The following is a 72,089-nucleotide window of genomic DNA, read 5'->3' on the forward strand; positions in this document are numbered from 1 at the left end:
TATTACATAAGGGTCTCCGATGTCTCTGATACATAAAACAGTCCCAGACACAGGACCTTGCATCATCTGAGCTGGAGTTATTCAACGATGTATAATGCAACAAGGTCAGGCTAATACAGAATGTCACAAACAACAAATAGGTATTCACATTCAGATATATGTTTATCAATTCAGTTTGTTTCTATTCCATTTCAATGTTTCTCTGCAGCTCCACTTTAATGATGAGAACACGATGCTCATGTGATGAGGAAATTCTGTTTTGTCGTCGCAGAGAGTTGAGAGCTAACAAGTTACCCTCGAGCTGGTAGGGAGTCAGTGCCTTGCTTAAAGGCCACTATGGCAGGACAGACGCTTCCTGTGACTTCTCGCACCACCACCCGGAAACCTTAAACAAGCAGAATTTAAGAATTCGCTTCAGATGTAAAGCAAATGTAAAATTTTACCCTTTTCAAGTAGGGCTGCAACCAACAATTATTTCAATTTTTGACGAATCTGTCAGTTATTTTCACTTGGTCTATAAAATCTGTAAAAGTTGACATTTTCAAATTGGCAGCAAAAATGTAAAATTGAGAAGCTGGAACCACGGAATGTTTGTCCTTTTTAGCTTGAACATTTTGATAAATGATTAAGTCAATTATCTAAACGCATATAATTGTAAATTAATTTTCCCTCATCTGACAGATTTCTTTCACGCTGTAATTCCAAGATATTCCAGCATAGTGCTGCAACTTTATGCATGTACTTATTTCTTATGTAATTGATCTCATATCGGCGCACATTTATGATCCAGCAATGTGTAGATTACAGAAGTTATTGTTCATATCAAACACAGAAAAGACGAAGCGTGGCGTTCTTGAAATACAATGAGAATTTATTCAAACGGTGCAAAAAAAAATTAATAATTATAATAATAACCTAACATCTGATGTTCTTTCTATCCAGATTGCACTGTCACACAGCCTTAGGGCTCTCCTCTCAAAAAAATGAACAGTAAAACGATAAAAAATAAAAACAGATCAAAAATACCAGGACAACTGAAATCAAGTTTAAATAATGCACAAATTTGGGAAAATGGATTTCCACTTACATGCAACAGTTCCAGTCACATGCAACTCGAAGTATTCCACGTTAATGTCACCGATGATGAATGTTCTGTTCACACAGAGAATACAGTGTTGTACAATATATAAAAATATATCGGGTCAGTTGTGTCGCAAAACTAATTCTGAGCCATTTCTCTTCTGGTTCGGAGGAAACGAGCTGGGTCAACAACAAAAAAAACGCCGCTGTCATGTTTTAGCACAGCACGGATCGGTGGCTGTCGAATAAAAAAAAAACAAAAATGTACAAACAAACAAACAAAAAAAATAAAAAGCAACAAAAGCCAGACTGCTAGACAATTAGCCATGTGAGAAAGAACATCCTAAAATGTCGCAAACTAAACATTCCACAAGGAAACCTATTAAAAAAATCTCACTATAAATATATATATATTCTCAAATGGTGTCTTGTTAGGTCAGCTTTGAGGAAATTAGTTTGCAATGAGAGAGCCTCGAGTAGCAGGAGGCTCGTCTGGGAGTCGCTTTCCACAGCCAAAATGTCACTTTCTGGTAAACACCAAGTACAGGCTCTACAAGCTCATCATCCATTTCAGTATCCAACATACATTCTTACCCTTTTAAAAACACTGTAAAACTTTGGGCTTACAAAAATAACTTGGAACATATTTATACAACCTCTCATTGTTTTTTCTTCTTCTTCTTCTTAAATACAAAAAAAGTGTTTCGAGCCTGTAAAGTCTGACGTCTTTTGTGTTTCTGAAGCATCCGTTTCATTGCAAAAATAAAATAAAATGAAATGGTTTTGTCAGCTAATTATTACTCTGGAGAGAGGAAAAAGAGAGTTTGCACACAAACAGGCATCACCTCCCCCCCCCACAGTGAGGGAACACTTCATGGGTCCCGTCTGAATTAAAATGTTAGTGCACGGACACAGGTCAACACACATAAACACAGCAAATGCACGTTGTTTTTTTGGGGGAATAGCATGATTTAAGTGTTTTATTGTCATTAAAACTCTAGTGTTACTTTAAATGCACAGCAAATAAACTCCCTTCTTCCTTGACCAGCTTTAGCATCACAGGGAATATTGTATTATGGTGTTACATAGTGTTAAACGAGCACTACTGCCCTAATATTTTGGTTATTTGTACCTGTAGTTTTGAGAATAGGTCGAGATGGTCAGCTCCACACGCAGAGTTCAAACGAAAAACAAGACTGCCCTCAACTGGGCAAGGCAGTGAGTTGCATACTAAATTGTGCTTTTCTAGACTTGATGCCAAAGAACAGTCTCTCAAGAGTCACACTACTTTAACCATGGCTTATTAGAGGGGAATTAATGAAGTATTTAAGTAGTAATTCTGACATTAAAACAGCGTTAACTCTGATATCTTAATAGGGAAGACTCAAACTGAAGATTAGCGGGTATCAACTTGATATAACTAACAGAATAATGGCATTACCGCAATAGCTTCAACACGATTCAATAAGAATTAGAATTTGTTATATTTGGGGGCAGTAGTAGTAGTAGTAGACTGCGGGCAACGAGGCAAGCGGCGGACACTCAATGTTCGTCTTGCACGACGTACATACAGTATTGCGACGCCACGAGAACAAATGCTGAAAAAGGCAACTAGGAAACTGAGTTAGACGGTGACGCTGGCACCAGAATGCTGGAGCTCTACAGTAACGAAATCCTCTCGAGAAAAAAACCCCTCTCGCCCGTGCCCCTGATTCCTCACGAACAGAGGTGGCAGTGTCTGCAGAGATGAACAAAAGACAACAGTCAGGCCACTTCAACAACAGTAAAAAGGGTTTTTTTGTATCTACGGACACCAGGAAAGTGCTTGAAATTGTGCAAAAAAAGTGATTACGCAACTGGATTTTGTCGGGACGAATGGCAGAAATGAAGAAACGGCCTTTAGTAGAATGTCAGAGTTTGCAGCGGGATACAAAACTAATACGCACTCGGACGCCCTGTTAGGAAGGACGCCCTGAATGTTTGACCGTCTGTGCGATTGCATGAAACATCACATTGCTCAACCTCCAGACAGTTTCAGACCCATAACTTGTAACCATAAAATGTGTCAACACAACGCAAATGTTATTGGGTATCAGCATCCAACAAAAACGCATGCGTCCCTTTGCATCAGGCAAACAGAAGTTGGAGACAATTGTCACAATTGCGGACATTTGGAGCCAGATCACGTCACTTATTTTAGTTACAAATGGGTTCATTTGCTTGTCAAATCCAAAATATGGCTGCAATTGAAGTATTTCACTTTGCAGCATGTTACGTGAGGATGCATGTTATGTGAGGGTACGTCTCCAAAAACTGTTGTGCTGTGTGACATTTGACTCTGTATTGGCCACAACAATCAAATGCCTCAACGGCAACCTTTGTTACAGAAAGAGGAAGACCCAACTAAGAGAGACAAACTTTGCAACACACGTCTGGACCGCTCTGGCTCGAGGAGCAGTGTCTTGTTGTCTGTGTTGCTGTGTCGTCTTTGTTCAACAATGCCTGGTTAATAATCCGGCCAATTGCATTCAATCTTCCAACAGGTTGACCTCTTTATAATCCAATTCATAGCTATACGAGTAGTGTTTTTGCCAAAAGGATAACAGTGCAGGGTTGATGCATGTAATGCATGGACATGTATGTGCTTGCATTCTGTAACAGTAGCACCACAGCAGCCCACAGAACAATTTGCATTATGCAAATATGAACCAACGAAAAAAGCAATTCGACAAGGATTAATTCTGCTGTTTCCCGAGGTACATGTGACACAAGCATCTAGGTACAGTAGTGTAAAACTCGTGGAACAGTGAAATCAACCTACAGTAACCAGATTTGACTTCAAAACGCTCAAACATCCCTTAATTACCCAACCCAAACATTATCCCAGACCACACACCCGTGCCCGTTCTGTTTGTGCTTACACCTCTGTGTTTGTGGTAGTGTGAGTCTGACTTAGTGTCGATGTGTGCACGTACTGGACATGTGTGTTGATGAGTGTTATGTATGGCCCCTGCCATATACATTCTCTCCACTAGGAGGAGACAGTAGCAAGGCGTTAAACTGATAAAAGAGGAGAGCCTGCAGCTCTCACACACACACACACACACACACACACACACACACACACACACACACACACACGCACACGCACACACACACACACAACGCCTGCATAAGAGCCCCAGCTAAATGTAACAGAAGTGCAGTTATTTAATTATATGGTCTAACATGTGACCCCAGCAGCGAGAAACCACCCTGTTTATTCTGTAGTCGCGTCGACTCTCTGCCACTTTCTGAGGTCGTCCAATCCAACAGGAAGTGACACAGCTAAAAAAAAATGGAAATAAAAAAAACAAAAAAAAGGGAGGGAGCTGGTTGTGCCTTTCTCTTGTTCATTCAGAGGCTGATCCGCCCCAGCCGTTTTTTGTTTTTTTTTAACTGAAAAAGGCCACTTTCAAATTGGAGCCATAGCAAGGTTCCTTCAGAACCTGTGGATGGCTAGCTCTGGCTCTCTCTTCTTCAGCTCTTCCCGGTAGCAGTAGGAGCAGTAGTTGCCCGTCTCGGGGTGTCCGTAGTAGGTGCAGTTGGGTGTCCGACAGCGGGTGGACTGCAGGTTGGCCAAACCGCCGGCACTGCCCAGCGAGTAGTGTCTGACCGGGGGCTGCCCGCTCCGAGAGTCTAAGTTGGAGCGCATGTCCCGGAAGCCGTTGGTGTAACTCCCCCCCGCAGGCTCCGACCCGGGGTAGTCCGGTGGGTCGAACTCAGGGGGGTACGAGGGCACGAGGCGAGAGGGACTCAGGGAGGCGGGGCCTTGCGAGTTATTGAACTGGGGATGGGAGGGACCCTGCGTTGTGGGGCAGTGCCGGGGAAGGGTGGCGTAAGAGGGGAGGCCGGGGTAGGAGGTCGCAGGGGAACCGCCGGCCAGCTGGCGCCGGGTATCCATGTAGCCGTGCATATGAAGGTGCTGGGTGAGGGGGGCTGCGACAGGAGTCTGGTCGATGAAGGAGGGCCGGGGGATGGGCACGACACCAGAGTACATAGAGGTGGTCAAAGGAGAGGCCTTGAGCTGGTTGAAGGAAGGTGACGAGTTCTCCGACGCCTCCTCTTTGGCCTCATAAGGCCGGTAGGTCAGCTCTGTTCCGGCGACCGTCTCCTTCTTAGGTGGCTGGATGCCATTGGTGACGCCCTTCCTCTCCGCGTCACGCCGCTGCTGCTCTTGCTCGGAACGAAAGCGCTCCTCTGCGTCAGTGAGGTACCGCTGGATCATCTCCTCCTGGAAGGGCTGCCGGTTGCTGGTCGTGAGGAGGCTGGCGAAGATTAATTTCCTCTCGCCTTGCATGGCGGCTCGCAGGATGCCCAGGCTCACCTTGACGTCGGCACCGTACTTGTAGTTCTCGTTCTCAGTACTGCTCCCACCACTGCTGCTCATGCTGCTCCCGGTTCCGTTAAGGCGCTCGCTACCTGAGGAGGGGGAGCCTTTCCCAGAATCCTCTGAGGCCTGGGCTGAAGGCGAGCCATCCTTGCTGCCCTTCCTCCCCCTAAACGAGCCCTTCTTCTTCTCCACGCCCTCCTGCTTGGCACCTCCAGCTGCAGCGTTCTTTCCCGTCATCAGTCCGCCCACGTTCTTCTTCAGCTTGCTGCCCAGGCTTTTGCCAAAACTGCCAAGCTTATTGGCCACAGAGTCCGCCCTCTTTTTGTCTTTATCCTTGTCCTTGTCTTTCTCCTTCTTGGTTTTGTCCTTCCCCGCTGTTCCCGTTCCCGCCCCGGCCGATCCACTGCTGGAGGAACTAGATGAGGAAGACGAGCTGTTCTTGGCCAAGGACCCACCTCCATTGACCGTTGATCCCGTTGTTGCGTCTCCGTTGCCATTGGAGCTGCTGCTGACTGACTCTTTATCCGACTCTCCGGAGTCAGGAGGCGTTCGGGCATCCTCTCCTGCTGATGCTGTGGGAGACTCTGGCTGGGCCAGAGGCGCTTGCTGCAAGGAAACAAAAGCAGAAACACAAGCTGGTGGAAAAATACTGTCACAATGAAAAATATAACTTTCATAAGAAATGTGAAAAAAAAGGAAAGTCACATTCTGGCTAAACTCTAGCAGTACAGTACTCTAGCTGTCCCTTAGGTAATGGCGGAAAAAGGAATGTGAAAAGAGTGAGTCAGAGAGTTGTTTTTTGCAGACCAACGCAAAAAAAAGACTCACTTTCCAAATGCCTTTTCATATCTACAAACATGTTACGGAAGTTCTAAAATTAGCAATGCTGGATCCACGATGACGCACTATTCTCATGTCAAACAAGAAGCGGTTACAGAATGCCCAATCGGTCAACAACAATTCCCACCACACAGCCATCCTCCGGTAGCATTTCTAATCTGAACAATCCCCTTAAATTATGGTTTAATACAGGGTTTCCTGTTTCCTGTGGCCAGTCCCTGCAGCTTAACCATCAAGCTGCTATAAACTAGTCCTTTCAGGCTCCCTGCTCTCAGCGCGCGGCACACAAGAAGAGCTTTGTCCCAGTGTTTGTGCGGTGTGACTTCATGACCTGAATGACCCAGTGTCGTTTGTTTTTAATATAAGATTTGTACAGCAGTCAGGGAACAGCTGGTCTGATGGAGGAGGGAAATGAGAATAACTCCCACGTATGCCTCTGCCAACCCTGTCATGTTGCAGTTTACATCCATGTCTGTCCAAAATGTCATCACATTGCAAAAGCAGTTTGGGTAAAACCAGGTTGTCCGGTCAAAGTTACGGTGGATCCTGATGTCTTGAGCCGGCTTTCTAAACCTCCCTGCTGTAGAGGAGCAACCGTGGCTCTGGATGAACGCGTGGACTTTCATCTTTACCTCACAGGGCAGCGGCAGCCAGGTGACCGTCATGTAGCTGTGTAGCATCTGGAGCTTGGCCTCCAAAGAGAGAGCCACACTGGGTGAAAGAGACAGAGAGAGAAATGAGTCACAGCTTGGTCAGAGGAGACCAACACGGAGCTCCAGGAAATGTAATTAATGTTTTCGGAAGTTGATGATGTTGTCTATAATGTTATCGCTGTTAGACAGTATTGGACAACAGTCAGGAGATAGATTATGATCCATGGTACCAGAGGGAAATGTGCACCAGATATGCAGAGGAAGGCAACAAGAGAAACATACTACAAGAAATCATTTTACAGAAGAGTTGAGTCAGTTTTAAATAAGCTCAGCTGTTCTCTGGGATAATGGTGACGATAGCTAACTTGACAGCTACCGTTGACTATGATTTGTGTGCTGCTGCTCAACAGTCAATGGGAATCTGGCTCTAAATAGCAAATGCACTAACAGCATCTCGCTGTGCATTCTCGTGCACTAGCCTTTTAACTCAATGACCCTTTCCAAACAATATCCTCTGCCACTTGTGTAACATCATCTCTGTCCACCATTCCACCTGCACAAGACATCCACAGTGGCATCGAGTGACGTGCGTAAGGTGGACGGTTATTTTTACCCAGCTGCTATTTTGGTGCTCCTTCCCCTGTTCCATTCATAGAAAGTATTAAGAGCTAATCTTATTGTCACTGGCACCGAGTGTGCTAATCTGGAGTCAGGGGTCAATCCCTACGCACCGACACTCGGTGCTAAAGGGACAGCCGTCTATGAGGGCGTACACATCTGTCATTTGCACCTCTGACAAATACGCTTGTAAAAAGGCAAAAATGAATACGTTTGAGATGCGTAAGAGCTGTTTTTAGAAGGAGGCCATACCTTGCTAGCATCACGTTGTCTGTGTCATCCTTGCCCCACTCCCAATCTTTCCCAGGATCCACAGCAAAGTGCAGAGGCAGCATTTTGTGCTCCGAGTCAGTGAGAGGGATCACAACTGCTGGTAGAGATGGGGGGGGGGGGGGTGAGAGAAAGTATTCTTAGAAAAAGCGTTTGGATCCAGCCCTCTGGATTGTCTGCAGACCGAAATACTTGTGAGTGCAATAAATTCTTTCACTTTCTATTTTAGCATTTAGTCTGCGGCGTGCGACCGATGTTGTCTTTGGATATTTTTAGACTGGTAAACAATTCATTGTCTGGGCAATGTCTTGACTTTTGAGGATACACTTGTAATTTGTGCACAAACTTACTACTGGTGGAAACGTAAGAAACAGCACTTAGACAGTCATTTGGAGTATATTACATTGCAAGACAGTATTGTTTTTTATAACGACAGATCTGTGACTTTATTGGTCGAACTTTCATCAAACTATCATTCAACTTCAACACTGGAAGGTCATTTGCTTGCTTGGTGTTGAGCTGGAGAGATCACTGGATATACCCAAAAGCCCAAAGGCTATTAGTCACCATTCTTAAATAAACCACTAAGGTCAATATTAAAAAAAAAGACTGACCCACCAAGCAAAGGCACCGAGCTGTAAAGAGGGTTCAAGTGCGATGTAAAGTCAGAAAACTCTAGTTCTAAACCTTACGCACAGGAGCAATTTATGTAAAAGTGTTACACCCACATTGATGATTTCAAATGTCAACAGCTTACTAGGAGGCTGCAAAAAAAACAAAACAATATTGAGATGTTGATGAAGACGAATGCTGCAGAGCATTACCTTGGTCTTTGGAACTGTCCCTCTGCTCCATGGAGACCAGGGCAGAGAAGTGCGCCTGGTCGTATGCCAGCACCAGGGGCGAGCGATGGCACTTGGCAGCTGGCACTTCCAGCGGTAGGTAGATGCCTCCGAACGGGATGGGAGCAAAGGCTGGGAAAGAAAATCAAGGACATTAAACATTTAAAAAAAAGAAAAGAAAAAAAGACGACCTCAGCACTGTTTCCTGGCGATACGGCACACCGGGAGGATTTGAGCCAAATTTTTTAAATGAGCTTTCCCCCTCTGTCAACAAATCAAACCTGTATTTCACTTGTTGGAGGTTTATTTATATCTACTTCCACGTTTCAGACAAATTACGAGTGTGTTACGAGTTCACATTGTTGGTTTTACCCTGCTTCAGATAACAGATGGGTGGTGTTTACGGCATTGGCCAATCAATAGCCACTGACAACTTCATCAAAACTTTTTTATTTAAAATTCTAGGTACAATGAGGATGAGTTATGTGATAAAAAAAAATGCACTCAGGCATATTTACCCTCTCCTCCAGAGTCCCTCAGCATGGTGTCGGCCACCACCACTATGGGTCTCCTGAGGACGTGGGCCAAGACAAAGACGTGAAACTCCTCCAAGCTCTCGTACACCGGTTCGTCTGAGGACTCCGCCCTGAAGACAACAGAGACGCAGTTGTTTATACTGCCGCAAAACCAGACAAAATCAAAGTTTGGGTGGATTGTAATGGATTCCTTATGACTAATAATAACAAAAGAACGTAAACGGGAGACTTGTTGGGCCACAAACTCAAAATTCATGAAGGCGAAACCAGCCTGAAAGTAAGAGTTGGTATTGTGGAGCGCTGTCAGTATGTCTAACCCTTTGAACTTAGGCCCCGTTACAATAAACAGCAGATTGACTGAAATGAGGGCCAGCCACTCAGTTGTGACTGTGAGCGCCGTTGTTTTGTTCATGAATAAAAACATGAGTGAGTGACTAAGTGTGCGTTGGGCTAACAGTCCCCGCATTGTCCGGGCCAGACCTTACCCGTTGGTGCCGTTGGTGCTGTAGTGTATTCTGGGCTCACTGGAGGCGAGCTTCAACAGTTCATTCCACTCTTTCTGCCACTCCTCCTCCGTGTACACCAGACCGGACTGAGGAGAAAGGAAGGACACACACACACACACACACACACACACATTTGCCATTTAGAGAGGGCGTGTCAAATGTCACAAAAGCATGCACTGACGTTATGGCATCTTACCACAAGGTTACATTCTGACAATTGAGGAAAATAAATTGAACAAGCGCCTTTGCAAATCCCCCGTGTCGGTTACACGGCAGCAACAGAACCCTCACCAATATCATGTTTTAATCTCCATATATGGACAGTTATATGTTTTTCCGCTCAGAATCAATGTCCCTGTTCACCTACACGGCACATTCGCTGTCACAAGGACAGATTCAGACAAACATTCCTGCCCACTGCCATGAGACTTTATAACGAAACACCTCGGGCCAGATCGTCGTCCTTCACATGACTACAACGCTACACGGCTGTTCATGGTATATACTGTGCATTTCTATTCTCACTTATTTTTTTTTATTAATCTATTCCTTCAATTCAATATCTGCTCTGGTATTTTATTGTCCTGTAGATATTGTGCATTCCATGTTATATTTTATTTTACTCTGTAAATTGCTGCTGCTACAAATGAATTTCCCCCTGGGGATGAATAAAGTTTACATCTGTCAATCTATCTATTCAGACAAGAAAAACGCATCCGAGTGCAGCCACAGTCCTCCACCGCTGCCCACTTTGCAGCTCCACTCGAGCACTTTTGGTTTGTCGTGATTTGCTTCAGGACACCGCTGTGGCTGTTGAATCATGGCAGAACATTAGGCAGCCATTCGTGTGGCATCTCATCTGCGGGTGTCTGCACACTGTCCGCGACCGCTTTGGAAAACATACTTGGTGTGTGCTGCTACGCTTGCTTTCTTTGGAAGAAGAGTCATTGTAGTCTGTCAAAATAAAAAAAAAAGCCTTTGAAGAGTGTTCTAGTGAAGCGCAGTGCGTACACGACTCAAACTTTCATTTTCTGCAGCTCTGATGAAGAGCAGCGATAGAAGGTGGAGATACTGGCACTTACAGATAATACAGTTAAGCAGTAGAGCAATGATAAGGATAAAACAATCTGAAAACCACTTTGTATTTGTACGAGCAACTGATGTTACCCACCTAAGAGGTGGAAGGTTCTTCACCAAGAGAAGTAAAATCGGTGTCGACGTTTTGACATTTAAATCCTGCTGTGCCAACTTTTAAACGTTTTGTTGTTACAGCAGTTGTAGTGCCTACACACTGTTGGGGTCTGATATATGGCTTAAACATGTGCTGTGGACAAATAGAATCAGGCCTTCACTGTTTCAAGCACAGGTCTCATCCTGACTTGTAGTTTGATGAGAACAAGCCTCCTCTGGAGCGAAATTTCACACTCAGGTGTGAATTCCCCCTCCCCCCCCCCAAAAAACCATGGTAACCGCTGCAGTCTCATTGGCCGAAGGCCAAGAGACCCCAGGACCCCTGTGGTTCAGCCGATGTTCTATAAAACTATCTGCTTCCCCCAACTCAAAGCTTTTCCAATCGACCTCGGTTGAGTTAGGGAGCACGCAACCGCTCTTCACCCGGACCTTCGTCCTGGACGCATGAAGACACCTCGGCCTCTCCTCCCCCCTCCAGCACGCACGAGGCCACGAGGAAACAACGGCCCTCAAACCCTCAAACCCTGACAGGTCACACGCCATTTCGCTGGACGAAACGACAGTGTTCCACTTTGAGTACGGCTCGAAACAGCCCGCGATAACGAATCTGCATCAGCGATCCGTGCTCCGCTTTTTGTTTCTTTTTCTTTTGTGCACAAACCGGCACAGAGGAGCCCGACGAAGCCTCGCTCCTCTCGTGACCGAGGATTCCCGGTAAGACGCGCAGACGCGTCGTCTCATCCGAAGTTAACTGTCCTCCCTGCAGCGAGTACAGATCGGACCTGCGTTTGCTCCAGAGCCACGCCAACGGACCGAAGCCGCACCAGCAAAAGCCGTGCGACACACAGCGCCCGCTACCAGCCGCGCTGCAAGCAGCCTGCCCCCCCCCCCTTCCTCTCGAAGAAAAAGGACAGCTTTGCCACGAACACTTCCACGTTGCAACGAAGCATCTACAAGTAAGGTTCTTGGCATTTGGGCATAGCTTAGCTTAAATTAACTTAAGTTTAATTCAGGCCATTCATTTATATGTTGATATTCCCGTGTTTTTGTGTGTTTAAGTTACTGCCGCGTGATATCGAGATATTGCGCAATCATTACGTAACAGAGAAGTTCCGCTGTATTCGTGTATTAACTGTGACTGTTTGCTTGGGATTTATTTGATTTATTTTCATTCATTGTCTTCCACTCCGTGTGGAAGTTCTCTTTTCATTAACTCGACTCGGTGAGTGAGCTGAGGTGCGTGGTTTATCACGGCATAAGTTACCGGCAGTTCAAAGACGACAGCGGTATATTCATGCATGATAGAACCAGCAAGCAGGCTCCCTACCACATCGCACGCCGAAGCGTGATTCACTTCGAGTTCTCGCTCCTTTTTCTCTTTCCTCCTCTCACGTAACACACACACACACAGCTCCTAGCTCTACCCCTGGGGAACCTCGTTCAAACGAGCCTCACACACGTGCTGCATCGGCACACGTGAATTACGTACAGCAGCCCCATTCTGCCATTTTGTCCGGGTCACTCGACTCTGCCATCTTTGTAGTTTCTAGCTGTAGTTCTTAAGGCCCCTCCCCTTTCGGCCAGCGTCACTCGACGCCGCCATCTTTGTAGTCTAGCTGTAGCTGTAAGACTCCTTCCTGTTCACCCACAGACCCACACACACACACACATACACACACACACACAGACATACACCCTCATCCATTTTATTCATTCTTTAGTTTAGGCATATAAAATTGTATGATAACGTTTGTTGGTTGCAATATTAATTGATCTGATCATTTATTATTTTGATTTAATAAACTCTGTTATACTTTAAGGAGCAGTCGTCTGTGATTACTTGTGCATATGTATTTGATAAGACTGTATGTAGTAGCCTGTGCTCGAACTTAAAAACCTTCACTGTCACTGAATGTGTAGTCATACGCAGACTATTGACATTATGAGTGACTACTAATTATGAGACTTAGTTTTATCGTTTGGTTATTGGTCCCTGTTCGCAGGGTGGTGCCCCGTTTATATTAATAATCATTAATAATTGTTACATACATCAATAATTCTATTGATGTCAAGAATTCAGTTTCTTAAATGCTGATAACCAAACACGCTCCTTTAGATCCCAACAACACACACACACACACACACACCCACACACTTTTTTTTCCCCAAGCCCTTCTAAAAACTTTTCCCCGCGTGACCGGCCGCAGGTTTCTGCATGATGACATTTCTGACGATGTCGACAATAACTGAACACTCCAAACTTTGTGGAGGTAGAATTTACTGCATTAATGGCTCCTCCTCCCTGGCTCAACGACACCTGAAGCACACGCCCCCCCGACAAGGCGCTCAGCAGCGGGTGAAAGCCAACCACAGAGTCGCTCTTGTTTTAGAAAGAGCTTTGTACGCGTGCCATTTTGCCTCACTTTAGTTGCGTTGTTCGGCGCCATGTCTGCCGTTTTTTTGTTTTGTTAGCTTCCTCTTAGATGGCACCTGGTTGCTACTTCGTGGTAGTATACCAAATGACCCAGTATTTGCCCTTAAATCTAGGCTGTGGTTATTATAGACATCCAATTGAAATAACTTGAAGTTGCCCTGCCCGTCTCTGGCATTGTTTGCTGTTGCCACTGTGTTTTGAAAGAGCACAGGCTTGCATGCAATGCAGAAATCGAATGAACAATAGTGAGCTGTGTGCATTTGGCATTTCAAATGTTCTTTTGCAGAAGTGCGAGCAGCTGCCGGCGGACAGGCCGGTATAGGAAGCGTGTGAAGGCCTTCACTTGTCCATTGTCCCTGTATATCCCCCCCCTGGTCAAATGAGTCAAACAAGCAACATTGTGAAGTTCACGAGCTTCTCCATGCTTTAGACTACCCCCCCCCCATAAAGGCATTACAAAATTGACCGAGAGAAATGTGCAGCTCTACAACAGACCTCTTTGTTCTGCTGGGTCTGCTGCCACCTCCACCTGCGCTTCAGTGCCTCTCGCTCCAACCCGTGATCCATCAGCGCATACAGGGACTTCCGTAGCATCAGGTCCCGGTCATGAAAGCCCCACATACCTGCATTAGAAAGCATGTTTGAAAGACACAAATCAACTCACTGAAAGACCAAAACTAACTGTAAACCAATGAAAAGATGAACTTCTAGCCAGCTTTTGCCTTCAACCTGTGAGTGTCGTTTTTCAAAAGCAGAGGTTAAGCACATTAATATGACTTTACCATCTACGACCCAGGAGCACAAAGGGGGCTTTAACAATGCCTGCACATTAGTTAGGACATTATTCATTTCCTAAGTGGGCCACAAAGACTAAGTGCACTGCAACATTGCAAAATGCAATTAGTGCGTAAACCAACAGTGAAGCTCTCTCAATGAATGCTAATGGTGTGTGAACCGGCACGGTATCGGGGTCTTGTTTGAAAGGTCTGCGATACTCACCGAGCGAGGCGGCGTGTAACAGGCAATTTCCGTCTCCACTTGTTGCCAGAGGCAGCAGATTCTGACAGTTCGAAACCACTTTAATCCACCAGTTCAGTCGCCCTGCAGGCATAGAGGGGGGGAAAAGCTTCACTCACCTGTTTGTAGTACAAATATGGCGCTTCATTAATCCAAAACAGTTGCTGTGGTTCTTATCCAATAGAGAAAAGAAGATAATATTTGTAATAAAAATACACTTTCATGCTGGAAAATAGGACGTTCCACAACTCAGTGATAGAATATAGAGCACAGTTTTGTTTTTATGTCAGAAGTCAATTGATATGTTTTATCAATAAAATAAATGATTCTCTGCTTTTCAATTTAACACTTGGGTAGGTTAACATTGGAGAAGCCACCGAGAGTATTCGATTTTTTAAATGATCCAACGGGAAAAAAGAAGCCCAGCGTTAGCTCCAAGAGCATCGGGCGGTAAAGTCGGCAGCGCTGACAGCCCGTCCCTTCAGGCCTCCCTCCAAAATCAGTATTATGAACGTTCACAACAAACATCACTCTTGTCTGAACTCACAGCTGTCAAGTTGACAGCTTGTGGAAGACGCCGGAGACGAGCAATGAGTCCACGGGCTGAATAGGCACAGGTAGGCGGGCAGGTAGCCCGTCCAATCATTTCATTCGGCCAGAAATGATTGGACGGGTTGATTCGATTCCTGCACCAGCCACAGATACCGGATTGTTTCCTCTGATTCATTTTGCCAGAGCATTTGATCTATTGATTGCCATCAGGATGTAATGACAATTTCAACAAATGCAACCTTTATTTCTTTCTAAAAACCCATTACACTAGCTTTAATCGCATATGAATGTGTAAAAACCACAAACTTTAAAGATGTGGTAGATATGACTGAACCCTCTGAACCCCAAGCAGCAGCCATTTTTCTCTCTGTGGCCTTGATTTTTCCTGCACCTCTATGGAAACAGCACAATCATGGCTCGTCAAGTAGAGAGAACTCAAAAATGTCTTTTGAGCAGTATAACACAGATACGATGCAATAAATCATAAAAAAAAAGAAAAAAAAAAGATGAAACTGACGATTATGATGTTTTTACAGCTTCTGGCTTTGTAGTTTTGGCGATTGTTTGAAGAAAACATGCTTTTCCAAACCGCTAGCAGGTTTCGGGATTCAGAGGGTTAAAAGCAGACGTGTTCACCTGTCAAGGTAAGAAAAGCACTGGTGTTAATGCTGCTAATAACACTGATGATGGCTCTGCTCTACAGTGAACCAGAATGCACCAGGACCATGAAACCTAAGCAGCTGAATGGAATTCAGCCATTATTAATTGAATGCTTTACACCTGTGCTTTTCCTACTGTCACATGTCAAAATGTCTGTGTATGAAAAGGAGTATCTGTTACGTGCTAAGGTTGAAGCTTTACAGTGATGTGAATCCACTATAAATCTTTACGTGCAGTAGTTCTGTATCTACAGAGTGGAGCATGCAAATCAGAGAATCTCATAATGGCTTTGTGATCGCTTCTCCTCACCAGCATGCTCCAAGGCCACCATCATGGACTGCTCAATGAGGTCCCTCTCGATGAAGCCGCGGAAGTCGTCCCGGTACACGGTGAGGTCCGGTAGTTGGAAAGTGCACAGGGGCGTGTCCAGAAGGGGCTCGGTGCTGCTACCGCCGGTGCTTGAGACGTGAGAGCGCGCCAGCGACACGATGGTGGAACTGGCGTGGGAAATGCCCCTCGACAGGCGCTTTTCTGTAGCTGCTGAAAGACGATGGCAGAGGACGTAGAGAAAAGGTGAACTTAACTATATTTTTACAAACTAAATGATCTACTGCTGGTTAATGTCTGGGGCTTGCTTCACAACAGTGAGCCCAGCACTTTGAACCAGTGGGGCGTCCCTCACCTTGCACCACCTCATCTTGGCGGTGGAGTACAGGCCGCCCTACCCTGGCCATCTCCTTTTCGAGTGGCGGATACGTCCTGTCCTCTGCGAACGAATACGTCAGGTTCCCAGCATGCACCTGTCGCAGCTGCTCAAAGTCACTGAGGGCAGCAGTGAAATCCCAGTTCTTGCCTACAGACGGGGGGGGGGGGGAGAGAGAGAGAGCGAGAGAGAGGGAGGAACGTCAGTCTGAGCCACCGGGTCCAGCGTTTCTAAGTCGAGCAAATGATGCTTATGATCCTTACGTAATTAGTTTAAATATTTACCCCGCGCCAATTCAACTATTAACCGTCTTATCTTACGTGAAGGCACATTACTTCGCTTTTCACTGCGTTGAATTACATTTTTAACCCATATTCTTATCTAGCAGCTTGTGTTGCTGCTAGGCAACAGGAGCCCTGTTGACTCCAGATATACCTTCCTTCTGTTAGTGGATGATTGGCTAATTAACAGTAACAAGCCAGAAACACTGACTGAGACAGCGGTCAATCTGGCGGCTCAGAAGATCACCAGCTGTCAACTCCCCCCCCCCCCTTCAGCACAGACTAAATGAAAGGATAAAAACAAAGTGGATCAAAGCGTAACTTTATTGAATGCAGTTGGTGAAGACAAAACTGAAGTTGTTTAACTTGATTTCGTGAAGAAAGATGAAACTGTAATGGTGTAATGAAATACTCACCCTCGAGCAGGTCTCTGGCCAATCCTGGTTCAGCTCCAGTGGAACGGACAAAGTCGGACAGGACTGCGTCCATATCCACGGTCATGTGATCATGAATCCACCAGGTTGCGGGTTGTATCCGGGCAGAAAAAAAAACAAAAAACAACACGGACTCCCTGACGGGGCGGTGAGGAGGCGCAGTCCTCTCTGCCTCGTGCTACTCTACCTGCCTCCCCTGGAAAGAGAACACAGATGAAATCAGATTGAAGCTGCAGGGGGAAACGCATCAGAAGTGAGCTGAGTGAGTGAGAGGCACACCGGTGTAATGACCCCGCTCAACCTCTTTTCAAACGCCAGCCTGTCGTGGTCTGGTTGCTTTTGAACTCGACACCTTTCGCAGTCAAGACAACAGCTTCGGTACACAAAGTCTCACGAACTGTTTGCTCAGATTTGCATTGAAACGGTTAAAAAGCCAAACGACAACCCGTGTAGGGTAGCTGCTGTCAGGCGTGTGACGCTGGTCGTGGTTTCTGTCGTCATCCTGTTTTTTGTGGAGATGTTACGGATTCAGAAGTCATGACTGTTTCAAAATCTGGACTTGACACCAATGTGCACGGTTACCGCCTTCAGATATGACCTGTTGAATCGGTGAACAGTCAAGATTGTTTTCCTGCAGCCAGAGAATCGGATCATAAAAGGTCTGCGCTGAAACACCGTGTGAAAGACAAGGGGAGTGTTCAGAACAAGCAGCCAAGATTAATGCTGTTTTCCCTGTAAATTGATTGGAGGTTAATCATATCAGAAACTGATATCAAATGTCATTATTTGCTTGTTTTTGTGCCGGCAAAATCTGGATTTTTGCTCATTATATCATCATAATCTACAGTGATTTAAGATGTTGATTAAAGTACAGAAACATTATATATTTAGGATACATTTCAAACGGGGCAGGTAAGGAAATGGACCTCAAAGTCAAATTAGTTGGAGCCGTGCGATACGAGGAAACAGCACTCCTTCAAAGAGGCAAATCAGACGATTTTACTCTTCACATTTCCATGGCAGATCTAAAAGGACCCGCATCAGGCGGGCCCTGAAATCAATAGAGACACATTATCAAGACCGAGAGAGGGGGGGGGGGGGGGGAAACAGTCAGCATGATTGGGCGGTTGAGTTGACACAAAGGATGTGGAGGGCAATCGATGCGCGGCCGGACAGAAAGACAGGAATCTAAGTAGCTCTTGCTCAAAAAGATGCGCCTTTGGGTCCAAGCGGAGGATAAAAGCCTCCGTTTTACCAGGAAAGGTATTCTGAGCGCACGCACACTTTGAGCCACTCAATCCGGAACACGTCTCAAGCCTTGTTCTGTAATATTTGTCCTTCCACAGCACTTTGCTGGCATCCTTTTTAGACTGTTTCAAACATCTGGTTCATGGTAAATCTTGCTGATCAATGCAGGTCAAAAGGTGAAGGACATCCTTCATGTTAGGGCTGCAACGCTAAATGCAACAGTATGCTGTTCTTACTCGACATTGTAAGCCTTATTATGTTTTATAGATGTGCATAATATATTGTGCTGCCTTTAAATACCGCCTCCAATGAAGTATTGTTCGTCAGCGCAGGAACAATGACAACGTTCTCCGGGTATTCTAATCGCAAAATTGCTGTGCACACAATAGCAAAACGCTCCAGTCATCACGCTGGCTTGAAGTTCTTAAACTGCCTGATCCAGTTTGCCTGACTTGTTTCATCTACCTACAGTCATCTATTCCCATCAGTCCCATGGCTCATCCACCACCCAATGTTCCTGCCTCATCTCTGACTCAGTGAACTCCTTTCCACTGCGCCTGATGAGTCACCAGTTTACTCTTCTTACACCTCGCATCCTCTCTCGCTTCGCACTCTTCCTACCTCCCTCAGTTCCGCCATCATTATTACGGTGACAGCCACAAAAGAAAAAGGCACGCAGGGGGAGGAACAGACTGCAGCACAAAAAAATAAAAAAGGGCCTTTTCTCAGCCGGCAGAGTCGTTTCTAGAGCGTTCTCTGCAAAGCCAGGCATTCAGCAGCCTCCCCCTGCAGGGTCTCCGAACAGTCTCGTCAATTCTGCGATATTCAGGTCTACCGATCACACACACACACCTTAAGGGACGTGGGACTGTGGTGAGTTAACCATTCGAACCACAGGGGTACCAAAAGAGACTTAGACTCACACAGAGGTGTGGGTGAGACCGTGTTCTGACCGATAATAGCACTGCATCAAAGCACCAGGGGTGTGTTGGAGTGAGCGTGTTGCTATAGGTACCAAAAAGAAGATGCAACACGAATCAGTCCACTTTATTATCACACTCACAAAAAGAAGGGAGGAAAAAAAAGTTTAAATGAGAAGGATTTTCCGAAAGAAACTATGTGTAGACTCATAGAGAAAATAGTCCCTTATGACCCACTAGAAGCGTGAGGGGGTGTTTGTATATGCAGAGTCCCGCCCTCTGCCTTGCTAAACAGTATAACTGGCATGATGCTGTACAGGGTTGTGGTCTCTGGAAAGAGACGTCGCTGTTGAGTTTTTCAAATGTAATATTCTGCGGCGCTTTGAGCACCACGAGTGCCACACAGACCCGTTAAACTGGAGAACAGGAAGACGTCCTTTAGGCCCGCATCACTCGACAACTTTCACCTCAACAATCTAAACCGACAGAATGCACTACAGATGTAAAAGAGATATTATGGAGTCATACTTCTGCTGGAAAAACCACGCAGCACCAATGATAATCTGTGCGGCTACTGGACTGGCAGAATCACGCCTCTGGCTGGACTTTAAGGCGCTGTGTGTGTATGTTTGTTTGCTTATTCACATTTATTGGTTTGATTATTGTGAGAAAACACTGTTATTTGGCGTATTGACTACGAGCACTGGCACCGACAACACAAGGCACCGTGAAAAGGGTGATAAATGTGAGAGTAGCAACACAGACCAACAAAAGGCCGGCTGTGGTCACTCTGGGCCGGTAACAGCAGCCATTCCTGTGAACCCACCGCGGTGCGCTTGATGTCACGCGGCTCTCCTTCAAAAACAACCAGTATCCTCGCCGATCATGTCCCACAAGATCTCTGGTGTAACACCAGAATATCATAAAATGACTGTACGCACAGTGGAAAGGACATTTTTTATCATTTATGTATTAATGTACTGGAACAGATCGGAGAGCATATGAGCAAGTCAGAATTAACCTGCATGAGCCAAGCCTTATTAAAGAGGGCTGTTGCTACGTGTCTTCGTTATGTTTACTTCCAACATTGCGAAACTTTTTTTAAATGGGTGAATTAAATCAAAACAAAAGACAGACTTAACAATGGTGGACGTGTCAGAACGTAGTCATTAAAACAGTTTAAAGCGGTTTGGACATCGAACAACAGTGAAGGTGTGGGAGGCTGCAAGTTTATCGAGTTTATTAAATACAAGACGAATTATGGGGTGTGCGTTTTGTAAATAAGGTTTACAGGGACTAGCGCTCATGAATTGCTTTTTCTTAAAGCAAGATTTGTATATTTTCTTATTTGATGGCCAAAATTTAAAATTTGGCAACCAGCATAAAATGAATAAATCTATATAAGAAAGCCCCCTGTGTGTGTGTGTGTGTGTGTGTGTGTGTGTGTGTGTGTGTGTGTGTGATACTGGCTAACATTAGCAGCGCTGCTGCCAGCGTGGGGCAGTCAGTGATTTGTGTCTGGGATGGCTGAGCTTTTGTCTGGCAGCAGAGCTTACGTAACAGGAGCTGCTGACAACACGTGGGTGCTGAGCTGTGGGCCGGGAGAATGGCCTGGATCACCGGGGGAGACAGAGAGGTCACCAGAGGTCACCAGAGCCCACCGCGGCAGCCCTCGGTGGGCCGAGAGGGTCAACGCACCGCCGGGACCGCGGACACAAGTTTGTTTTTCCGCTCGCCCTCGGAGCGTTTAGAAGGAAGAAGAAGGAGGGGACAAATTTTGCATGCTCTTCATATGGAATGCATGACATCAGAGAGGTTAGCTTCTAGGAATGAGACAGCTTGAGGTTTCATCGCGGGTCACGATAACAAACTGGTGATCGTTTTGAATTCCCATGAATATCGTCACGAGCTGTCTAGCCATCATGGTAGGGAAGTGAAAGATGGAGCCTAACTTAATCAAATAGGCTGCAGGAATTATCATGTAGGCTGAGAAAGAACATTCTTTATTCATGCAGCTGGACCTTAAGCTATGATTACCTTATTTTAGATTACAGAAAATATGCGGGTCCAATATATAAAGCAATACAAATATTAGTTTCTTGTCAAAATTCAAGGTTCAGTGATTCCAGTATGTTTTAGTGACATTTTAAGAGTTGATATCGGGATAATATTGTGAATAGTTATTATTTTGGCCGGGATAATTGTGACTTAAAATGTCCCCATGCCTATTACCTACATCTACACCCGGACGGTTTGAGTTTAAAGAAATCATCCTTCTTCCAGGGGAGTTCAAAAAGCTTGATTCTCGAGCCTGACCGAACAGAAAAATGAAAACTATAAGACATGGCTTGAAATGGTAATTACTTCCCAAAGATGAAGACACAAGCTGGAGAGAAAAAGAGAAAAACAACTGGCCTCATTGTTAAGGAGCGATGTCACCAAGCAGTAACAAGACATTTTTAGATATGACCTGCATCAAGGCCAGTCTGGTTCCAGACGTCTGAATCACAGTCCACATGTCGGAGTTTTCTTTCTAGAATAAAACTAAACGTCAATTCAGCCGGATTATTAGACGACATGAAAGCCACAAGAAATTAGCACACACGCAATTTACCCTGCTGTTATAACTACCGTACTCAAACGCTTGTATTTCTAATGTTCTTTACTGTAATCATGCTGTAACTCTTCTTCTTCTTGTAACTGTTTTAGAATACATCGCTGTGATTTCTCGACGTGAAGCCTTCTGAGCAGCAGTTCTTGTCTTGTTTGTGGTTTTCTTTGTCTCAGACAGGATTTAGTGGTGTTGGTTCAATGTGTGCTTATCAGCCTGGGGTGAGGCCATTATTGTGAACCCACTGTTCACAGCAAACCAAGATAAGGAACATAAGAAGAGAAACAGACACACAGACACACACACGGTGGAGGACAGAAAGACTACCCTTTAGCCTACAACGTGCAAAAGGCACTGGTTATGCCTTTTACAGAACATGCCGATTCAGCTACAGCGCGTCTCCGTGAATGAGGATAACGAGGTCCCGTGTTTATAGTGGACGATACGCCACTTCATGTTCGGCTCACTGGGGTTACGTTCATGGTGTGGAGCATCAGCTTCGCTTTACAAAGAAAGGAGCTGGGGAGTACACCACACCTGAAAAGGTACTTCAACATGACCCCGAGCCAGACAATTATGTCACCATACAGCACAGCTTGTGGTGAGAAACTTTACCCAACGAGGCCGACCGATTACCTTTGATGGTCGGGACGTGATGCACGACCACGGCTATAAATGTGTCATATCTATTTCGGTTCAATCACAAACGAAATTGTTCCTGTGATCTCAACGAATGTAACACACCCTCTCAGCCCCACATGAGTAATGAGATAAAGGGCACAAAGTAAGCAAACAGGGGAGGGCAGTGTGGCGGCTGCAGCAGGAGTGATAAGTGTGGCCCCGGCGCTCCGCCTCCGGTCTGGATTGATGGTGAGATGGAAAGCAAAACCTTTGGAAGAACAATCAGTACAGACGGCTAGAGCTGGACCAATGTGTGGACAGTTATTAGCTTATTGCAGATATATTGCATCATATGTTGCCAAATAACGAACTAGAAATTGCCGTACGGATGAGGCAAAGTAAGCTAACTCAGAAATAGTGTCTACATTACATCGTTTGTTAGCTAGAGAGCACTGACAAGTTGACTTTCCAACAACACAAACGTCCTGCTTAGTGTGTATCTTTGTCACAATTCATTGAAAAACAAATCCATGGGATCCATATCAGGTTTATTTGTTAAGCCTATGTTATTTGCTCCGGATAAAAGAAGTACTATGTGCCGGTATCACATTGTTAAACTCTCAAACATCAACGTCAATGAGGGGAATTGGGAGAGACACAAATCTCCACATGATTGATGCACATTAGTCTCGATCGGTCTAATGTTATCAGAGTTGGCAGCCTAAGTGCTCTAAATGTCTGCGACAGGCGTAGTGTATGGCCTTTAAAAACCACAGACATGCATAAAAACATGTGGGCGTGAACGCAGCCAATGCTTCCTCGGTAATTCCACTTTCCTCCGTGAGTCAAAGCTCGGACGGCCGGGGCTCGGTCCGCTGTGAACAATCACAATAAATACCTCGCCGCTTAAGAAAACCAGAAGAGGAAGAAAAACAAAGGTGTGGTGCGATGGCTGTCCTTCAGCTGTCTTTATCTGCAGAGTGCAGTAATCTGGTTACCGACAGCGACTCATTACATAACAGTGAGAGCTACAGCTGGACGGGAGGCTGAAGGAATGGAGGGGAACCGAACCCTTCGCCCGGTTCTTCCCAAGTTCCTCTCAGCTGAACCGAGCGGCACAACGGCAACTGTGTGCATGCACTCGGCAAAACAGAATCTCTGTTATAGTGTTGTGCCAGTCCCTCCTGACATGTAATGCAATTGGGTGAAAAAAGAAAGAATCAATACAGCCTTGGACAGCACAACAGAGAGAATCGCAACGTAAAAGCCTCGCTTAGTATGGCGTAATGTAATCCTACAGGATTGGGCAATGCCTTCTTTACTGACAATGTTGTAGTTGTGCTGACAAACAAACCCACAGATTTCATGGCATTGAAAAATTGCTCTGCCCGTGAAGAGAAAGCCGGCGATATCTCGGCCAATTTCGCCATTTTCCGCAACATCGGTTGTCTTCAAGGGCAACTGGGTGCATCGTGTAGAACAGTGTGACGTAGGCATATTCACTTCCAAGGGCTTGCATAATGCTAAAGCATATGATGAGCATTGCATTGTAAATACCCCCTCTGGCTTATACGGGCGACTGCACACAGAGAGAGAGGTTACGGCTCTTCCTCCTTTCTCAATGTCAAGATAAATGTTATTAAGCCGCTTTAACTAATATGTTAATCATAGAGGAGGAAAAGCAAAGAACCCTAAATGTAAAGATTACGTGAGTTCCCTGCTCTGTTTGCAAACTGCTGCCTCACTAATTCTCCGAGCCGAGCAGATGTGCTCGGCCGGTCCTGAGGGAGGGGGCCGACGTTTTCAGCTGCTATTGGTTTACATCTTGGAAATCAATGCAATAAATGCGAGTGTGACCATTTCCATGGACAAAAGGAAATATACTCGTGAGCTGGTCATTGGATAAAAATCAATACAACCCACAGAGGCAAAACAGAACATCCGTTGAGATGTGAATTATAATAACTAGTGGGCTGTTTCAAGTCCATTAGCAAAAAAAAAAAAAAGAAGCTTCTTCATGTGAATCCAAGAAAGCTTTTGTCTTTAGTGGAGCAAAGAAGCCGATGCAGCGGCAGCAAGGACTGGTTATCTTCTTTCCAAATAAGGACATTAATTATCTTTCACCACTTGCCTCAGCCTACACTGTAAGAAGTGTCGAGCTAACCGAGAACCTGCAAACAAGTGGGAATTCAAAAAAAGTAGGAATAACTCAGCCTCCCTACAAGGAAACAAAAAACGGTTTCCGTAGATTCCTTCAGCAGGTATGCTGTTATCACTATAATGGATTCAAAAATTTGCATTGGGAGACATGTAGCATGCACATTCCAGCCCCGATGAAGGCTTCGTGTAAAGCGTAAGACAACACCCGTCTGAATGCACACACAGCTGATGTCAGAGATTCCACACCATGCCTGCCCTCTGAGGCCATGCCACTCGAGCTGGTCCAAGTCCAAAAAGCTGTCCAGTCATCACACAAAAATTTGCCAAGTCTAACTTCCCTGTCGAGGCCTCCCGGTCTCGCTCGCTGGCTCAGAAAACATCCAAACCAGATCCAAGTGAACTCAGCAAACAGCCTTTTTTCTCTCTCTCCGAGAGAGCTCGAGGCAAAGTAAGGTGAGGTAAACAAGCTCTACTTACAGATGGTGAATTTGACCGTGGTTTCATTGTTTGGAGTGTATACAGCCCAAATATGTTGACCTCAGGTTGCAGAAGCTTTCAACTTTGCGACTGAGCCACTGCACCTGAATACAATGCATCTGATCTGAACATGCAACACAAGGAGTCAGAAGAAAAAAGACTCATAGTGGTTTGGCTATATTATTACTGTTGTTCATTCGTAGGCTACCAATCAGATACCAGTGCATTAAAAACAAAAAAAGAAAGTTGCACTGGTCATAATTCCCTCGCTTACGTCTATTAATGTGAAAACATCTCGTTCAAACTGTATACATTTCAAGTTTCTCGCCAAAACTAAAATTTGACAAGATTACATTTTAACAAATCATTACAATGTACTCAATTTTACTGAATGGAGCTTGAACGTCAGCAATGCAACTCGGTGGAATCGCCGTTTACGGCAGTTAGCCGAGCAGTCCTGTGCTGCTAACAGATAACTTTAACTAGTGCTCCACGTGCCGATTCCAATGCAAATTTGTTGTTCAGAATGTAGCGTTATCAGGGGGCACAAAGATAGGGCGCACAATGGTGTTTAGTTTGCATATGTCGAGTACCGATCGAGCCGGATGTATGGATCGGGTAGCAAAGTGACACGTGTTGTTCCTGAGTGGGGTAAAGAGCTGATCATCAATATGATAACGTGATACGTTATCGATGCATAAGCCCGTGCACTGGCCGATACTCGATCCGGCCGTTTAGGCTGTATCGGACGCATTTTGAATACTGGTATTTATTTACAATTTTACATCTTTATTGTCCGTGAGGACACGGCCCCTTAGATTGCTGGCCCCGAGTGTCTATGCATCCAAACCAGAGACATGACAACTGTGTAAGCACAACTGCAGAACCATCGCATACAGAGAATAACCACCTAATCTCTGAGTTGCTAGAATTAGAGCAACCTCCTGTTTGAGATGGTCTAAAAATGATCTGCTCATAATCACAGTTTAAACATAGAAACACTGCACTGTGCAGAGTTCACAAAGGACCAACATTAGACTGCTGTCGGATTTAAAGCGCCCAATGCCTCCACTAAAGGTGATCATATATCGATGGCATCATGTGCTTTGACAGCATGACAGCAGAGAGGCTGAACACAACAGACAGCAAATAGAGTTAGGGCGGGCTCCCGTTTACAGTACAGACAGGACGTGCTCGTGAGGTTCCAGACGATGTAAACAACGCTGTCGCTTATCAGGTGACACGGCGTAAATTTGGATCAGGAAATGGGACATGACTTCAGACAAACCCGAGTCAGTGGAAGACGTTAGAGTGCTTCAAAGAAGTTCAGCCCAGTGTGGACTTATGTTCAGTGGACAGCAGTATCAGCTTCTGAGCACAAGTGTTTATCAAAGTGTCTGAGCGCTGACGTCAGGGTGTAGCAGAGGGTTCACTTAGTTCCCCAAAGTTCGCCGCAATGCTGCACAGCATGCCAAAGCCTCGGAGGACAAACTCTAATTTTAAAACCTGTTCGGAATTCAATTTATGGACAAAACTTTATCAAACGGTCAGAGGTCTACTTCCCCATATGGATACAGTAGAAGCAACTTTGTGGTTAACAAATAAACACACAGAACAGGAAGTGTCTCATTGGAGAGCAGCTTGTGATTTATGGTCAATCGTCCCTATGAGTCAGGATTAAGATAGATTTAATATTACAATATTACAATATGTACTCGCTTTATCATTTTCACAGAGACATCTCAGTTTACACAATTTAAAAAGTAAATGACTGACAACATTTAAAGGTTTTCTCCAAATCTGTCTTGTATGCAGTCTTTTAAATAAAAAACAGCCTACACGAGTTGCAGTTCTTGTAAAACGCCACGAGTAGTGGTCGGACTGGAGTTTAACGTGGTACAGTGTCATTTTGAATATGCAGAGCAAATATCGTGACAGTCATTGTGATTAGAATTTGTTCCATATCCTGCTGTAAGCCCCGGCTTTATTTCCCCTTCCTTTCTGTCCGTCTGCTGTGACGGTTTATTAGGAAGTCTATTAAAGCCGGCCTCAGACGTTGCTGGTCTGTGCCCGGGGCCCAGTAACCACCACTCAAGGAGCACTAATTAACAGCCGCACGAGGGAGGCTGCTGTGGAGAGGGCTATCGGGGACTATGAGTGGCATTCCACACAGAGACAACATTACACACAGTGTCGGTGCGGCCGACACGTGAAACAGCCGAAAATGTAATGAGAGCATTTGATCGTCCAAATGAGGGAAGTGGAAGCTAATCTGCTATCACTGCATTTCTTTTGCAGAGGTGTGCACAAAAAGAAAACAGCGTGACTGCTGCAAAGATCGTCCTGTGCAGAGGGCTGCTCTGCCTCTGAAGGGAGACGGATAAACTGCTGCGCTCGGTAAACATTATGTGTTGGTTTCAGCATTCGAGAAGGCTGCCAAGCCAACACTCCAGACTGCGTGGGTGAGAAGTCCTCGTTCAGCCCCGGCGGCCTCTTTATCGATTTCTAGCCTTTGTGAAGAAACACAAGCCTCTGCATCCATCCGAGCGCTGCCCACCTACTTATTAACAACGGGTGAGGGAATTCAACCTTGAAATAACAAGTACGGAATGTGACTCTGCAGTGATAACCAAGATGATTAAACGAATCAAGAAGTGTTAATAGTGGTGATACTAAAAGGACTCCCAATAGGGCCGTGCATATCAGAATGTACAGCGTCGCCTTGAAGGGAAAACAACTGCAGGTTCTACAACCAAACGTCTTCAGTTTAGATTTGGAAAACCTTTCTCCACAGACAAGCATCCGTATCTTATCCTTAACCTACGAATTCAAACATGTTGCGATGCAATTTATCAACCTGAGACGCCAGATGGTTCGTTCCACAGAACCATCTGAGAAGGAGTCATTGGAAACAGTTTGGGAAAGGGGATTGGATGAACCATCTGTCAATCAAACTTTTGAAGAGCCAGTCGGGAGGAGACCAAGAAATAAAAATAAAAACATTTGAAATTGAGAAAAAAAGTTGTTTTCTGCTCTTATTTCAATGTAGTAATACTTTCCAGTTCTGATATAACTGACTCTATCGCAGCATCTGTGCCAACCTCTCCGGGAGCCGCCATTGTTGTCGTCACTTACACCTAAACCCCGCCCACAGCGGCCAGTGGCTCCTCAAAGAGCACTCATTGGTCCGTAAGATGGATTTGCCGGTGATATCTATTGCTTACCTTGCACAGCTGCTGCGCAAGGTAAGCAATTTATATCAAAAACACACAACAAAAGAAATGAATCCTGGTAGTTTGTCGATGTTGGGCAGGCCAGCTTTATACAACAGAAAGACACAAAGGATCTATCGTGGAGAAATGACCTCTCACAATGTTCTTAGGTACATTCATAAATCAAACGATACCCGGGCAACAAATGTCTCCGGGTTGTCAATGATGCCGAAATATCCTTTGCTTTGCTTAGTGTACAAACAATGAGCTTATTATCACATAGTTAACATTTAGAAGCCAGATTTGCATATTAACCCTCGAGGAGTATAAGACATTTCCGAGGCACTAACCGAAGAACCTGCGGCTGTGCTGCTTTATAATGAACTTAAAATGTATTCCACTCCTGCAAAAACAAAATAAGGCGCCTGTAAGAGAGCCAGTAGCCTGGAAAAAAAGCTTTAATATGAACACACAAAATGGAGCCACGGCTCGCATCTCCACACCGATTCAAATGTTCACGATGTCCCCCTGCTAAAGTCAGCCTGAATGTGAAGCCAACCAAACCCAGCTAGGTCTTAAGCCAGCGGCTAAACAGGCACCAGCCTCTGCCGGCGGGCAGCACCAACGCTCATGTGAATCCCCACGTGGTGCAGGCCGGGCCCAGTACGCAGCAGGGCCACCTCACCTCACGTCACGCATGATGTCATCGTGGGTGACAGGCGCCACATCAGGGCCGGGGGGTGATGATTGCTTCCATTCTGCACAGGAAGCTACAAGCCTCACAATTCACCTGCTATGAGTCTAATGCTCTGAAACAAACATTACCCAGTAAACAAGTGTTGACATACTTTGTGGCCATGGCTGGTGACTTCATCAGCAGACACTTAAAAAGCTAATCTAACCTTCCCGTGGAGCCTCGGTTGGTTTTCAAATCCACCAGCAGCTATCAGTTGTTTTCTAAAGCCTCCCCTACTTCATTAACTTTATTACAACCGTGGGTCATATTAAGTAGGATTCAATTCATTTGTCAGCTATAAGAGAGGTTTTGCAGACAGCACATTGACACACAAATTAAATAAATAAAGCAACTTGTCACAAACTGACAGATGGGCAGCAGCAGTCACAAGCAGGGATGTGACACACACAACAGACAATGAAAAATACTGCGTGCTGGCATGAAACGTGAAATGCTAAACCGTTTGCGGCCCCGTTTGCTATGGTATGTCGTTCACGTTAATTAAAAATGTAAGTCCTTTTTAAAATGAAATATTGATGTATTCAAACAGCTGTATGTGCGTGCCTAAATTTCCCACCGGACAGATAAAACAGTGAGGTTTTGTCAGGTGGCGAGTCTAATCATCAACATCAGCCTGCACTGCATGTAGAGGAGGAAGAGATGAAGAGGGAGTAGAGAGTAACTGATACAGCGAGCTCTCGTTACCACAGCATCTCTTGTGGGAGTGCTGTCTCACGCTACATGTGATTACGGCTGCTCAGCTGGTACCATAAGGCCACATCTTTCCTCGCTCCACCCTACGTTACGGTCACTTCTACGATGATAACGACTGAACGATCCAGCCTACGTGCAATCCCGAAGCATTCAGTGTGGGCGTACTATCCACGACATGTTGATCAAAGTGGAGCAGCTGCAGGCACCACAGGTAGACGCCTTCAGTTCTGGGTCTCTCCACCCTGACAGAAGCAGCCCTGGGCCCTGGCTGGCTGCTGTGTCACAAGACTGGCAGGCAACCAGCCATGCTGGGGAGGGTTGGGCTCCAAAGAGTTTTATGAGTTGCTGTCTGGACACAGAGGCCTCGAGGAGACAAGCCACCTATTGATCCCTGTGGCACTCTGGGGATGGAGGCAGTTTCCCCTTTCGTATCACTGTTCCTCCTATCAACCGTTCTTCATCTTGTCAATAACATAAGCAGCTCAGTGTCCTAAAAGAAGGATCGGGGCTGAGATTTGATGCCTGCTCTAGGCTGAGAGCATGCACCGCTGCAAAACTCAGTGGAACATGTTCACTTGACACAAACGTCATGCGTTTGTCCCACTAACCTGAAGAAGCACTCGTCTACTTGCTTATTAATCTGACCGTGCTTGAGAGATCCCATGGGAATACCCCCATGGCCGAATGGGCCCGGCTCTGAAAACAGACACTGGATCTCTGGCGCACGCCCACCCCACACACACACACACACACACACACACACACACAGTGAGCAGCTGTTTGGGGGAGCCCGGCGAGAGACTAATTTAAATTGTCATGCCCTCTGAAGCAGCACAGTCACCCTGTGAAACACTATATACACACACACGCACACACACACGCACACAACAGCCACAGCCATCCAGCACATTAACGGTTAACAAGATCCATGAAGATATTACGGATACGAGAGAGAGTTAAGATAGTAACACAAAACCTGAGAGAGAGAAGCGCTATTCCAGATGAAACATGTTTACCAAGTTTAACCTACTTTCTAGTCTGTGTATAACCTCACTGCTCTACAATCATATCACTTTGCTATGAGTCACATCAGAACGGTGTGTCAATAACCACATTGCCACCAGGTCGAGCAACTTTGCCACATCAAGACGTTGGCTCAAAGACTACATATTAATATGGCCATTAAAGGTAACAGAAAACATTTGACCATTCTCACCACTCATCTCATCTGTATCATTTTCACTCTACTGTGAAATGCTGACCGCAGCTTATTTGAATAGTGTTGGAGATCTCTGTGTGATAAGCTGCAAAATGCAAAGCCACATATTTCCATTTGGGTCAACAAGATGTAAATGTTGCTGTTTTTAAGACAGCTAAAGTGCAACAAAGGGCTTTTAAAGACGCTGCCTTGTTATGCGTCGCTGGCTGCAGGTTGTGAATGGATTTATCTACTGGCTGGTTTTGTGCACTGACCGATAAAGCCATTCAAGCATTCACAAAACGGTTCCAGTCTTCTCCATCGCGTTACTTACAAAGCAGATAAATGGTGGTTTTGCTGTGTTTACCACTAATATGTTTCCTTTTACACCTAGTCAGTTTGGAATGGGAATTGCAACAGGAGGATGCTGAACCCTACTTAAAATACGTGCCCGAGGTGATCTCTGTCATCAATATGTTCCTGGAAGTGCTGAGGACTTGCATAATGAAGGCCGACAGAGCCACCTTCACCTCATCTTCCTCATCTTCTAGCCACAGTGCATGGTGGACCTGTACAACTACACAATAATGCATGCAACACATGGGCTGCTTATCTGCATATTTACTAACATTGAGTTGGGAGGTCACGCTAGCTTTTCATCACTGCTACTGATCAACAGTCTTCTTTGCAACTGACAGGCAGTTTGTTTGTGTGTGTGTGCCGCATTTCAAACACAGCAGTAAGAAAGGAATGAGTTCACGTGGGAGGACTGGATGCATTTCATCTTCCCTACAACATAACACCCAGCTTATCAACCTTGTATGTGGGGTTTCCTACTCAGGTTATGGCTTTTTTTAGCAACATAAACAGTCCCTGTGAGGAACTTGTACCTATGTCCTACTTTTCTTGCCTGTCCTGGTGTCGAAACAAAAGAGGCCACACAGAAAGACCTGAATAATTCAGGGTAAGTGTAACCCTAACCCTCTCACATCGCGAGGATGTGGGGAAATACACTATAACCTAAGTTCTAGTTTCTTTAAAAAAAGAAAAAAAAAAGAGCACGGAGCACTGAACCGAATGAACCAGCAGTTAGTCACACATATCTGGTAGCAGCGTTTTGAGAAGAAATGATCTCGCGCTAGCCACTTAACGTTAGCTTCATGACACGAGTCTTTTTTTTGGGTTACACGTTAGGAATTGCCAGTTCGTGAAAAAGGACTTTACTCCACAATTCCCCCCCCCCCCCAAATTAATAAGTAAATGTCACGTTACGCATGCACCTTAAACGAGGCTCGGATAATCGCAATCGTGACTGTGAGCTATTAGAAAGCTAGCTGTGACAATTTAAGTGAATTATTCATGCAAAAACGTAAACTGATAAAAAGCTGTAATACAGAACTGATCTCCCGTTCAGCAAAACTTTAAAAAGAATAAACGTGCACGCAGCTATAAACGTAAGTTGACAGCTTAAAAAGAAACGCTAACGTGTTCAGCGACCACTTCTGCTCGTCAATCTGCTCAGTGTCCAGATATAATAGATGCACATCAATGCTACCGTCTTAAAATTATGAATCTGAGCCTGCCATTACGGCTACGACTGATCTTTGACAGAAAATATCAAAGAACAATAGTAATACACATCCTTACATAAACGCATTTGAGGCGTTCAAACGCATGGGGTTCGTGCACGGTTTACACTCAAGATATTAACTTTAATTTCACGTATTAGTCGGTTACATCAAACTGCCGTACGTGTGCATGAATTATCATTGCAAAGGAGTGTTTATTTTTCCGTAGACTGAACGTAACATTTGGCTATAGCAAGTGGCTACTACAAGCCTGGCTAATCAGCAGCTAACGGTAGCTAACGCTAGTAGCCAGAGTATCTCTTTACAAGCTTACCTTCCACGGCCTCGCAGAGGATTTTGTCATCGACCCATTTAGTTTCCCGGGAAGTACCAACTTCTGAATACCGTACACGTTTCCGGGACAAACAATTCCTAACTTTTTACCATCTTCATTAGTGGAACAACGCGTACAAATCCCAAACAGGACCACCACCACCGACAAAGTAATTTCTACACCACTTACAACAACAACGTCAGCCGAAGAATTTGAACCCGCCCCCCCCGAAGAAGATCCATCCAATCAGAGAGAAGAGTCGATTTCATTGACATTTTTAAGAACCAATGGGCATACCCGGGGTCTTTGACTGATGTTCCCCCAATAGAGTAAACACCAAATGAGAGGGACAGAGTGTAAAGCATTCGCTTGCCAATTGGCTGCAGAAAAAAATAACGGGCTAGTGGGTTTTGTCCAAGTAGCCTATGAGTGTGGCACTCACAGCCCAGAGTGACAGGTGCTTTGGAGTTGATGAAATAGCCCGGGTGGCACCATTGCATGGGTGAGGTCATCTAGCATGACGTAAACGCTACGTCATCAGCACGGCTAAATAAAAACACAACAGTGCACACAAGTACCTTTTAAAAAGTTTAATTTCCCCCCAAAGTATTATAAAACAAAGCAAAATGCACGCACCATTGAGAAAACAAACAACATTTGTAAGGGAATCATAACCATGTTGGTGTTGAAAGTAAATCACTGGATGGATATCTTTCTGTTGCACTTTAAAGCAGCATAAGCAATTTACAATAAACAGAAAATGCTGCTGTTAGGCCAATTGATTCTTGTTATTCAAGCTTTCAAAAACAACTTGTCCCAATACTTTAACATGCACAACTAGATGGCAAACAAGTCAAAAATATTGTACAAAAATGTGTTTCTTATGAGAAGATGAGAGGATTATGAATTGCCTGACAAAAGTGACAGACACCCCCTCAAGCCAATGACAACTACTGTACTCAACGCCGCCTCCTGTCCGGGCTTCTGCTGCGTCTCCGTCCGCCAGTCCTGTGAAAAAACACAGCTCTGTTATTGAATAATTATATTAAGTGGTGTGTTCTACCATAAAAAAAACATTACATAAAATGATTTAGATCACACATCCCTTATCTAGACAGCTTAGAAAGCTACATTTTCAACTTTGCAACCACCATGAGCTGGGCAATATACTCTAACTTGTTGAAATTAGCAGTATATTTAAAAAATGAAATGTAAGTGTAAGTGTAAATGTAAGAGTTAAGAAGTGCAACATGTAAAATGTTGACAGCACTCCCGTTACCGGGAAGTTACCGTTTCCGTAGCCAAACACACAGCACCCTCACCTCCTCTTGTTCTTGGGGGGCCCTCTGACAAATCCCCAGTCAACACTGATAGGCTGACCCATCATGTCCTGAGCATTGAGCCCCTCCATGGCTGCCTGGGCCTCTTTGTAGGTCTCATACTCCACCAGTGCATATCCCTGGGAACAGTCATCAGGACAGCATGGGAGTTATTAGACATTCATGGCATCCCTGCTTGGGAATTTGGAAGCATTTTACAATTAAAATGTACAACACATCCGAAAACAGGTCTCCTGATCACTAAGTGTTACACGCTTTGGGCTGATTATCAGAATGGCCCTGCAGAAACAAGCGTGGGATCACTGGGGAAACAAAAGCTCAGCTACCAACGAGACATGTTACGTCTCTAAAACATTTAAATATTCAAACAGCATGTGATGGAGATTCTCTGTACTCACTGAAATGGGATGTTTCGGGGGCAAATATACTTTGTTCTTATTTCATATTTAAAACAATGCTGCCACCTTGTGGCGTGGAGGAAAGTTGAAGAGTGCTGTGCTGAACAGCAATAAAACAACTGGGTAAATATGTCGACTTCTGATCACTTCAATTTGGTCTTTCTTGACATGTCTGTATCGTTTCCAGATTTACCATGTGCTAAAATGAGACTTCTAGTTTTATAAAATACGACAAATGTAATTTGTTTACAGACCGCCATTAGCAAGAAGCAGTGACAACATGGTTTATTTATATAGATAAACAAATATCTGCTTGACAAAGTAGGAGTCTGGTTTTCTAAACACAACAAATGAAGACCGAGTCAGGAAAAATAAAACATTTATGAATGTAAAGAAATTCCATCATCTAATAGGATATAAACTGCTTGAATTCCCCTCCATTTGAATTTTTTTTACATCTTCGTAACAATTGGTGTGATTCAGGAAATCTAGAGCAGTTGTTACATTCTCTGAGTCAACATGACATTTGGAGATTCTGTCACAGCCTGTTTAGACTTTGTTTTAAAATCTGTCTTCGGCCATCTGATCACTAGTAGACAGCGCTGAATACAAATGTAAACGACAAACGAGAAGCATTGTGATCCCATCACTCAAACCACCATTTGACCTCGTTTCTTTTGTAGTGTAAATGCTAATGCCCCCAAACGAGCACACAAGAGGAAAACACCCCATCAGAGCCACAACTCTCCTTTTTCTCATATCTTGTACGCTGCTTTGACCACAAAATATTTTTAAAAATCCACACAGAAATATTAGGAGTGCGTGAAGCATTTCAGTTTGTCTGGAACACACTAAGGAGTAGACCCCCCCCCCTGTCTTGTTCTGTCTTTTTCTTCAGTCTAGGCACGGGAAGTGCTTTTGCTGCATTAAAAACAACGCTTTTAGTGGAGATGGACCTATTTTCTTGGACAATTCTAATTTCGATTTTTTAGGATTCAGATTTTCTTTTTAAGAACTGTAATGGGCAGCACAAACAAACATTTGTGTAACTTTTCTTTGATGGAAAACTCAATTGTATGTTCATGCATAGAGAAGAATCAGGGGAAATATTATTCATACTGTGTATGTAGACCCATTATAGAGCGTCAACTACGTTTTATCTATTACTATGTATATATTTATACAAAACTATTTATGAATCAGTAGTTACAAGAACGTAAACTGTTTGTAATTATTAACTCCTGCAGCGAGCGCATCCTCCTCCCTGTGCACAGCGCAAGAGAAGACCCATCGCAAACAGCTGCAGGGCACTCTTGAAAAAAAAAAAATGTATCAAAGCTAGCCACCAAAATGTAATCAAACAATCTTAAAATATATTAACTATCGGGGTGGCCATCATATTTTTATTCTATTTTCATGAAGCTCATTTAAGAACTGCACACAGGTCAACATCTAAGTGAACCGTCCATCAGATTGTTTGAAAAACAAGGTAATGTGTTCTATAAATAGCCGATTATATTGTACTAGTAAAAGATAACATTAGTGACTTATTAAAGCAAGCAGGCGGCCTACAGGTTGAGTCAATAAATAACACAAAATTAACAGTAACAGGTGTCCATCAACTCAATGTGAACACATCTTGCTTGGAAATCTGTCTCACCTTGAGGAAACCCGTTCTGCGGTCAAGGTTGAGATGCAGGTTCTTGATTTCTCCAAACTCTGAAAACTTGTCATGGATGTCTTCCTCTGTGGCCTCTTCATGTACACCGGTCACAAACAGGATCCAGCCCTCCACAGCTACACCGAGACAAAGACAAGAAGAGGTGTCAGGGGTCAAACTTTTAACGAGGTAAACTAATGACACGTAGAGGTGTGATCACTAAAACTCTCATTCCATGCAAAACGTAAAAATAAATACAGCTAGCTCTAACCGATATAAAGCCTACTTTGTGCCTCTTATTAAACTAAAATTGGAGAGCTGCGCTGTATTTCCCAAATCTAACTTGAGAACAATCAAAAACTCAAAAAAAGAAGTCTAGCTGGTTGTTCATTTTCACACATTTAATACATTATTGAGATAAAGAAGTTTTAAAAAACACAATAACAGGTGCCAACACAGATTTCAAACATAAGTTGTGTGATATGCTGTAGGATCAAGTAACCTAAATGTATAAACAAAAGAGAAGGTAGCAACTCGGTTAATCGCAGAGGCACTTCAGGTTGACTAATGTGAAGTTTAGACAGCCATTTGCATTGAATTTAAACTAAATTAGATTTCTAATACAAACTGCAACACTTACATCTCTGCGGGCCTGGCTCGTCCCCATCCTGCTCCACAGTATCATAGTCCTCTTTGATTCTGGACCTGGCTCCTTCCTCTGGAAACAGCAACACAGAGAAATATGAAACACTGCTGACTAGCTTAACTGTATTAAGAAGCTGCAGTAGGAGATCACATGAAACAAACTAAAACAGTTGGTAACTCACCGGAGCCAAAGCCTCGTCCTTTCCTCTTCTTGGCTTTCTCCTTCAACTTGTGGATGCTCTCTGAGGAAGAACAGTTGAATACATGAAAACCAATGCACACTACCAACGTTAACGTTACATACTTACGTTTGCAAGTTTCACAACAATCACACGTTATCACTTTTACTGGACTAAACTGTGGATGGGTTTTCTGCGGTCAACGCTGGGGTAATCAAAAAGCGACACTAAAATAGTGTTATATTATTAGTGCATCTTAACGGTACTTAGCTATTAGCTACCGTTATAGAACAGACTGAACTAGCGTGCTAACGGCGGCTAACAATACGCTACGTGTGTTATAGCTTCAAGTATGTAAACCACGCCCTGAATCCAGGGAAATACATAAAAAATAAACTTGTTTTGTAAAAGGGAGCTAACGTTAAAGAGTTTGCAACAACCACGAGCTACCTATCTTACAGAGCTTTGAATGAATCACTAGTGCGTTGTTAGCTTAGCTAGTAACACACATTAGCTTGTTAGCATTTCTCAGGCCTGCTACCACGCAGTAGCAGTAGTCACGGCTAATTTGAATGTAGACCTTCAAATCTACACATTGTTTGAACGCCTGAGTCGTGGGGCCCTTGCTATCTGTGGCTTTACGTATAAGTATTACCATCACCATCCTCATCCATAGGAAAGTCCTCTCCTCCCGCTTCATGAAGATCCAACACGTCCGCCATGATGCCAGTATGTGTCGTTGGTTTGAGTACGCGGCTGATCGACGCAACGTACGTACGAGAGCAGGTTGGCGGATGTTGCCGGCTTACTTCTTCTTCTCTGAATTTTATTAGCGCTTGGCAAACAACTCATATGCGCATTACCGCCACCAACTGGTATGGGGTGTGACCAGCCTTGGATGAAGTGAATTTAATTTTTACGAACTTGGACATCAAATTACTTTAGTTTTTTAATAATTTGATTTCATCATCCAACAATACATAAATATTGAACTGCAAAGTAGTAATGCGTTTTTGATCCCTTAATGTTTTTTGCATTAAATCATACTGGGATCTTTGCAGAAATGTATTGGATGTGGCACAGCCATACCGTGACAATTTTCCACCAGCCGCCACTGTTCACTTGTCATTTTCTATTCATTCTGATCCACTCTCTAATATCAGACAATGAAATGATTAAATATCCTATAGCTGCCAACGATGCTGCTTACAGGACCACAAAGTATTAAAAACTACACAACCCAGCGTGTGTGCTGTCACTTCCGGTGAGTGTTGCGTATGATACCAGCGACGCAACTTGACTTTACTTACAAGGTGAGTAGTTCACACAATTCTCTCTCACGTTTCAACTCTTCACGTTTGCGTCATGACTTGGTTAAGTGTATTCATAAACACAGACCGATACATTACCCTTTATAAACCTGTTAACAGACGCCATTACATTCTCAGTTTTCTTACATATTTGGGTGTGTATTGTGCTAAGCAGCTAATGCTAGCAAACGAGCAGTGAATTAGCTTACGTTTAGCTTTAATGGTTAGCCACCAAGCTATCAGCCAAACAGGCACATTACCGGCATTAAATGTCACAACGTATAAGGCACCATTGCAGTTACATATAACGTTAACCTGTACATTATATTTGAATACATTTCTGTCTTATATTATACGGTTCAGCTTTTGACATGGTCTCAATTATGTTTATTATGGAGGTCTTTAGTTAAAGGTGGTGGTGTCTTGGTCAATTTAGTCGTGTTACAATTAAACACACAATTTGACAGAACATTTCGTATTCAACCTTAGTTCCAACAATCAGCAGCTCTCAGATGAGACTTAAAAATGCAAAATAACAACGAGCAGAGAGCTGTGTTTAAACTCTGACCAGCAGGCTAATACAATAACACCGCAACAAGCTGATTCTCTTCTTAAGAGACTTTATTAGGTTTTAGATATTGGTACAGCAGGTGACCTGTGATTCAATAGGGATGCACGGATCCAGCTTTGTCTCTTCTAAATTCGTTTCCAGTTCTTTAACTCAGGGTATCTCCTGATAACAGGCAGTAAGCCGATACCAGTGCAGCGTTTTAATACACCCCAAAGCTTGTTATCTCATCAGTATGCCTACCACAACATGAATATCTTTCTGATCATTAAATATCATGTAACCTGTATTTCTACCCATCTGGCTTTCATAGGTGGTCTCCTGCCACAACCTCTGATGCTTCCCACTGTCCTCCGCTGTGTTCGGCCCATCTCTACCAGTCTTGCCTTAAGCCGGCCAATGGCCCACTTCAGACCACACATGGATCCAGACCAGAGCCGGCCCGTTGAGAGGTCTATAAGAACCAAACTGACCGACAAACTCAAGCCGGACCACTTAGAGGTCCACAATGAAAGCCACATGCATGCCGTGCCCCCGGGTTCTGAATCCCATTTCCGTGTCCTGGTCGTCAGCTCGCAGTTTGATGGTCTGCCGTTGATACAGCGCCACCGTCTGGTGAACGAGGCTTTGAAAGAAGAGTTGAGTCGCTGCGTTCATGCCCTGGCTATCCAGGCAAAGACTCCTGAGCAGTGGGGCAGTAACCCCTCCCTGGCTAAGAGTCCACCTTGCATGGGAGGCTCAAGGGGGGATCACACGGTGGAGGAGAAACTGAAGGCTGGGCGGGAGTGAAGGGTTGTGGACTATGAAGCTTTTGGACTGAACTGTGAAGAAGGCAGTGAATGCTTTAGGAGAGGTATAAAGATCAATGTCATTAATGTAATGGCAGTCAGGGTTCTGTTGCAGATGTCAATACAAAATGGGTTTATATGGTTATTCTATCATAATAAAACAAGAGTTGTAAACACTAAGTCAGCAATGTTTTTTTCGGGGTACATTTAGTGCAGTCAAACAAATGCTATAATAGCCCGTTTCACTACAGGTGGTCGCAGGTATTTTGCACTTCTTAATTCAATACAGAGGAAATCATGTGAGGACCTTCCAGATCAGTGCTGCTGCTCACAGCTCTGTCTCAATGATTTCAGATTGATGGCATATCGTCATATTATTGTCTGAGCAGTAATAGCATTGTTGTCTCATCCCTCTCACAGAGGTGAAGATTTGATGGTTAAGAATGCATTTCTGCTAGTGAATTCAAATTAAGTTTTCTTTAAAAAGAAAAAAAAAAAAATTTCTGCAAGTCATAATTGAAAGTTTATATAATAATAACCAGGGAGGAATTTATTACACATGAACTCTTTAGAGACGTTGTTTTCCAGTCTATATAAATACAATACTCTCATGCCAATATGTAACTTGAAATATTGATCGCTGATGATTCGCTGTCTTCAGGATCTTTATCTGGAGTGACCGCCAACTCTACAGTATAGTCATGTGAGTATTAAGACAGACTGATACACATCTGAACCTTTCTTTTTAACCCCTTCAAGATTTAATACAACAGCAATATTTGTTGTGCTCAAAGCAAAGGGATTACTTACGAAGGGTGCCATGAATGCAAACACATTTTAAGCCTTCAATGCATTTAATTTAAAAACATAAATGAGACGGAGTCATCTGGTACATTTCTGATTTGGTGTCGGTAAGCCTTGTATGCCTTCCACCCTGTTGGTCAAATGTTTTGAATATAATCTTTTGTAGACATCCTTCTATAAGGCCCAAATAATCACTTAACCTCATTATAATGATGTATAATAGTTTGGGGACAAACAGTTATATCAAAACCCTCTCAAATAACAAATAACTATCGTATCATAAGACATTATTTCAACAAGTTGTGCCAAAACTTCTTTTTCTGATGTTTGACAGGGACCATTGCTTAAAGTAGTGGACATATGAAATGGTTGGGAGGATAATGTCAGTACTGCTGGTTCACCACATGAGTGCAGTATGCGAACAAATTACAGAGAGTTGGCTGATGAATACAAGATGTCTTCATTATTCAACTAGAAGTCAAATTTCCTCATGGTTGTACATGTAGTCTTAATAAAAACACAATCTACTGATAAAGTATTGCAAGTAATCTCAGGACTACTGAGCGAGAACCACCCAATACATTTGATAAACTCAACATCTAAATCAAATGTTTTAATTTACATAAAAAGCATTTCTTTAAACAGTGGCTCAATTATAATGCTTGGGTCACCATTATTATAGCTTTTCAGTAATTGGCTGTACAAAGTAGAGTGTTCGGCAGTTTGTTCTCAGAATGACGCACTCTTTACTGCATGTGTGTGTGGGTGGGCGTCTATTTGTGTCTTGGGGTTGTTTGTGTCACCGTGAAGGTCTTCTCGTCCTCCCCTCAAACTCTGATGACGGCCAAAAATCACTCCTCAAGCCTGTGAGAGGGATGAGACAACAAATACACGTTAATAATCGTTGGTGGGAGTCTCAACAAACAACGATCCCTTACCCCAATTATCATTCATCTACAAGAATGATCTGCGCTTCAGGTCATTTTTTTAAAGAAACATGTCTAGATTTGAATGAGACGGCACCAAACGCACTCCGCAGAGTCAAAGCAATACTTGTAAGGCTTTGCTGCAAAAAGCTATTGAAAGTTATTTCGAGCTGATGAAGACAGGCCTTCAGTGGATGGAATGTGGTGTGACCTCGAGGTAACGCATGTAGCCTTCTACAATCATCCTCCGCCTGGAATTGACAGCCTGTCAGGCCTCACAAAAGGCCCCGGTGAGGAGGGTGAACAACTGGTGTCACATGGTTTGGAAAAAGGAAAACACTAACACAACCACTTTATGACCCCTGCTCGCCCATTAGAGCCAGGCCTAAGGGGGCAAGAAGCAAGGCCGGGGCTGTGGGGGAAAGCAATAAGCTGGGCTTGCACTGCCCCGGGACCCGCAGACTGTCTCTGCCGAGGACATTTACGTGTCACTATTCCAGGTGCTGTTGTGATGGAGAGGGAAAAGACGTCAAGGGTGATGAGGTGGAGTGCAGAGACTTGTCTTGCACTTAAAAGGTTGAGGCTGTTTTACATGTGTGAGTAGCACATCACCTTTTTAGTCTGTGGCAGTTATTCAGCAAAATAACAGGCTCGGTCAGGTGTTTGTGACTCGTTTGGGCCAGAGGTGGAATTGCGAGCGCTCTAATTGACTTTCTTTTTCCGTGCGCGTTTTTCGCTGTTTTTCTCGCATATTCTTAGGTAATCTACTACTTTTGGCATTAAAAAAAAGCAGCAGTTTGAGAGTAGCCTACAGCTGTGCAATTAAGGCGTAATCAGGAGGGGAGCCCACTTCAGTTTGTTTTTAACTTCATGGATCAGTCTCTGAGGAAACGTTCGCAGAGTGACGATCAGTACGACTTCATTAAAAGCCAAATCGGCAGTTTTTTCGTTTACCGTACTCTGTGTTGCCTTCAAAAAGGCTGTTGCCCCACTTGAGGAGCAATTTTCCACTTCAGTAACACTAATGTCAAGTAAGAGTACTTCTACATGTTAATAGAGTACTCTTTCCACCCTGTGGTATTGCTTGCGTATGCAGGAGATGTTGTGCACCACATCAAAGTCTATTTAGATGCTTTTGCTCAGTGTGATGAGAAGGAGTAGTTTCTACAGCAAAGCGTCCATTTATGAATCCATTTCTCATGAAAGTCATCAAATTAAAAAGCTAAATTAAATTGTATACATACACAAGCTGGTATGTGTACATTATTAACAATAATTGCTTTCCATAATAGGATGGCATGTTTATGAATGGTTTAAAATGTTCGTTCATTTATGCTGACCAGTGGTGGAGGAAGTACTCTGGTACTTTTACCAATACAACAATGTAGAAATACTCCATTACAAGCAAAGGTTCTGCATTCAAAATGTACATAAAAGTGTCATCGGCAAAAAAAAGATTAAAAGTACTCAACTTGCAGAAAACTGCCTCCTGTGAATTATTATTATTATATATTACAGTTTTAATGCTGAGGCATCAATGTGTGTGATCAGCATTTTGAATAGTATTCAGTAACATGAAATGGAAATGCACAAATATAGTAAAAGTACTTTACAGGACTTGAATAATTGTTGAAACGCGAATCAATGTCATTCCCACAAGGGGATGTACACAGCAGCGTGATATGATGAAATAGCTGTACAATATCATGAATAAGCTTGACTTACATTTACTTTTAATACATTTTTGTGGACACGTTGTATTTGTGTTGTCAACGTAATGGTTTGCATTCTATTGTGAGGAGTTGTGCACTGTATCAGCTCATTCAGAGCTAGTTTACAGTAGACCAGTGCACCACGCCTCCTCTACCATGTCCATACTGCAGTGTGTGATGGATCTGTCTCCGGTCCCAGGTCTGGCCCATATGGCCTGGAGGGCGCAGCAGGTCAGTGGGAACCCACCTTGGCAGCGCTGCCTCTGCGTCAGAGCCCCGGGACAGATGGTGCCAGGCTGGGCTGAGACCTCGGGCAGGGCAGGGTTCCCGCGATGAACAGCCTCTGATTTACGCTGCGGCTCCGGACCTCGGGCATGGGTGCGGGGGGGCTCCTTCTGCGCAGCTGACCCCTGCTGGTTGCGGGGTCATCCATCGGGAGGGAGAGGGAGGAGGTGGGGTGGGGTTCTCCGACAAATGGGTGTCTGAGAAAGGGTGGTTTGGTCCTCCCAGGGGACTGGCTTTATCCTCTGGCCGCCTGGTCGGCTGCAGGATCTGTGCAGTGTGTGTGGCAAGAGCCGCCTGTTAAACACATTCAATTTAAACACCCACTGTACAACAATCATTACTTTTGTTGTTTTCAATGCAAAAGCTGATTTGTCATTGAAGAAAACTGTCAAAAGACACATATTTGTCCCTGAAATATTGAAATAGTACAACAGTACATTTTGAAGCAAAACCATCAGTCCCAATTAGAGTTAATTATTCAGAGAATGTCTTTTAAAAGCTCCCAGGCTGGCCTGGTGATTCATCTTCAGCCTGGTTTTGTGTGTAAAAAACAGAGCTGAATTTAAGGTGATGGTAATAGACTATTAAGGCCTTTAATTGGGAAGGCCCCCCCTAAGCCAACTCTCTCTCACACCACACCGCCAACTCATGAAATCAGTGAATAGCCAGCTTTAAAGGGAAGGACAAAGGCAGAGATAGAGAGTAGACAATATCCTTGTGTGGGAGAATTAGTTACACTCCGTAGTCTAAGTATTCAAAGTGCACAGCGAAAAGAGGGGGGGTAGAGAGGGATTAAGAGAAAAGTCCACACAGGTGGGTTTCTAGGAGGGAGGAGGGGTCACATGACAGGACGTTACCTCGTTTGATAAACAACAGCCGGGGCCCACAGGAAGGAGGAAGGGAGTTATTTTATAGGCGGAATTAAGTGCTTCACCACATCAGGTATTCATTATGGTAAATCTCCCAGGTGTGCTGTACATGCAAGTAAAGTTACACATCTTAGGAGGTTGGATTTGGTGCAAAACAACTTGGACGGATATATTTGCTGTGGACAGTAAGGGTGGGAACTGGCAAGGACCTCACAAACTGATTCCAAATCAGTGAAGTGTATTTTTTTTGTGATTTGAAGCTTAGTTATATATATACAGAATCACAGGTCAGCGCCTGGTGGTCCGAGACTGTTGAGGCATGGAAAGGCTTCCCCACAATGAAAAAAAGTCAAAATGATGTGTAAATATTGCGTCTAAATTCAGATGCAACATCTGCATTTGAAGCTTGACAGATAACACAACTGTTTGATCAACTCTCTTTAACTTGTTTTTTTATTTTAAGTATTTGTTTTCACACTAGATATCAAGTGAAATAATTGAATCTGAATAGACATGAGACTGGGAATGATGGACTTACAGTCCGGTGATGTAAGACTTCTGAAATAGGTGATTTTAAAATGACATTCGGTATGTTTAAGTGTAAAAATGTATCAGTAACAAGACAGGTGGTTGTAATTCCTCACTTAACCTTTCAGGCATCTAATGAAGTAAAATGAGCGCTTAGGTCATGGAGTAAAACAGGAATGCCACCTTTCTCCTGGCTCACTCCGCTGGCAATTTAAAAGTTCTTGCTGCCTGTGATTTATTGTGTTTGTTTTTCGATCAACAACGAAGTGACTCTGTTTACGACTCCAAAAAAATCCCCTGATAAAAAGTGAATTGTCAAAGAAAGTAACATCTGTATCGCCACTGATGTGTGACGGCCTTTTTCTTGTTGATGCGTTTTTAGTTTTTTTTGTTCCTCCTGCGCGGGCGGCTCAGTCAATCACATGATCACAGCAGTAAGTCACGAGAGTTTCTCCTGGGGGCGTTGAGGCATAGGGCTGGTTAGGCTGGTTTTTGGGCCAGAGTGCACAGGCCAAGGCCTTAGCCCTAAGGCCTGCACACTCAGTTACTGACACGCATGCGGCTCCCCTTCCCTCCAGGGCACTAACCAGAGGAGTGTGCATGTCAAGACAGATGGGCCACAGATAAGGCTCTTTCAAGGCCTTCTCTGTGGCTTCCCGCTGTACCTTCTCTCAACCTTTGTCGCTCAACCCCTGTGATCTTCCCTCTCCTGCGCGCTAGCTTTGAACCTCTGCCTCATTTCTATTGCCCCCCCCCCCCCGTCTCCACTCGCTGTCAATCACATAATTTTTCTGTGCAAGCTGCGACCCAGTTTGGGCGCTTTGGTTAGTTACCCTTTGCCTTGAGAGGCTTTTCGCCTCATAAACTTCTTTTGACCGCTGATCAACTTGCATTCAATGTTTTTAAACAGCCCTCTCTTGGTATAATGATTCGCCCCCAAATCGTCCCTCAGCCTCCCCAGAGCTCCCAGTTGCTCATGGCTGAACCCTCACACATGACTTCTTCTGCCTCCCTTTTCCCTCCTTCTTTAGCGCTGCGTCTCAACGAGGATTACGTTCACTTAACCCCCTGGAGTACTCGACACCCTATATGATCATGTTTAAATCTCATGCACAGCCTGAAGCCATTATCATATCACCTTATTATGTTATTGCTTTCTCCCCTCGGGTATTGCTCAGTGCTGATGTTTTTAGTCGAAAAAGGTTTTAAGTTCTTCAAACACCGGCGTTCAGAATATTTTGCGGTATTTGAATGGCAGCCAGCGCACAGGAACATGCAGCAGACCCATGAAGCATATGACATTCACATGGCCGCTTTTATAGTCTCTGCAGAAAGACCCAGCCGCACTCATAAACCTCCACACCGACATGTTTACCATCGTAAAACCGAGGGGAGAGTTAACAGAGATTGAGCACATTTATGGCTGAGCTTCAAATATCATAAACAAAAGGAATTGATTAGCACCAGGTTTCCTCATGCGGGCAGTGGTGTCACTTTGCACCTGCTGAACCCTGGTTTTAGATGGCACACATAAATGTTTGTGTTAGTCATTATTTCTCAATTTGTGGGGACGATAGCGGCGGGACTCTTGGCGTGGCAATGTGTGTCTGCTGGTCCACCATTTTGGTCTATCGGATGGATTGATATGCAATTTGCTGCAGACGTTCATGGTTCCCAGAGAAATAATCCTGGGGATTTTCGTGAACCCCTGACTTTTCTTCTAGCTCCAACAGTTGAGGTTTTGAGGTGAATTGTAACTGTCGGATGGATTGTCATGAAATTTGATAGAAACATTCACGTTCCCCTCGGGGTGAATTGTAATCACTTTGATTTATTACAAAATATCTGCAAAAATAATGACATTCCCATTAGCATAATCTGCACTTTGTGCTCAGTGCTTATCAACTCATTTTAGCATGCTAACTAGTTGAAATCAGTCGGCAACCTCTAGGTCTGAAAAGGGAAGCCAATAATAACTTTATTTCTAACGAATATCATGGAGCGACTCCTCATCTCATAAGTCTGATTGTATAAAGTCGATGAGGAAATTACCCGACGTCTCACTTGATTTATTACCTCCGTAAACATAAGTCTATGGTTTCAAGTCTTCTTCAACACAGCATGATGTTCATTTAGTAAATTATGGTCTATGATTCAGGGCTACCTTGTGATAAACAGGCCGCTACCGCGGCGTTGTCCGGTCTAGGAGTCGTCCACGTCTTCTTCTTAGAACTTCAACCCTTTCACAATGTGTTTTCAGTCCATAAACAAAGTGTTGGTTGCCTAAGAATGTCTTATTTCGTGTTGGGTTGTACTTGGCGCCACCCTATCGTGTCACTCCTGGTTGTAAAGAAAAATAAAATGGAGACCGTCAAAATGCCGAACTAGAAGCTTCAAAACTGTAGTCCACAAACCAATGGGTGACTACATCCACTTCTTATATTCAGTCTGTGGTTGCAAGAGGGTAAACGTCGTCAACATTATACTCGCTAAACATCAGCATGTTAGAATTGTTATGAAGAGCACCATTGTGTTTTATTTCACTTTCAAACAGTCAGTTGCTGATACTCTCCTAACAACACGCAACACTTTTGTATTGATTGTATCCCATTCGCTTCGAAGAGGATGATTCCCTGATGCCACATATGTAGGGTGTCTTTGAATCCTATATTAACCCATAAGCGTTATTGCTGAAGCTGCAGTTTGGGTCAAAAGGGTCAGCTATACGCGAGGCCAGTAAACGCAGGGTTAATCGTGGCTCTTCCAGCTGTACCAGCCAGCTCAAAGGCGCTGCGGAGGCTCCACTCGGACTTCCACAAAACGTGATCTATTGTTCATCTGTCAGCAGCGCCGTGATATATTCTATCCTACACTCGTGGACAAAACATACCCCGGCGATTATACAAGCGGGGCCATTCGCCCTGCAACAACGCCAGGCCGGTGACTGTGGACACCAGGCAGCTTGACCCCGGGGTCTCGCACTTCTTTGTCTCCACTGACCTCTGTTTCTTTTACCCCCCCTCTGAACCTAAAACCTCTGTCCTTCCAACACCCCCCTCCTCTCCCTGCCGTCTTCTCCCACACACTCTTCACACACATACAAATAAAGAAATGGGCCCCCTTCAGTTTATTTTATTAGCACTTTGAAACCCAGGCCTTTTACAGAGGAGTAGAGAGAGAAAATAATCGGAAGGGGCTTTAATTAGGAGTGTTATTTGGGCTCAAATGAAACAACGGGGTCAGGGGGAGCAGGGGGAGCGCTGGGTCAATTGGGAGTGTGTGGGCTTTGATATGAAGACTTTGTCATCTTTGGGTTCAACCCTCAAATCTTCAGAATAGGACGCGGCTCAGGGTAACACTGAAGAGCTTACAGAGTGTCTTTAAGGGATGTGCACACTTTCTCTCATTTGTAGTGGCTGCAGCAATGCCTTTATGAATGCTGAGTGTGAATGAGTGAGTGAGTGAGTTGGGGATGTTGTTTACATCTGATTGCACGTTCAGGTGGTTTACATTGTATGTGCAGGAGGATGCATGCTTGCCACACAGAGCACCATGTGCAGCTCCAGCTTTGTGTCTGTGTATACATATGTGTTTGTTTAGTGCCAGGTGTGCCGTCCCCTTCCTTTGTGATCAGCTCAGCCGTGGATTGTGACATGGAAGCCCCTGCAATTTTCTTTACTCGGCTCTTTACCGGCTTCCGACTCAGTCATATCTCAGAGTACGATTCCCTTCTGTCCTCCTCCTCGTGTTCCCTCGCCTCCACTTCCCCTCTTCCTCTCCTCGCGTGTAGCCGCTCCCTTCGGCTTTCTCGCTGTTTACCAAACACTCCAATGGCCTCCTCCCTCCTCCCTCCTCCCTTCTCCTCCTCGCTCCCGCACATGCATGTCTTTGTTTGCGTTCATCTGAGTAGAAAATGGTTCCCAACTACCGGCGGGGCTGCAGTGTGAGACAGGAGGCCTTAAGTGGTGCTCGCCAGGGGGAGAAAAGAGGGGCTCTGGATGCCGCTGAGTGCCGCAGACGCTCCATCCACCTCCTCTGGGGCTGTAGAGGGGTGAGGGAGGGTGAGAAAGGAAGAGGGGGGGTGGGGGTTCCCAGAGCTTGGTACAAAGGGCGACTCATCGGTGAAGCTATTACAGCACGATTGCACTTTTTGCTGATTTACTGTAAATTTGTAACAAATTACTAGTTGATGATCGTGGACACTATAAACAGTCCTAATAATTCTGAGCGTTGAATTGTTCAACATACTGTACAGCTCTATGATTCAGTCCTTTATACATATAGATGTTTTTATCAGGAAAGTCATCTCCATATAAGTTGTGAATGTTGTAGACTTCCACACATGTGAAAACACACGAGAGATCCCGAGAGATTTGGATTAAAAAAACCAACAAAAGGATTGGAGAGTGCGGGCAATGCATTTCCCAGAATTCAGTGTGCGGTCTCAAACAATATTTGGCGCAAAGGGATTAAACCTTTATCTCTAAACTTTTGCATCAGTCACAGTCGGAGGCCACCGCTACAGATCTCTGCAGAGAGAGAAACCAACAGACAGATGTGCGAGACAGATGTGCATGTGTGTGTATGAGAGAGGAGAGAGAGAGCGTGCTGCTGGGTAAGATGTAGGTATTATAAGTGGCTTGCTCCTGGATGACCAAGTAGGTCAAGAGAATCAAGACGGGAGTGAAGGGGCTCACAAAGCTGTGAGGGGAAGGTCAAGCGTGAAATCCCTCCCTCCTTGCCACTGTGACCCCCCAGGGAGGAGCTGTGGACAAGCAGTGAGGCGTGTGTGGTTTAGCAGAGTGGAGTAAAGACGGGGGCATAATAGGTGGCATGTAACTACAGTATATGACACTCCAGGACCAACAAGTATCAGTACCTAAAAGGCCCACTCGTTGGTAAAAACAGATACCGGTCAGATTCAGAACACACCTGCGTACTCTCACCAAGAATACTTGCAAAACAGGTTAACGAAAGGTGCTGAATTTGAAATTCAGAGCGGATCTATTATTCAGATCGCTGAGGCGGCGGCCACAGCTAACAGTGCTAATAGCGCTAAGGGTGTAAAAGAGCCAACAGTGTTTGCCTGGGGGGAACTGGAGAGTGGGTGCTACGCGTTATTGGAGGTAAACCGCCGTATGAACGCAGTGCAGAGCAGCGACCATGAGCTAACCAGTGGGGCACGCTCACATGCACTACAATGCGAGGCCTGCCGGGCTATGTAAACAAAGTACAGAGAAGCCAGGACTACAACACACAAAGAGGAAGAGTGAGTTCATTCTCTGGTCAGGTAGACATTGCCCCACTATATCTTTACAGAGCAAATAGAGTATCCTATAGAGAACCTTCAACATATACCTACAGTAGATTTGTTTTTTTATGGATTTTTATAACACATTAACTCTTTTGGAGTTGTTTTCTAGCAAAATAACATTTGCAAACGCCAGCCTTGACAGACAGGTTAACCTCAAGCTCAGTGACAAATTTGCCAAATACATTTGGGAACGGTTCAGTGAACTTACCGTCACCCGGAGGAAAGTTTCCGATGTCCAAGTCGGGGCCGTTTGAGTGCTCGCATTTTTTTCTGGGGAGGAAACCATCAAACTGACCACATGTTGAGGCAGAAATACATTGTTTATGTGTTGCAGATACATCTAATGGGGCACAGATGCTCCAGGTAGGCAGGGCTGGTAATTGCCTTTCGGATAAAGGCAGAAATCCAGCTTTGTGCAGTTGTGTGCACACACGTGTGTGTGTGTTTGTTTGGCTGTTTGGGCCTGTCTGTGTGTGAGTATTCTCGTGCATTCAAGTATTTCCACTGTGTGTACAAGAAAAAGTGAAGAAATGCATGAAGGTATAACGTTTGTAGTGTCAAAAATCTCTGCACAAGTTAGCATGCAAGATGTGTGTGAGTTTAATCTTTCACTAAACAATTTATGTTGGCGTGTACACCTGCTTAAAAAAGAAAGACATTTGATCTGTGTGTGTTTGTCTTTGTGTGAGAAAGTGAAAAGATTCCTACTTGTGCGCCCTGCAGCCCGATACACCCTGTCGCCTTCATGTCACTGCTGCACGGCGGCTGCTTTTCTCGCCCTCTGTCCACCTCAGCGCCCGGCAGCAGCAGCAAGACGCTCACCCTTCTGTGAAATGGTGGCAACTCTTTCTCCAAACACTTAAGGAGTGTCAGGTTCATTTACCCTTTGGTGGCAGTAATAAACATTCTTGACAAACTGGTTGAACGCTGTTTTTTGGTTTGGTGTGGAGGCAAGAGATATTCTCTGAATTCTGTATTGGGCACCTGCAACCTCCTCTGTCAGAGTACAAATGAGTTATGAGACAAGAGTCAATGGTACAAATACAACGATGGTTGAATTAATGATGTGTAATCCTAAGAACAAAATGTCAGGGGTAGTCAATGGCACAGTGCCTGAACATAGAAAGATACTTGGGGAGCTGTTGTGACTGATTAGTGCCAGTACGTCCCAGCTGGCTAGCGTGTTAGCAGTTAGCCCTCCAGCTACAGCGGCCTAGTAGTCTCGCATAGCCAGACGTATCTCTACAGCAGTGTGTCAGCGCTACACAAAAAACTGGCTCCACGCATGATCATTCTGCTGTCGGGGGAAAAAATGCTGTGGCTTGTTTGCGATTGGTTTACAGGAATCAAAACAATAATTTTGGGTGGCGGTAAGCCCAGGATGCAGAAAGGAGGGGAATGCCGTGTGAAATACGCGGCCGATGGCGGACTATTTTCCCAACAGTCTACATCCGGTGAGTCAGACTCGTATGTCCGAGGCCATTTGAGTGCTCGCAGGTTAAAGTGATCTCGGTGTCGGCGTCTCTTGCCGGCAGGTGTTTTCAAACGCAGCCATCAGATCATGTTTCCGAGGAGAAAACTATCAATCTGACCGCACGTTGAGGCAGAAATACATTACTGTGCAGCAGGTATACCTGCTAAAGGAGCACAGATGCTCCAGGAAGGCAGGGCTGGTATGTGAATGCTAGGATTTTGCTGTACCACTGTCCGCTAATTCAAAAAGCAGGTTTTTAAGTCTCAGAATCAAAAGGTAAAAGCTTCTTTTGGACCATTTTGGCCCAAAATTTGAACTCCACTTTAGGGGAAAAAGGAGAGACCAATTTCTCCGTTGAGAAAATTCAATGCAGACTCAGGAACCTCAACAACTTTCTCTTTTTTCACTCGTAAGACAATTTCTCTCTCTTTCTTTTTTCAAAGCAAACTCATTCTGCAGGGCGGTTGGCCCGCTGTTTCCTTCAATCACACTTGTACTGTCCACACATTTTATCCACTGAACATTCTCGTGAGTGGATGGTAATATGTTGCTGTATCTATATTATCATCTGACTGTTGTATTAGCAGCTGTCTTTTTAGTGTGGAATCATGAGGCAATCGTATTTGTTTAATCGACTGTAATACTCAACGTAGGGCACATTTAATTAGCAACACAGGAAGAAAGTTTCCCTCTCGTGTCTCCATCTGAAACACAATGAAGAAAAAAATGACTAACTTTATTAATCATTGTCATTAATTAACCACAGGAAATGTAACTCCTCTCGGCTCGAGCTATTTGAGTTTCCACAAGCTTAATTGCTAAACCAGCCAATGAGCATTGGTCCCTTTGACGGCGATACATCTCCATCACAAAGACGGACGTTACATCGGAGCAGAGAGATTGATTTCCCCCGTGAGGAAAGGTGTTGCAATGCTTCGGGCTCGGATCATGAATGAACAGTCAACTATCTTAGCCTGTGAGTGACAACTTGTAAGTGATGACCTAGAGGTTTCCTTTAACGCGCTGTCCGAGAGAATAATGCAGCTGTCGCATAAGAATGTCCGACTGCATTTTGGAGTTGACTTGAATTGAGGGTTTGTGAGGCTGCTAATGTGTTGAGTACGTTTCCTGACCCTGTGGGTGTTTGGAGGGCGTTGAATCATTTCCAAAACCTGTAAAAGAGAGGCGGTGGTTTTTCATCTGTCGACAGCCATGAGCTGAGTGTGAGGTTAAATTAGGCGAGCAGGCGGCTGTGTGAATATTTAGCAGGATCACAGAACCTACAGGTGCCTAGAGGTTGAACTACAGGTTTCCAACTTAAAGACAAAGGCACATTTCTTCACATTTTGTCATGTGAATACGTGGCGAGATATTTCTTTTACAAGCGAACTGTCAGACTGGTTTAGGATGTCTGTTAATGCGCTTTTAACTGACAACAGCCGCAAGTTTGTGGAATTATCTTCTTTGGGGATACAATGTGGGAGGCGGATAACATGTAACAAAAGTCCCCAGTCGGATTCGAACAGGGACATATCAGTTACGTCTGAAGGCCAGTTTGTGTGATGTCCGAACATGTCTGAGAGCTAAAGTGTCAAAGTGATTGCTGAATTTAGCTGAAAATGGGTACAACAGGGCAAAAAACATGAGCGGTCATACACGTTAACAAATCCCCAAGTTAGTCAAAATAATAAAAAATAAAAATGATTAAATCCCCACTGTAAAATGATTATTATTCGTGGTAATAACACAGTTTTTAAAGGTACAAATGAATGTGTGTAGCTCATCTGTGGGAGCTACAAGTTTACAAACCATCTGATCGTCTGCTCGTGCTTGTTGCTCTGTGGGACCGTTTTCATTGATTGAAAATTGATTTCCACTGCTGTCTGTCACACAGCAGTGGAAAAAGTACTCTGGTGCTTTAATGAAGTTTAAGTGCCGATACAAAGATGTGAAAATCCTCTGTTACAAACAAAAGTCCTGCATTTAAAACAGTTTTATTGTCATTGGTTATACTGATGCAACGCTGTACGAGCAGCATTTCGTTGTAGCTGGAGATAGTTGTTGCTGCTGTACATAGTCTGTTACACAACCTCAACACAGCACGGTGGTCTTTTTGGATATTTGAAACCACACCTGCTTTGACTGTTGCTTAGTCAAGTGGATGCTATTAATATGTGTGCCCACCACGAAAAAGGATCATAATTCACTTTCCATTGGCAATATTTTCGTCCTGAGCGACACGAAAAAAAAAAAACAGTTCGTATCCATGTTCACGAAACCAATAGAATGCGTTCCGTGACTGTTATTTGACTTGTACTGATACTGGGCTGTTTTTATTGTTTTGTTTTTTCAGTGAATGAATGTATTTATGTACGTTAACTTAAGATGTTAAATAAATCTAGTAGATTCAAAAATACAAAATTGCCCTCTGAAATGTAGTGAAGTAAAACTGTAAAATAGTACTGAAGCGTAGTAGTTGAGTAAATGTACTGAGTTCCTTCCCACCACTGCTCCCTGCATGCAAACAGCCCGTGTGAGAGGGTGAAAGTGTGTATATGTGTATTAGTGAGCGGGAGGCGGGCCTGTTGGCGGAGCGGGTCAGCGGGCTGAAAGGCGGTGGGCCGAGCCGAGAGCCGCAGCCCCTCCCGGGGGTCAGGGCAGAGAGGATGAAACCTGTCATTAGGGAGGTGAGGGGAAGAAAGCTCTCAGCGGGGGTGGGCATTGTCCTGGGGGCGGGCGGTTAGGGATGGCTCTTTAGTGCCTCAAATAACACGGCCCCCGGCAGCCATTGTCGCGGAGTGAAAGGGCCCAATGGGGGGGGTCACAGGGGTGAGGGGGCAATTCTGAACAGTGGTCAGTGGGAGAAAGGAGTCCGTGGGTGAGGAGGGGAGAGGGATGGAGGGTGGGGCAAAGCTTTTATACAGTTGTTTTCCTCTTCTTTGTTGACAGCTCATCCAGAACCAGGTTCCTGTGGTCTCATGAAACCTCAGCAGATTCAAGCTTCAAGTGTGTGTGTGTGGATGTGTGTGTGCTACAGAATCAAACTTCAGATATTTCATACGTACATCGCGTCTCTATTGATTTTGCATACAGGTATATTTGCAAGTTTCCGTGTGTTTGTGCTTCCTCGTCCTGCAGCGGGGGTGTGCAAGCGTGCAGGTTGAATAGCAAAGGTTGACATCTATGCCAGAGCTCAGGACCTTTCACTCGTCCGAAGTATTTTAAAAGGGACGGGTCACGCAGATAATGGGGAAGCCGAGAAAAAAGACCAGAGACCAAAGCTGTGCTCTTTACTGGAGGTCGTGGACGGAGCCTTTGACAACCTGTCACTTCTCTGAGCAGCAGACAACAAATAGGGCACAGTATATCTAGATGACAGCTTAAGTTAGTGATTTCATTCTCAACCGATTCTCTTGCAGGTTTGGGAATAGTGAGAAAGTGTGCGCGCATGGGGTTGTCAGACAATTAATTGATGAATAGATCAAAACAATAAATAAGTTGAGAGAAAGGAGCTCATTTTTTGAAGATTAAGGAGTTGATTTCCAATAGCTTCTGTTGGTCCCTGAATCTTTTCAGACTTAAATTGAGATGCAATTTGAATATCTCAAAGCTGACTCTTTTTATTGCCTGCTTCCGTATTCTATATTTTCTCACATTTCCTTAAAACAAACCTGAAAATATTCCTTTTAAACACTTTTTTTCCAAATGACATGCAGTCGTGCTAACTGTTTGACGAAAGGTGCCGGTTCTTTGCTAATGATGTGTACTTTACTTTTTATACGTCAAAGCTGTTCCCACAGCCAGAGCACCTCATAAACTGATAAACTGGACCAATTACTGACTCCATTAGAGGGCTTTCATCCAATCCCAATGCACTGATGACTTTAGAGGGCCAATAAAGCTGCTAGGTTGTGACCTTAACGTGAAGGGACCTCAGCAGAACGAGAGGGGACAGACGGGGGTCAACAACATCTCACACTTGTCACACCCCAGTGTGAAAGTGTTCACATCTCATTTCTGTATCCATACTGCTGGAGATTAGGCAAATTGAATTGTTAGAATATTAAAAAGGGAACCAAAACATAGAAGAGGCAACCGAAATGTTGTTGTTTTTTACCTGTTTTTTTTGTAATCCATTTGATGTTTTTTGTCATTTTGGGGATTTTAAAGATTCAATGTTTGTACATTTTTTTACATGAACACAGTATTTTGAATTATTGTGTGGCTGTATTGATTGATTTGGCTACTCAACAGAAGAGAAGCCTTTACTTTAACGATGTTGTCACCCAGGTCAAAGTGATGAACTCTTAATTAATGTGATGATGGTTCAATTATTCCATATCTACTTGGTCCTAGTGTGCTTTTTATATAAATTCTACGATGCCTAAAAATAGTTATTTCAATTAAATGTTTTATTATTGAGGTCACAGTTAGTCATGTAGTTGTACTGGACAGCATCAGATACAACTGTGACCTCAATAATAAACATATGAATGAATTTACACTTTTCCGACAATGTCACCAAACACTGAACATTATCAACTACATGAAGGTTCATTTATGGCAGGATTGGAGAGCAATAGATTGTCCTGGTGTACCTAACATAATGGCCACTGATTATATATGCGTCTATGAAATTAAAAGTAGTGGTCCAGACGTCTGGATTCTAACATCCGTCAGAGACATATGGATCTCACTCCAATGTACAGTATAATACAATAGTAGGATTTAGGATAAATGAATGGCGCTGTTAACACTATTAACTTCTCATTTTCTAAATCTTTTGTAATCTTTTGTTTGATGTTTTAAAGAAGAAAAGATACCTCCTGTGTGATGAGGACGTGTCTTAAAGTGTCTGGTATTTAACAAGCTAAATAATTGACATGTATTTTGGTTGTGACATGACAGGAGGAGGAGAGGGAGGAGTAGTCTGATAAATTGCAGGTGAATGTGTTTGTTTAGTCTGCAAGAGTGGTACATTAGTGAGGTGAAGAAATTAGCATCAGGCTCTCATTGGGAGGCCTAACAACCTGTATTAGAGGGGAAAATGGAGGGAAGGAGAAGGAGGAGAGAGGCAGGCCTAATCACTTTCCCTGCTGACTTCACAGGAGGGAGGGAGGTAAAGATCACAGCTCCGCCAGCACATTGCAGCCGTCCTCCTCTCCTCCCGGCCCATTGAAGAAGAGCCCGGGGTGCCTGCTCCCCTCCTCCTGCCCACTGGGCTATTGAAGGAGTGATGGATGGCTTCATAAGGAGTCAAGATCCATCTCTCATTCACAAAATATCTCCCTCTTTAAATGACTCTTTCATTTTCAGTCCGTCTCTCGCCGTCTGCTTTCAGTTTCTCACTGATGTCGGAGATAACAGCCCTCGCTTTTTTCTTGTTCTTTTATTTGCCGTCTACTTGCGTTGGTCCCCCATCTCTTTCTTTCTTTCTTTCCTTTCTATTTCCTTCTTTCTTTCTTTCTCGTGGTGGATGAAGGAATGTTTCCCTCTCCGTCTCGTTCCTTCACTCTTTCCGCCCGAGGCTTGGGACAGATGTGGAGGCCTTCCTTTCCCAGCATTCCCCTGGGAGAGTGGGGACAGGTCTTAACACCCTTTTTGGAGAAGGGAGGAGGGAGATGGGGGAGGGCAGTTTGTTGTCCGAAGGGTCACGTATTGGGAGTCAAGTGATGCATAAGTAATGCTTTGTTTGGACTGATCTGGGGGAAGGAATTTACTGGATTTGCCTGTAATTGGGTTATTTTCCTTTGAAATGGCTCGTGAAACAAAGATTGAGGAGGTGAAAAGGGTCAATGCATCATGGGAACGATTATAACAGTCGGTGAAATTAAACATCATAATTTAAAATGATGCACAATACTATAAAAATATATTATAGAAGTATAAAACCTGAATCTATTCATCCGATTTCAACGATACAGTTAAAAATGAAGGCGTGAACACATCAAACGATGCATGCAAGAAGTCAGGTTACTCAGAGAAATCAAGTACAGTCGCAGGAAATAAGACACTCTATAGGTCAGTAATCTGATAGATGATAGAAGAAGCTACATTTTGTTTTAATCCTTTTTTACCAGCCAAGACAGCATGTGGCTGGTTATTGATTTCATTTTGAAAAACATCTGACGTTATACAAGCAATGGAATCAAAGTCGTACAGGCTACTGGCTGCAGAGTAGCCGCTGGGGGTCGGTGTTGCACTCAGCTGTGTTATCATTAGCGGCCCCTACCGGCCGGGTTCCGCTTAGGAGTGGTGAGTGAGGAGTCAGCAGGCAGTCAATGGCAGTGTGAAACAGGCAATAAAAGCTGTTTTGAGAATGTGAGATTAGGTGTGGACAGACACAGAGGTGCACACTCACTCAGTCATTACACACAGGACCGAACACATAAACCGACGCCTGGCGGAGATAAAAAGCCGCCAGAGGCTGCTAAATCTCGCTCTGTCTGATCAGTCTACACATCCAGTGATGCTTCAAGCTACAAGCTAGCATCAGCATGCTAACATACGCACAATGATTACCATGTTCACCATGCTCGTGTAGCATGGCAGCATGCTAACATTTACTAAGCACTACAGCTGAGACTGAGGGGAATGTCAGTTTGGCAGGTAGTTGGTCATAAAGCAGTATTGGACAAATTGAAACAGCTCGGTAACAAACAGAGCTGACGGAAATAAGCAGCCTAATAAATAAGCCTGAAGTAACTTCAGCACCAGTCGAAAATGGCAACAAAGTATTTTTAACGTATTTGTAAGAATTTAGAATGTATGTGTTTTATGTGTTAAGTGAGCTAACTTTGTGTTGCTAATAGCCAATTCAGTCAATGTTATATCATTACGGTTCAGCGGCTTTTCTGTTCAGCTCTCTCGCTGCTTTGATGGTGTCTGCTTAATAAAGTGCACGCAAAACAAATCAAATTTTGGAATGACTGTTGATTGTTTCTTTGGGGAGAAACTTTGCAAAGAGTGTGTTTGCTTGAATGCTGAGCAGAAAAGGAAAATCTAGAGATCACATGTGCCAAAGACAGTCTGCATAAAGTCAATGTATCAATCAGGAGTATCAAGGTCTAACCAGGATCTTAAAACATGTGCCTTTACTGTTCAGCCTGCTGGTTATCCTCTCCTTCCTCCTCATGCTGTTGGAGTGACAGCACACCGTGGTCGTGCTGTGAGGAGCCATTCAGGCCTCGCGGCCTCCGCGGCACTGGCGTGAAAATCGGCTACATTTAATCAGCCACGGTGGAGGATTTAAAGAAAGGGATCAAGAGAGCTTTGTCTTAATGGATTGGCTACAGTTTAGGGGTCCAGTACACAGAGTTATACCTAGTTAAAAGCACATCACTTGCTAACAGTATAACTCAAAGCACATGGCACTTCCCTGAAACTTACTTGGCTTGGATCTTTATTTCACATTGCGAAATGCAAAATATGTTGGTCCTCGTATGTGTTTCTGTGTTATGCCTCGGCATTAGAGAGCCGACTGAATTTGTGAAGTTGGACCCGAAGATGATCTTGATTGATTCTTCACTCCATCATTTTATTCACATTCAAAAAAACAGAAAATTAGGGAATAAGTCAGCTTTTGTGTATTGGAAGTACATCAAATGACCCACACATACAGTGGGACAATTCTTTCCATCTGTCTGTACGTTACAATTTCAAGCTTACGGCCATGGCAATTTTTACCAATACAGTGAGGCCATACAAAACGGAGGCGACATTCAGAAAAGGGCCAGTGCAGTCAAACAAAGCACTAAATCAAGTGGCTTGACACATGCTCACCAGACAGTTTGCCGTTTGTCACAGCGCCTGAATGGAACTAAAAGCAAAGTTGTGGACGCGTCGGGGTGATCGGCATTGCTCAGATACTGCACAAGAGGCCTTTTCAGACAGCTGCAACACTGATTACATTGTGTGAAGGCCAATCAAAGGGGAAAATGACGAAAGCAGTCATGCTGGACACACACAATGCACAAATGGCAGCGGTCAGATGGTGGAGGAGAGAGATTTTAGAGACGCATTTTGGGAGACGGGTCAGACGTATGGGGAAACTCTCAGCACATCACGGGGAGGCACGTAAACAACTTAATATCTGAGTTAAAGAACTTAAAGTACAGCGATAAAACAGAGCGGTCCTGTGTCCCAAATATTCGTGGCATTATGTTAGATTTTTAAGACATACATAAACAGACAAAACACGTTTTAACTGTTCTAAAAAACAGATTAAAGGTGCTTTAAGTTTTGTAGCAATTTAGGAAAGAAATACTGAGGATCTTCTGAGTGTATCCTCTTAGAAACGCCACCTAAAACACATTGAACAGCTGAAGTTGTTTGTCGGTCTTTTGATTAACTACATCTGAACTTCCCTTATTTCCTCCTCAAAGACATTTAACGGGTAAATTCACCCAAATTACAAGTCTACCTTGAGTGGTATCTAGCCGTGAATATAGTTTTTGTTTTATTTGAGATGAAAGCATAAGTACACTTCAAACGAAGTCCTTGTCGGATCATCGAACGGTATTTGAAACCTTCTCCGCTCCCACACCTTTCCGCCAGACCAGTTTTTGTAACTTTTGTAATGAAACCGTCAATCTGACAAGCCTGCCCACTTCCTGTAGGAATTAGCCAGATGTGTGGAAGTGACAAATGTGCGTAAGATGAATACTTCTTCAAGCTCTCATCTTTCAGTCTTCACACAACTTTTTATGACACTTTGGATGTTTACAACAGAGTACTACGCCATGAATGTCTTCGAGTCTGAAAGTGTGCGCTGTTATCTCCGTTTATATAACTCATCTTGTCTTGCCCCACTTTGTGATTACAGGTTCTTTTGGCCTCATTCAGAACAAGTAGAAGCAGTTTTGCTTCTCGATGTGGACAGACGGCACTGGTTTGTTTTTAATGACTCTGGCCTGAATCATCTCTGAGATTTCTGCCACCACCCCAATGGAATGGTATGTGAATGAAATTTGAAATGTGTGGCGCTCACAGCATTGAACCACGGCATTCAAAACATCCAACTGGAGTCTGTCTTTCCAGTAACACATGTATTGTTAACCAACAGACCTCAGTATGAGCAGCTTTCATTAGAATACTTTCTAGTGAAAACTGTCAAAGAGTGTTCCGTTCCAGGGACACACGATTTGAAAATGGAGAAGTTACTTCTTCCACTCGCCTCCATTGTATTTCTATTGATCTCAAAGATCTCAGAAACTTGGGCGAATAAAACTAAAAACACAACCAAATACCACAAGATGAAAGATTTGAGGGATAATTTTGGTCAACATTTCTATCTGAAGTCTGAAATAAAATGTGTAGAGCTCTGAATCTGAATGAAAGCTGAGCCAACACAAACTGATCAAATGTGTCAAACAAGCGTCACTGGCAATAACGAGGAACTTACACCAGTTACACCAGATCATCAGGTCATATTTTCTCACTGCCACATCACAGCCTTTTGGGGGCGGTAGTTGAGATGGCGATTTTGAGGCAGGTGAGGGTCCAAACACACAAGAAATGTTATTTACAGAGACGGAAAACACAGGTCAGGGGGCAAACGACAGCAACACATGGCTGTGACCCTCTCTTTGACTCTCTATCCCATCTCTTCCTCCCTGTTGATGAGGACAATGATGAAGAAGACGATGACGGTAATGATAACAAGTTCTGGCTGTTCTGTTGTCCCTTCACTGAAACCCCTCACAGCCTTAGCAGCTCGTTTGCGTCTTTGCTTTGTGAGGAATATAATGAAGGGATTTTAAAAGTTTATCTCTCCGTCTACACACGCACGCACACACACACACACACACGTATCTTCTACCTACATATCAGGAATCATTTCAATCATGTGCTTCACAGGAACCGCAGAGTGTTTGGCCTCAAATGCATCCCAAATGGGAATCTGTGTGTGTGTGTGTGTGTTTGTGCGCGCCCGTTCATGTGTGGGAGGGCTGCTAGAACAGGGGATTTTTTGTGTCAGGGAAGAGAGAGGCTTGGGCACTTCATCTTCTCTTGTGTGCACTGCCAAAAAGGGCAGAGGTCAAAAGTCAGGGCGATTGGAGAATTCCGCGCTGCATGCCGACAGATCGGGTTTCAAGGGTGGGGGAGGGCCGTGGATCGCCCTCGAGCAGGGGTCTCTAACTGGCGGACCGCGGTCCGGATCCGGACCCAGACGCAGTTGCATCCGGACCCAGGACCTAAAATCGATATTTCGGAATCACACATATATTAGGCAGCGAGTTTGTACTTTAACCGGTAGGGTTGCACGGTGTATCGACACTAAAAAGGTACCGCGGTACCTGTACGTTAAAAACGATACGATTTTGCATATTTTTAGTATCGATACTTTGTTAAAATAGCGCGCGATCAGAGCGCACTGGCTGCTCCGCTCCCTGTCATGATGCCTGCAGGCATGCAAGGGGGCGGGGCTGCCCAGCGCGCTCACAGCAACAGGCAGCGCGCGCTCTCACAGCGAGTGATCACAGGGGAGACATGCAGGAGCTTTTGCCGACCGTCCTCGGCTTCTTGGAAAACAAGATGCCAGAAGTACTTTGGCTATATTGCACAGTGAAGGAAAGCCCACTGACCGACAGAGACCCGTCTCCGAAACCTGTTTCAAAGCCACACAGACAAAGTGAGGCAACACGTCTAACACGACAAAGCACCTTTCAGACAGACACCCCCAACTTTTCAAAGAGTTCAAAGAACGACGGGTAAGCAAATGTGATTATAAACATGAACACCCCCAAGCTCACCTATATACAGCTAACACGAGGAGCCTTAGCCTAGTTTGAGGACAAGCCTATATGATCATGAGGTCACAATGCACACAGACATGTACTAAATGAAACACAATTGATGCTAAATGGCTCCATGCTGGTGGAGCCTGAGGGTGGAGCTTGAGCTAATTATTTTTATTTTTAGTTAAGGAAAAATAATTATTCCATGAATTCAGATAAAATATGAAGTGAAAATATCAAACTCACTATGCAAGTAAATGAAGAAATGAGGAAAATAGAAATGAGGAAATAGAAACAAGAGCAGGAAAATTGCGCGAATCAGAGAGGTTATCTCACATGTTCTCCAAAAAGAGAAACGTGTTCAGAGAGAATATCATTTGTAAGCAAGAATGAACAGACTCTTCTCTGTTAATTCTTCCCACAGGCAGTGTGTCATATGTTCAGAAACCGTAACTATTGATAAAAGCGGCAAATGAAGCGCACTGTGAGGCAAAGCACAACTCTTTTGAACAAACGTACCCACTCACATCGACATTCTTCAAAAGCTTTCTGTTTTGTCAGTTGTTCTTTAATCCAGCCCTTATTTTACTTGAAATGAGAAGAACATTTATTTTTGTATTATTTATAATCCATCCAGTTCAATTTGAAAACTGAGAACAATAATTTGTTAAAATACAATTGATGTGTACTTTCTTTATTTGATTTGACAGTTGTTGACTACAGAGATGTTGTTACTACTACAGGCTTCTTGAATATATATATATATATATATATATATATATATATATATATATATATATATATATATATATATATATATATATATGGCACTAAATAGCGCAGGTTAAATATTATTGTAATGTTTCGGACCTTTGCCTGAGGAGATTTTCTCAATCTGGACCTTTTGGAATTTTAGTTGAAGACCCCTGCCCTAGAGGGATAAGTGCGTGTGTGTGTGTGTGTGTGTGTGTGTGTGTGTGTGTGTGCGTGAGTACATACATGTAGGTGCCATGAACACGCATGCTCGGCCCGCGTGTGCACAAATACGTGTTGATGTGGGAGCTTGTTCGGGCTGCCCCCCCGCCCCCTTTTTTTTTTTAAACATCTTTTTGCATCTTTAGTGCTCAGAGCATTTGGAAGTTTCTCTTGATGTTTGCTGCTTTGTGGGAGTCATTTGGAGGAGACTCGCCTATCATGAGGCAACACCTAAGCTCCCCTGACCTCAATGTCACATTGTCCGCAGTTGAAAGACATCTATTCCAGCAACGCTTTAGATCCATTTTGGGCCGCTGGTCAGTCAGGAGCTCATGATTTGTAAAATAACCAAATCATTTTTTCTTGCCACATAATTAAAAAAGTTTGCTTTTATCAGTCATCTTAAATGCAATGTTTTTTTCTTTTCATTATTGCTAATTCTTGCGCTTTGAATGCTCAGATAACACTGTATTCTACCGATTGGAGGCTTCCTAACTAAGCAGGAGAAGAACAAATAAATGTGTCTTCTGCTGCAGATTATGTTTCTTGAGGTGTTTTACTGGTTAAAACCATTTTACATTCAAATGAATCCAAAAGCTGCATTCTCAACAGACAGTAAAGAACTTTGAGAGAGATCACCGATTAATAAGTGTCTTTTTTATGAAAAAACAAAAACCTTTTAACACCTCAGTAAGAGTTTAAACTGTCGACTCAACCGCAATCAATCCAGTGCGACGCATCCTGGGTTTAAACATTTAGCAGAAGGTGAAGCCATTCAAATGGTTTGAGATGCAAAGGAGTACAGACCTCAGCGACTAGCGGCTCCCAGTGTGGCCTTTGTAACTGATCATTAACGAACATGTGCTCCGGGCCTCCCGGTGGCTCCCGGGGAGCCCGGACTGATCACCACAGCTGTGTTTCTATTGTTCTTACCCGCCGTGCCGGAAAAAAAACAACAACAACACCCCGTGCTCTGGCAACGTGCTGGAATTTGTTGTATGTACCTTTTCAAAGCGTAAAGAAGCAACGGTTGAAGACGTAGGAAACATTGGGGAGGATAACGAGAGCGCTTTCAGGAAACTGAAAATCAGGGAGTGATTTATGTTGGTCGTGATGTGAAAGTTTCTTTAGGGATGATAATGTTACATGAAAACTGAAGAGACTAAAGGGAAGGCAGTGTGAAATCTGTCGGAGATGGCTTCACTTAGTGTTTCACTGTTGAGACACTTAAACACAAAGACAGATGCTCAATGACAGCCTTGAATTAGACATTATATCAGAACCTTGAGATTTCAGATACATTTATGAAAAACACTTCAGACACCGAAGCTCTTTGCGGCACATCGATGAACTACATGCTGAAACAACCTCAAATGCTACACATTACAATAAAAGCTCTTTGTCAGCTGTTTCAATGCGACAAAGAAAACTGCCCCGCTTCCTCATGACACTTGCTTTGACTTATATTCTGCCTCACAATATGAGGATTGTGGATTTATGCCGTTGGATTCATGCCGTTGGCTCTCTGCGTTTTTTTGCGGTCTTTGTGGTAGGCAGAGGAAGTGCCATACTTTGACTGTGCAATGGCAGCAGATCCAGAACAAGTAGTCCTCTCTCCATTCTTCTGTTTTCAGGAGAGAAATTGCGGTCAAAGAATCGGCGAAATCACACAGAACAAATATTGTACTGTATGCAAGCAGCAATGTATGCAAATGAATTTAACCCCAGCCAGCCGGATGGGCATCGGTCTTAATATACTACTGTGCAGCCAAATAGACCCAGTTGTATGTTAAATTCTGCTGGTGATTTGAAAGTTTCCAAAGATACGACATCTGTCTGAATTTAGGGGAAATGTGTATAAGATGATGACAACAAATGTATAATCTTTCCACTTTATTGAAGAATAAGAAGAAGAGCTGGAAACTGACACAGAATATACATGACACAGTCTAACAGGAGTGAGTTTAACAAGCTCAACTCTACTTTAGGTTTCTTCATACTTCAACATGATCACAGACAGCTGTGGACTTGCAAAATTCACTCATATACGTATTACAATCATGCACATAGACGTGTTCCACACATGTGCACTAGAAAACAAGATGGCGACCATACGGCAGGAAGAAGAAGAGTTTCTTTGTTTGTTGAATTTTTTCTGAATGATGAGAAAAAGTAAAGGGTGTGTTCGGCTGCTTATACAGAATAGCGGCGAGAATGGAGAATCCGCTGCAGGAGATGAGAAGCATTTTGAGTGTGTGGTCCAATATTTTGATTGGCATGGACCATCACATGAATCAGGCTTTACTGGGAAATGGCAGTGATTCAATATCGCACATCCAGAAAATAATGGTAAAAATTGAAGCAGCAGCGGCTATCCTGACTTTTAGCTTCAATATTGTGGATCATACATTTCCCATAATACAACAGGGTCATTCGTGTTTCGTTAAATGATCTTTCAAACTCCACACCCCCCAGTTTATAACGCAAGGTTTCTTGTCAAATATTTATATTCTCAGGCATAATTCATGTTCACCCTCCCTGGTGACATCGCTGGTTATGTTTTCTATCAGACTTTATGAAGCTCCTCCAGAGCCCAGCCTGGACTCACTCCCAGGGCGTCAAATACCAAGACTTAGGCAGTGGCCCTTGGTGTCTTGATACCAACGCACAAGGCACCCTTCTGCGTCTGCACGAGACACTGGGCTTTCTAACTAAATTCAATCTAAACCCGTCCGCATCATTAGTCGACATACAGAGCAACAGGCTTCGTATTTAGAGCGAGAAAGGGGTGGGAGGGTTGGACGTTAAGTTATTTTTGCTGATGACGTTATGTCACATCACATTATGTCATTAAGTCATACAACGTCCGCAAACCATTTCATAACGTTAACCATGTGTTAACCATGTGTTACGACGCTAACCGGGACTGTTTCACAACGTGAAGTGCGACCTTTCAAAATAAGATGCAAAAGGCTATACTGGGGGCTTCTGCCCAAGATGCAAAATACCACGAGTAGGAACGAGCTCACGTTGCAGAGGCACCGAAGACGTTATCCATCTGTTTGCTCGTCATGGTAGTACTAACCATGACGAGCAAACAGACCCTCATGTGTAGAAGTGGTGGAGTTCCACTTTAAGGGGAAAGAAAAGGGGAAACTGAATGCTTTTAAAAGGGTTTTAAAAGTTTTCATATGCAGTATCTTATGCCTCCTGTAGCATAAGATATTATTACAAACAGAAACATAAATACATCACACACTGGCCAATCTTTGAGTGCATGATGTGCATTTCTATGTGTGCGAACGTATGTTTAGAACTTCCACAATCCCCGTCTCCACCAGTTTGTACACTTCTGAAACTAGCAGAGCTTTTGTTTCACAGTTGCTGCTGCACCGCTGCACGCGCCCGCTCACGCCAGCACCTGTGCTCATGTTAAAAAGCATGAAGGTGTTATCCACTCACACGCCCCACTGCCTTCCCTTCTTTCTCTGCATGGGGAAGTTGTCACTTAAAAAAGGCCTGTACACTCGGTATCAGATCCTTTACTGCCCCTTTCATGCTTCGCTGTAGTTTTCTTTTCTTTTCTTTTTGACATGGCCAGGGATCATGAAAGAGTGCAAACGAGTCATTGATGGATCGGATGGAGCAGTCTAAACGTGAGGCTTGACCTCCCTGCCCCCCCCCCCCTTCTTTCTCCCCGGCTGTTTGAGCAGAGCGTTCGGATCAGGACAGAATCTCAGGCCTTAATGGAGGCAGCTCATTTCTGGTCCGTATCTTTGATGCTGTGCCCGTTAACAATGCGTCCTTTCTGCGACTGGGTAAGAATTGGCCAGCAGGGTTCCTGCGAGAGGGGAAAATGTGAACGGGGGATTAGCCGGACCAATGGCCCCAACTTGTCGTTGATGTTAATTAGTGTTAATTAGGACCCCCTTCCTTTAGCGGGTTGGATTGAAAGGCGGAGGCGAGCTGGTGTTTTTGCAAATGTCCTGCCTCATGTTTGTGCACACAAATTCTCATGCACGCGTTTTCGCACTCGCACACACAAGCCAGGGCACTTCCTCGTTAATTTCAGCATCTCGTTGGCGCTCGCACTCGTCCGCTGACGGCTTCCTTCTGTTTGTTCTGTGCTCGTTGTCAGAGGCCATTTGCTCTCGCCACAATGACTCCCTTTCACTGGGTTTGATCTTTGTAGCTATTCAGCCTCCTCTTTTCGAGTGGTCAAGAGAAGAAACCACCATTCCACCTCAACTCTTTGCACAGCCCTAAAGCCAACCACACCCCCTCCCCCTCCCCCATGCGTGTGTTTGCGTGTCCACTGATCCAGGGGAATGACAGTGGTAGGATTTGGGATCTTCTTGCTTCCAAGGTTCCTCCACTGAGACATAATCGGCCACTTTGTCGGGTCGGTTAACCCTGTATTGTCCCGGAGGCCCCTTAGAGCTCCGATGCCATTCAGCCCCTCCCTCCCTCTGCTTTTGGTGGCAGCTTTTGTGCAACATGTACATGTGCAAACACACACACACATTCAGGAAACGGGGGGCACTTACACATGCACACAAACACAGAGAGGGAATGTCCTGCACGCTACCTGAGGCTTGTTTTTACTTTGACATGCACGGCCACCCCTTCCAACGGGCTCGCTCTCAGGTTCGACGTCCCAGCAGGATTCAGTGGTGTGAAATGGGGGGCCCACAGCTTGCTGCTGGTGGGAGTTAAGAGAGAAGACAGGGGGGGGGGGGGGGACGCTTCTCTCTGGCCAACACCTGGTATCACTTTATTAACCCTCGGCTGTCTTGACCCCTGGGAGCCAAGGAACAGCAGGGCCAAAGGGGGCCGCGAGGGAGTGAGAGGTGGGGGGCTGGAAGAGGAGAAGGGGTGCAAGGGGTGTATGGACGTCACCGCACAGCCTTTGAAGGGGGAAGCGAAGCCCCCGCATCGGAGCCCCTGCGATGACTTTACCAGTACTGTGACCCCCCTTGACCCTGACACCCCCTTCTGCCCAACCCAAAACCCAGACCCTCGCTCCCTGCAGCTGCTGGTTCCCATTGGACCGCCGCGGGCCGCTGTGGCGGAGGGGAAGGAGGAATGGACGGAGAGAAGGCGAGCGAAGGAAAGAAGGGAGAAGGACGGGGGAGCAGCGAGAAGGGGGCTATGCAAAAGGTCAACTGTTGGTCAGAGGTTTTTATTGGGAGTGCGGAGGGAGGGAGCGGGAGTGGGAGTATGCGTTAAAGACCACCGTCTGAGATTTTTACTGCAGGGAGGGGAATTTGCCCTTTTTCCACCCCTACACACGTTGAGCAGCTAGAGGACAGGCTCTGAGTAGACCGGTGTGCTAGCGGCCGAACGCTGAAGTTACAGAGGAGTTATGTGAAGTGACGCTCCTCGGCACCGCAGGGTCATTTCAGCTGCAACAGCTTCAGGCAACGATTTGGGTCGGATGGCGGTACACTGCATGTTGCTGCACAGCAACATGCGCTGCACAGCAACCAGACAGCAAAGTTGAGAGAATACACTCGCGTCACATGCATTGCTTATTCAGGGTATTGAAGATCTCTCGGGTCATGTAATTACCGTCGGATGGTCGGCCTGTGGAAATTCCTTCAGAGGGACGTCATGCTGGAGGATTAGCGCTGATCCAATCGCAGGTTACGATCGGTGCGAGGCAACTCTAAAAACCCTATATGATCCTCTGATTAGTTGCTGGCACAGTCGATCGGGATTCATGGTCCACAAATAGAACCTGTAGGAACAAGTTAGCTCCTCTGACCTTTCATCAAAATCACCATCAAGATGCTTACTGACCAGCTGGTAATCTCACCTGAACTTCTGACAACTGATGCACTTCAAAGATAAGAAAGTAGGGCTGCAACATAAAATATTTGTTTCCGATTAGTTGGTGTTTTTACTTGTGTAAAATGGCGATCACAGCTTCCAAGGTGATCAAATGTCAAAAAGATTGTCTGACCTAAAGTCCAAAAACACAAAGATGTTTAAAGGCTGTTTCATTGGTTGGTCTCTGTGCTCACCATCTGTCTATGTTGAAGTCGTCAATGTTCAATCGGGATTTTGTGACATCACAACTCGCTTGTAAGCAAATGGTTGCTCTCGGTATGCAACTCACATAAGTGGGATGTGGAAACGTGAAACCTCCAGTGCACATTTTCTGAGAATGGACTTAGCAGTGAAGTAGGAGACATCTTATGTGCAACAGTTAGATTAAATACTTGTTAACCTGTTCATACATGGATACACGGGGACAATGAGTAGAAGTTTAATTTACTTTTTGGTTTTTTTTATTCATTATTTTCCCCAATGTCTTCAAACGTGTCCGGAGTGGAGCTTTAATGCACAGTAATACAGAGAAAAGCAGCAAACCCTAACAGTGAATGTTTTGCTTTTGTGCTCGATACTTAACTTCATGAGTATTTGATGTCAAAATGGTTGTCGATTTCTCGATTTCTGTCATTTTATGATCAAAACACTCGTTTCCAGACACATTTGATGTAGCCGACACCAGGCAGATCTGCAGATCGTTCAACTCACTCAGGAGCCACTCGGAGTTGAATCAGAAGTGCCCTCACTATCTCCAGGCTCTCTGCGCTACCCTCCCCTGTTGCCTAATTTTTTTACTGGCCCTTATCACAACCTGAACAGACACAAGTTCTCTGAGACACGCAGTCAGACAGCAGTCGCCATGTCGAGCTCCTCTCCGCAGATTACAGATCGCTTTCCCTGGGTCGCGTCGGCCATTCATCCAGACTTCACTCCACCACGACCGGGAAGACGTCGTGAAAAACAAGGTTATCTCCGGACTCAACCCCTGCAGTGCAGAGTCAACACTGCTCTGCTGCAGCTCGACCGGCGAGTCACAAGGGCTCAGGCTTCAGCCGGGGTCCAGAGGTTAATTTATTGCCTGATCGCATGACCACAGTTTGGAGTAAAAAATGGCAGTAAACGTTGCATTATGACAGTGGAGGAAGGGTGGAGAATCAGAGTCGGCCTGCAGAGTACGCTGCTTGGTTAAGGGCATTGGTCACAGTCTGAACGCCTGACGGTTTATAATCACCACAACTGACCAGATAGGACAGTATGTCTCTGCTGTGGCTGGAAATGAATCATTATTGGATTCATGTAGGTGAACTTTAGTTATTTGGATAGATGGATGGATAGATGGATAGATAGAACTGTTCCTATGTCTTCTTTCATCCTTCTTGCTCTGTAGGCGTCTTTTTATGGAACTGACATTCCTGGAGTGGTCGAAACAGAAGCCCTTGTTTAGAGGCGAAACCCTCCCACCCTATCCCCTTTTTTCATCTTCCTAGTTTTGGAGCCCTGGGTCAAAGGTCGAGACCCCCTCCAGCTTCAGAGACATGTCAGGTCATGCAAGCCACATAGCATTCCCTGTATAGCCCCCACCACCCCACCCTGCCTCCCCTTCGCCCCAGCAAAAGGCCCGCTGCCTCTTAACAGTGACAACCCCCCCCCCCCCTTACACAAGAGGTGTGAGAGTGTGTGAATGTGCGGCTGAGCAAGCATGTGTGTGACATTTTGAGAGATAGTGAGTACTAGCAGTCACTTGAGGATTTTACTCTGTTGAAGGTGGTTTTTTGAGATGTTGTCTTAACTCTACATTCACATACATGAGCACGATTTCAACACAGAATGAGGTCTAATCTGGTGGCGTGACAGCGAAACGTGATCACGAAGATGGGAATTGTTGATGTTTTTCGAAAAAGTGTTTTTTCCGAACATAAAAGTCTGGCAAATGGATTTCCCATAGTCAAACTGAAAAACAAAGATACAATTCTCAGAAATGGATTTCTAGTGTTCTGACACTGATGAATCTAAATGGCAAAAGTAAATAAACATTAGATGCTGCGTTGCAAAAATAACTTGATGTGATTGATGATTTGTGTTGATGATGTTTTTTTTTATTATCTGGGAGGGTTATACATTTTCCTGTGTGAAATGATGAAGTAAAGTTTCATCTGTCAGGATTGTAGTCATTGCTCGCTCCCTTTGTGAAACACACGGAAGCGCTCTAATGAAATAATGCAGAAATAGGAAATAATAGGCCATAAATTAAAGCGAAGCTGAATTAAAACTGCCAGGAAGCAATTAGGAAAACACCATAATTCCTCCAAACAGGGGCCAAAGTTGAACAGACAGCAAAATACGTGTGAAATGAAAATAACCAATTTTGGGAGTGAATCGCTGCCAAATATCAAAGGTCACGAGACTCTGCGGGGCCTTCGCTCGCGTCCTCTTCGCTTAGTCAGCAAATGGAACCAGCGCCACAATCCCACAAGAAACGACATGAAAAATGGGTTTTGAGATGCACAAACAGGGCGGAGATGTAGTGCAGAGAAAAGGGTGACCCCTTCCAGCAGATAAACAAATAACTAAATAAATCCTGGGGACACTGGGGGTGAGGGAAGCTTCCCCCGCGGGGTCAGAGCAGGAACAGATAAATCTCCCTTAAAGACGCCAATGCCTCTCCGCAGTTAACCTCTTAATCAACCCCAATCGGCCGGAGGAAATAGCGCTGACTTTCGAAAACTATCTGTGTCTCTGCAGTGAGTAAACACCCGAGCACATTTGCACAGTGTAAATGCCATGTGTGTGTGTGTGTGTGTGTGTGTGTAGAAATGTGGAGTCGTTTACTGCTTGATGAGATTTTAATTACAACATACTTTGCAAAAAAAGGAAATCCCCTGAAGTTGATTGTCAGAGTTTCTGCAGGAGATTCAGGTGCTAACATTTAGGTTACGCGCCGCTCACTTATTC

General features: G+C 44.4%; 3 protein-coding genes across 4 annotated transcripts; 1 reads left to right on the forward strand and 2 right to left on the reverse strand.

Annotated features, from left to right (window-relative positions):
• Window positions 1–4,561: 4,561 nt before the first annotated feature.
• otud7b (OTU deubiquitinase 7B) lies at window positions 4,562–32,889 on the reverse strand (the record flags this gene model as incomplete). The annotated part of the gene is made up of 12 exons (XM_079275987.1): window positions 32,789–32,889; window positions 16,972–17,185; window positions 16,254–16,424; window positions 15,881–16,111; window positions 14,342–14,443; window positions 13,838–13,965; window positions 9,697–9,803; window positions 9,194–9,321; window positions 8,658–8,807; window positions 7,816–7,933; window positions 6,925–7,003; window positions 4,562–6,058 (listed from the first exon to the last, which is right to left on the reverse strand). Exons 2-12 carry the CDS (start codon window positions 17,054–17,056, stop codon window positions 4,562–4,564), a joined length of 2,796 nt encoding a protein of 931 aa, XP_079132113.1. The 5' UTR covers window positions 17,057–17,185; window positions 32,789–32,889.
• A 474-nt stretch (window positions 32,890–33,363) lies between these two features.
• On the reverse strand, window positions 33,364–37,785 carry rbm8a (RNA binding motif protein 8A). 2 transcript variants are annotated; one of them, XM_079275154.1, is made up of 6 exons: window positions 37,672–37,785; window positions 37,014–37,073; window positions 36,827–36,904; window positions 36,187–36,323; window positions 34,111–34,247; window positions 33,364–33,796 (listed from the first exon to the last, which is right to left on the reverse strand). In XM_079275154.1, exons 1-6 carry the CDS (start codon window positions 37,730–37,732, stop codon window positions 33,748–33,750), a joined length of 522 nt encoding a protein of 173 aa, XP_079131280.1. In that variant the 5' UTR covers window positions 37,733–37,785; the 3' UTR covers window positions 33,364–33,747. The 2 variants fall into 2 exon arrangements, with proteins under 2 accessions (XP_079131280.1, XP_079131279.1); XM_079275153.1 differs by having other exon boundaries at window positions 37,666–37,767.
• A 490-nt stretch (window positions 37,786–38,275) lies between these two features.
• On the forward strand, window positions 38,276–39,850 carry bola1 (bolA family member 1). The gene is made up of 2 exons (XM_079275659.1): window positions 38,276–38,323; window positions 39,202–39,850. Exon 2 carries the CDS (start codon window positions 39,225–39,227, stop codon window positions 39,675–39,677), a length of 453 nt encoding a protein of 150 aa, XP_079131785.1. The 5' UTR covers window positions 38,276–38,323; window positions 39,202–39,224; the 3' UTR covers window positions 39,678–39,850.
• The last annotated feature ends 32,239 nt before the right edge of the window (window positions 39,851–72,089 follow it).

Source organism: Melanostigma gelatinosum, assembly GCF_949748355.1.
Source record: "Melanostigma gelatinosum genome assembly, chromosome: 9".
NCBI classification, from domain to species: domain Eukaryota; kingdom Metazoa; phylum Chordata; class Actinopteri; order Perciformes; family Zoarcidae; genus Melanostigma; species Melanostigma gelatinosum.

Bases quoted from the DNA above. Each gene is read 5' to 3' on its own strand.
- rbm8a (XM_079275153.1), bottom strand. From the start codon at position 37,732: ATGGCGGACGTGTTGGATCTTCATGAAGCGGGAGGAGAGGACTTTCCT. The intron at 36,905-37,013 runs GTGAGTTACCAA...TGCTGTTTCCAG, and splicing joins AGGACGAGGCTTTGGCTCCG to AGGAAGGAGCCAGGTCCAGA. The intron at 33,797-34,110 runs GTGAGGGTGCTG...GTTTTTTCACAG, and splicing joins CCCCCCAAGAACAAGAGGAG to GACTGGCGGACGGAGACGCA.
- bola1 (XM_079275659.1), top strand. From the start codon at position 39,225: ATGCTTCCCACTGTCCTCCGCTGTGTTCGGCCCATCTCTACCAGTCTT.